Source organism: Primulina eburnea, chromosome 13 (genome assembly GCF_022965805.1).
Source record: "Primulina eburnea isolate SZY01 chromosome 13, ASM2296580v1, whole genome shotgun sequence".
NCBI lineage: Eukaryota > Viridiplantae > Streptophyta > Magnoliopsida > Lamiales > Gesneriaceae > Primulina > Primulina eburnea.
Genome location: NC_133113.1, coordinates 15,088,017 through 15,160,105, shown reverse-complemented (window position 1 = coordinate 15,160,105; position 72,089 = coordinate 15,088,017). Strand labels below are relative to the sequence as shown.

The 72,089-nt window shown below is 39.4% G+C and overlaps 1 long non-coding RNA gene across 1 annotated transcript; it reads right to left on the bottom strand.

Moving 5' to 3' along the window:
* Positions 1–50,351: 50,351 nt before the first annotated feature.
* LOC140809768 (uncharacterized) lies at positions 50,352–52,020 on the bottom strand. Its single transcript, XR_012113171.1, has 3 exons — positions 51,866–52,020; positions 51,697–51,759; positions 50,352–51,274 (listed from the first exon to the last, which is right to left on the bottom strand). It is a non-coding gene; the product is annotated as an uncharacterized lncRNA (long non-coding RNA).
* Between the last annotated feature and the right edge of the window lie 20,069 nt (positions 52,021–72,089).

The following is a 72,089-nucleotide window of genomic DNA, read 5'->3' as shown; positions in this document are numbered from 1 at the left end:
CGATTGTACATTCAGGAGATTGTACGTTTGCATGGAGTGCCTGTCAGTATTGTTAGTGACAGAGATCCTCGTTTTACCTCACGGTTTTGGGGTAGTTTCCAGTCAGCTTTGGGTACTACACTGAGTCTGAGTACTGCTTATCATCCGGAGACTGACGGTCAGTCAGAGAGGACTATCCGTACGCTTGAGGATACGCTGCGAGCTTGTGTTATGGATTTCGGAACCGCGTGGCAGGATCATTTGCCTCTGATTGAGTTCGCGTACAACAACAGCTACCATCGTAGTATTGGTATGGCACCATTTGAGGCGTTGTACGGGCGACGTTGTCGTACTCCATTATTCTGGGATGAAGTCGGAGAACGACAGGTAGAGGGACCGGAGTTAGTCCAGCAGGCTATTGATAAGGTTGCAGTAATCAAGAAGCGGATTAAGACTGCTCAGGATCGACAGGCTAGTTATGCGAAAACAAAGCGTCGACCTCTTCATTTTCAGCCAGGTGAGATGGTGTTTCTCCGAGTTTCGCCTTTTCGCAGGATATTGAGATTTGGTCTCAAGGGTAAGCTGTCTCCGAGATTTATTGGTCCATTCGAGATACTGGAATGTGTGGGAGATTTAGCTTACAGACTTGCGTTGCCGCCGTACCTATCAAGTATTCATGATGTGTTCCACGTATCCTTGTTGAGACGTTATGTAGCAGATGAGTCGCACATCTTGCATCCATCTGAAGTTCAACTTGATACGGATTTGTCTTACGTGGAGCGACCAGTTCAGATTCTAGATCGCAAAGATAAGGTGTTGCGGAATAAGATCATTCCTCTTGTCTTAGTGCAGTGGCAGCGTCGAGGCACTGAAGAAGCCACTTGGGAGTTAGAGAGTCGTATGCGTTCGGAGCATCCAGAGCTCTTTTGAGTTGTGCTTTGTATACGTTTGTGTTTTCAGTTGTAAACATAGTATCAGTTGTATTCAACAACAATTGAGATGTATTGTGATGTTGTTATTTCGTTTTGTTCATTCTCTAAACCTAATTTCGAGGACGAAATCCTTTAAGGGGGGGAGAATGTAGTAGCCCGAATTCCAAATTGGGTAATTAACGGAGTAAGGGTGATTAAGAAGGTTTAAGGTGTAATTTTGACTATGGTCATGATCGGACGGACCGAAGAGGGTTCGGAAGCACCGAAGAGTTCGGACGATCCGAAGTGTAGTTCGGTGAATCCGATCATAGGTGTCAAGTATTGATCGACACGTCATTTTCCATGCACGTTCGGACGGTCCGAAGTGTATGATCGGAGGATCCGATCATGAGCTGTCAAGAGCCAATGGACACGTAGCGTTCGGACGTTCCGAAGTGTTGTTCGGAGGATCCGAACATGGCCTATAAATAGTGCTCGGATTTCTCATTTGTGACTTGCCAATTCATGATTTTGCCTCATAGTTGAGAGGATTTGGAAGGTTTCTAGGGTTAGTTGTTGGTCGAGCGATAGCCAAGAGCTGCCAGGAGTAGTAGCGTAGCGGCGCCTGAGTTTCAAGGCAATCGACATCAAAGGGCTGTCGACGGACGAAGGTAAACTCTAAACCTTTGGTAGTACTAGGGAGTACTGGTTTTGCTAGTCGAGCATGGTAGTATTGATTGAGTATGCTTTTGATGCGTAGGCTTGTGCTAGACCTGATTAGCGGTGTTGCGTAAGGCTAGGCTTGCTGTGATAGAGGTACGAAAGTACTATCCGAGATATCCTGGTTGAGTATACATTCATATATGTGTTGCATGATTATTTGCTGCATTGTTATATGTCATATGACGCATGCTATTATGTCACGAGTTATGATGCATATTGCATATCATGTTGAGCCGTATCTCCTTCGAGATAGCCTTTACTGTTGAGCTGTATCTCTTTCGAGATAAGCTATATCTTGGGGCCGCTCAGCCCTGTCTTGTGGACGCATGGACACCGAGAGTACACAGTGGCCGACGGGTCAGGAGGGCTTCGGTGGTCCGGGACATCTTAGGTCCACGTCTGTCTTGTAGTGGATGCAGTGACCCAGAGGTTGGACCGCGCGGCACTATCCACTTGGCGCCTCTAGACTGAGCATTTTGAGATCCTTTGTGATTCCTGTTTCTTGACTACCCTGGTATCATATCATAGCATGTGCATTTCATATAGGTTTGTATACTCATACTTTTGTACTGGGCGTTCTTATCGCTCACGTCCTCGGTTTTGTTTATCTTGGACACCCCATTCCTACGGGGCAGGCCTCAGGTTGGATGGCTCAGGAGGAGCAGGAGGAGGACGTTGAGTAGCTGGTTGGTTTAGTTTTCAGTGTTTTCCATTTGATTCGATATGGTTGTACTGGATATTTCATTTTGAGTTAGTCTAGACTTTGATTTCGATTGGGTTGTATAACTATGGTTGTTGGCCATTTTTCCGCTGTTATCTCTGATTATTATTAATTAGGTTAATCGCATGCTTAGCTCCTGATTAGTAGGTGACTCTGGAACGGGTCACTACATGTTTGGTAATCATCTGGACGTCAAGTCTATTGGACTCAACGTGAGCTACTCAGTGACAGTCCCATCATGGGAAGAGTTATCAGCTACTAGCGTGGTCAGGGCCACCAAGTGTATGCCGATCTGATTGTGTTACCAATGTCGGAATTTGATATCATCTTCAGAATGGACTGGCTGACGAAGAACAAAGTTCTTATTGACTTTCAGAAAAGGTCAGTGTTGGTAAGACCGTTGGGCATGGAGCAGTTTCTCTTTGAGCCATATAGATGGAGGAGTTTCCCTCTCACGATCTCTTGCATGCAGGCATGGAGACTTATTCACAAGGGTTGTCAATCTTTCTTGGCCAGCATTGTTTCAGCGCCTGATGTACCCACTCCGTCTATATCTGATGTACCAATAGTCAGAGATTTCCCTGACGTTTTTCCTGATGACATCAGAGGCCTTCCACCAGAGAAAGTGGTAGAGTTTACCATTGATCTCATGACAGGCACCATACCAATTTCTAAGACACCGTACCGTTTAGCTCTAGCTGAGAGGTTAGAGCTCAAGCAACAGATTCAAGAGCTCCTAGATAAAGAATCCATCTGCCCTAGTTTCTCACCATGGGGCGCACCAGTGCTCTTTGTACAAAAGAAACATGGGAGAATGAGGTTGTGTATCGATTACCGAGAACTGAACAAAGTAATAATTAAGAAGAAATACCCACTAGAAAGGATCGAGGACTTATTTGATAAGTTACAGGGAGCTACAATGTTCTCTAAGATAGATAGGGGATCAGGGTTTCATAAGCTAAAGGTGAAAGATTCAGATGTTCATAAGACAGCCTTCATAACCAGATATGGGCATTACGAGTTCTTAGTGATGCAGTTTGGACTGACTAATGCTCAAGTGATTTTTATGGACCTTATGAACCAAGTATTTCAGCCCTACCTAGATTAGTTCTATAAGGTCCAAAATCAAGACAACGTAATTCAACTGCATGCAAATCTAGGAAATATGAAAAATGGTTAATTAATTTATTTTAATTCTTTAATTGATTGTGTGACATGTTTATTCGAAGGTTTAGTAGTTTTTCTACTTACATGCATAAAAATGTATTTTTAAGGGTTATTCAAGTTGCGATCGAGGAACGGAGACCGGAGGCTAAAAAATAGAAAATTTTTTTAATTAAATAATTGTTTTTATTTATTTAAAATATGAGTGATGCTTTTTATTATTTTTAAAATAAGGGGTTTTGAGGTGATTTTATACGTCGGGACGTAAATTTTATCGGTGTAAGTTTTTCTACAAAAATATGAATGTATTGGCAACCCGGCTAATAAATTCACAAACTTTTCTACTCAAAATAATTTTAATATTTTAATTAAGCACTAATGGACTATTTGGGCCTAATTAACTTTGTTAATGGGCCAAGGCTTTTGTTAGTGTTATACTTAATTATTTAAAGCCTCAAAACGACCCCATAATTCACCTAAAACTCGCGCCCCACTCTCTCAAAACCCTCTCGATATACACGACACACACACACACACACCATAATTTGAAGAGAATAAGTCGAAGTCTTCAAGGGTTTTCTAGCCAAGGATCTTCGTGTTGTCGTTCTTCAATCGTCAACGAATAATCATGCGTTTAAAACACAAAGGCACGCCCCATACATCTCCTTTTTCACATCTATCACATCATATTACTTGTGTAAATTGTGTTTGCATGGAAAATAGGATGGCCTTGATCTATTTTCGTTTTTAAGCTTTAACATGTCAAAAACTCATGAATTTATGGTGCAAAACTTGTTAAATGATTTTACGAAGAGGCTGCCATGACAGGATATCAAGGAGGGACATTTTCCACGAGTTTTAGGACCCTGGGATACACACAACATGCTGCCACACGAAGAAACAAAGGCTGGAAACCGAAATTTTTCACTAGGTGATCAAAGGGGCTCGGTTGTGGGAAGTAAAGGACTTGGCTTGGTCTAGGCTTGGGGCCAGGGCTCGGACATGGTCTATGTGGGTCAAGGGAAGAGTCCTAACCACGCTATGACTCGAGTCAAGAGGGCTGGGGAGGAGTCGTAGCAAGCTAGGACTCCAACCCAAGCGCACTAGGGTTGCGCGGATGTTGTAGATGCGCAGGGGAGGAGAAGCTCAGCCAAATGGGCTCGGGCTGGGCTAGTTCAAGGGGTTAGGGTCCTTGGTGGGTGCACAAGCGGCTGGTTCAAGGGCTGGGTCGATGGCTTGGGTCCTAGGCACACAAACGTGGAGTCCATGCACAATAGGAGTCTCGGCTGTGAGCTCTTCGAGTTGTAGGGCTTCGAGTTCAAGCTAGGGGTCAGGTCCTTTGGTGATAAGGGTCAGTAGAGTCCATAGGAGGCGTGGCTCAATGCTGGTCCAGCATGGCTCGATGAAAAGTTAAGATGGCTCGAGGTTAGCACATAGTGGCTCGGCTAGGGTTTTGTTTTAAAAATTAAATCGAAACATGGCTCACGGGGGTTGAGTGTTGGTTCACGAGGGCTAAAAAAATATAAAAGTCTAAGTTGTAGATTTAGGAATTTTATATTAAAGTTTGAAATTATTCGGGACTATAACGCATTAAAAATGAATAATTAAAGATTAATTTAAAATACTAGTATTTAAGCTAAATAAAATTATTGGAATTTTAATTTAAGCTTTAATAATTATTTGAGACATGTTAAAGTCAATGGAATTAAGAAAATTCAATTTCGAGGAATTTTACGTATAGGGATAAAACGATAATTTTACACCCGAGGATTAGTAAACTTCATGGAAGTGTCATGAATGTTGTTTTATATACTAATATGATTATTTCAAATGTTTATGAATTTTTATATGTTAAATTATCGTTTTTAAATGTTTAAGGAATGTTATGATTATTTATTGAATTTTTGACGAAACCATAAAGTTAAAATATATGTTGCATGCTTATTTTTAAAAGAAAATGATATTAAATTCATGATTTTTATAACGTGATGAAAGTACGAAATACTGGAGGAGGTGAAGTAAATGTGACTATTTAGGATATGAGGATATGAATGGAGATATCATGAGGGAAAAGGCCCAGAGGTAGCTCATTTATTGGAGAAAGCCCCAGAGGGAGCCCGACGATCGTATTTCCATTCGATGATGATAGGCCAAGGATTAGTTGACCCGTGAGAGTTTCGTTGATATCCCCACCACTCAGTACTGTTGTTACATGTAGATGGATCCTTCGACTTTATGAGGAAAATAAAAGTCACAATTAACTATCTGAATTCAATAAAAAGGGAAAAATGAATATGCTCATGATAAAATGATTTATGATATGAAATGATAAAAAAAAGGAATGTTGAGGTTTAAGTTATGCATGTCATGAAAATGTTATTTTTACTTTAAAGTATTTTCATTGTTGCTTGTGGCTTTATACATATTAGTTGTTAACAAGATTATGGTGTGTTGAATCTTTAGACTCACTAGGTGTGATGGATGCATGTGATTATGATGTTAATGTTACTGGAGGCCTTGATGGTTGACTTTGCTGGACTGTTGGTGCACATGACTCGAGGACCAGCGCTTCTATTTTTCCGCACTTATGATTTACGTTAAAGATTTTTAAGACTTTTTATTTTATTTTGAGTGGTTTGAGAGGATGAAACTTTTTAAGTTTATTGCTTTTTAGGTTTGGCAAAAAAGTTTGACGATTTCATGTTTTGGCGATTTCCTTTGATTTTCAAATATTAGTTGGTTGTTTTATTTTCGAAATGTGTCAAAGTATTTTATGTATAATTGTATGAATAGGCCGAGAGGTAGGAAAAAAAATTCTCATACTTTTTAAGCAAAACGATTAGCAGACGTTTCAGTTGGTATCAGAGCGAAGGTACTGTAAAGAGTTGTGCCACAATCAGCGCCGGAAAGATCACTCGTCAAGCCACAATCTGTAAGTTTACAAGCTTTATATGATTTAAAATGATGTTACCTGCATGATTACATGAATAATATGTTTACGTCACATGTATACTATCTTTTTGAGTATATATTCTTTGTATATTTAAACTTGATAAAATGAATAAGGATATGTTGCATGATTAGAAAAATTAGATTTAAATGCATGTTAGATACGTTATAATTTGGAAAACATTCAGATATAATGCCTCCTAGACGCACACCTCTTTATAGACAGACACAAAGAGCACCGAGAGAATCATAATGTTAATGCACCCCCGCCTCCTAATGGGGATGCTGCTACTCGTGCCTTAGAGGGGATGGCTTGTTTCTTCGAGCACCAGTTACAGCAGCAACAATTACAGCAGCAGTTACAGCAGGCATCTAAGCCACAACATGACGTGTATGATCAATTCCGGAGGCTAAGGCCGAAGGATTTTTCTGACACCACCGATCCCTTTTCTGCTGAGGCTTGGATTTGTGCCCTTGAGGTACACTTTCGTTATCGAAATATGGGGGATGTTGATCGTGTGAGGTGTGCCACCTACCTGTTTTGGGCTGATACTTCTTTATGGTAGGAAGGAGCCGAGCATGGTCTTGACATTGCTACTCTTACTTGGGCTCGATTTAAGGAGATATTCTCTAGTATTTTACTGCTGATGTTAGAGGGCGAATAAAGAGGGACTTTATGAGCCTCCGTCAGGGAGACTCGACTGTTGGTGAGTTTGCGAGGAAATTTGATAAGGGTTGTCACTTTGTACCCCTTATTGCGAGGGATGGTGCGGAGAAGCTTAGACATTTCATGGATGACCAACGACCCACCATACAAAATAATGTTATGATGATGTGTCCTTTGGATTATGCCACTTTTACTACTTATCCATTCCAGTCTGAGCAATCTTTGATGGTGTAACGTCCGAAAAATCAGTCCACGTAAACCACATGCATGCAAAAATATTTTAATTTCTTAATTGTTTTATTTAATTGCTTTTAAATGCTAGCATGATGTTTTATATGATTAAAGATAGGATTGCATGATTAAATGATTATGTGACATGTTTTCATGAAATTAAGGATTTTTACCCGAATATTCAATATAGGCAGGGAATTTATATGTAAGTTTATTTAAATAGTGGCAAGGCATCCTAGTATGATTTTAAATGATTTAATTTTTCTAAAAATGTTGGAGTTTGAATTATTTTACGAATCGAGCTCGATTTTTCCCGGGAAGTCGGTTTTTGGGCAAACAGTGAGTTTTAAAAGATCAAAAATATTATTTTATGGAAAATAATTTTATAAAATTTTATTATTTAATTAATTAAGTGTTATTGGACCCAATTTAATTAATTAAAGTAGGCCCAATTTCCCTTGAACTTGCAAGCCCAAAGTCAAAGCCCATTAGCTTGTTAATTAAATTATAAATAAGTGGCTTAGGTTTTATAAACCCCAAAAATCACCTCCATCAGCAGCCGTGCACTCCTCACACACACCACCATATTTTTCAAAATATATCTAGAGGAGAAAAGCTTGTGTTCTTCGTCGTCCGGTCGTCCAACGTCGCACCCTGGTCGAATATCGAATAATCGAGCGTTATAAACGCAAAGGCACGTTTCCTAAATTCTTTTAACATCATACAAATCATAATATGCTTGGTTTAATTGTTTATGCATGGAAAAAAATAGGTATTCGATAATTTTTACGGTAGAACGTTTATACGACGTTTTTACGTTTTTATGAAAAACAATTTTTAATCCAATGATACGCTGCCAAGGTAGGATGATATATAATTGAAATATAATCAAAACATGTTAAAATAAAAGAAAAACAAGCTGGAACCGAAGGGGAATAATTTCAGAGAAAGGGGCCGAGAGTTTTTGAAAAAAAAAAAAAGGTGTGTGTATGCTTAGGTTGTTCAAGTGGTTCGTTCCTTATGCATGGTGCTAGGTGGTTCGACCAGGGCTGGTTCAGGGTCAGAAGTGGTCTCGGTCTAGGGCTAGGTGGGTCCAAGGGTGGCTAGGGTCCGAGTTCTAGGCTTGTGGAAGGAGACCACCCAAAGTGGGACTCCTCCCCATCTTCACGCGCAGGATGGTGATCGGCTGAGAAGAGGGGCTCGCGGCTGATTTGGGGCAAGCCAGGGTGGTCTGTTAGGGTCCCAGGGAGATGGTCCAGGGTCTGGGTAGGGGCTGGAGTGGCTTGGATTGCTGCTAGCACGAGCAAACGTGAAGGAAGCAACTCACGCACCCTGGAAAGCTGTAGCGCGCGGTTGCTGTCTGCTTCATGTGGCTCGCGGCGCTGGTTACTTGTCTGGCCTGGTATGGGTTAGGTCTGGGCATGGTCCAGGGTCGGTGAGGGTCCTATGTGATCGTTGGTTAGGTGGCTAGAGGAGTCCTAGTTGGCTAGGAAACTTGGTGAGGTAGTACGAAACACACACGTAACATGCAGATTATTGGGTTCAGTTTCAGTAGGTTTTTGAGTGGGCCAGGGTTTGGGCAGTAGGGTCCCTAGATGGGTTGGCTAGGGTTTGGCTCGAGTTGACTCGGGCGTGGCTCGAGTAAATTGGGAGATGGCTCGGTGGATTCGATTAGGTGTCATATTTCGAATTTAATAAAGAAAAAATAGAACCATGGGTCTACAGGTGCGGTTCATGGCTCCTAAGGGTAAAATAAATACTAAAAATGTTATGTTTAAAATTTGGGATCAAAATAACGAGTTTTGGGATTTTCCGAGATTTAATCGTCGTCTGAAATGTTAATTAACGCATTAATTGAAACGCCTAGTTTAAGCTTTATAAAATTATGAAAAATTAGGTTTAATCTTAAATATTTATTAAAAGACCAAGTTTTTAATTTGAGAATTTTATATTAAGATTTGGTTTAATTCGGGATTAAAACGCATTAATATGTTATATTTAGTTATTAAATTAGAAGTCGTCGATTTAAGCCAAATAAAAATATGAGAAAATTCGTGTAAGCTTAAATAATTATTTAGGGTAATCCCATGTCATTAAAAGTGAGAAAAAGATAAAAAAATCGAGAATTTTTACGTCTAGGGGCAAAACAGTCTTTTTACACTTAGGAAAATAAGAAAACGCTTGGCAGCGTCTCAAAGAATCATAATGCTTGTAAAATGATATTTTATGATTTATTATGATGATTTTGATGATAATATGTATTTTTACGATTTATGGTAAAGCTGTGCAATTTATAATGTCTAAAATGCTATTTTTGGAAAGCTGTCTTATTTTATAAGAAAAGGAATATTTTGAGGGATGTGAATTGACTGTGACAAAGGATTTTATTTATGATATATGATTTCGTGGGAATAACGTGAGGGGAAAAGGCCCCAGAGGGAACCCATCTACAGGAAAAGGCCCCCGAGGGAACTCATTTATGGGAAAAGGCCCCAGAGGGAACCTGTCTATGGGAAAAGGCCCCCGAGGGAACCCCGACGATCGTATTTCTATGGTGGAGCCTAGTGCACACCCCCATGGGCCATGTGGAGCTAAGACTGCAGTCGACCAAAGGATAAAAGCTAGTCACTTTCAAGGATCAAACTTCACCCACAATAATATATGATTGAAATCTTATGATAAAAAAATGATTTTTATGAGATATGATTTATGATGATGATTAAAGCTATTTTTAAAAATGATTTATTTATGCTCAAAGGTTATTTTAAATAATTTTTAAAGGATTTATTTATGCTTAAAGTTATTTTAAAATGATTTTACAGTTTATGATTTAATTATGCTCAAATAATTTAAATGGTTTATTTATATTCAAAAGATTATTTTAAATAAAAATATGATTTTTAAATGCATGTGATTGTATATATATTATTTTCTATCCATGTTTAGAACGTGTTGAGTCTTTAGACTCACTAGGTTTGTACGATGCAGGATTTGACGGTTTTGGAGGCAGTGACGATTGAGTCAATCGAGTGCAGCAGTACACACCCGAGGGCCTTAATGTTTCCGCACTAGATAGATAGATTTCTGATTTAAAGATTTGCTAATGATTTTTATTAGAGATATTTTTATGTTTTATTTTTATTGTTAGCCGATCTTTTAAAGGTCGCTTTAGGAATTTTGGTTAGCCGATGATTTAGGATTTTACTTTATGCACTTATGATTTAAGTTGATAAATTATTATGATTCATGATTATGTTAAATTATTTTATTTAGTAATTTAGAATTTATGATTTAAGATTAGAAAAAAAAAATCGAGGTCGTTTCGATGGACATTGAGTTTGAGATGCAGCGCAGGAGGCAACAACACCAAAATAATAATCAGCCAAACAGGAAGCCATATACAGGTCCTCCTAAACCTCAAGGGCCTCAAAATTCCCAAGGTCAAGTCAAGAAACAAGGACAGCAAAAGCCACAAAATCCTGGAGCACCAAAGCCTGCCGAGATGAAACCATGCAAGGAGTGAAATCGCCCACATCTTGGCAAACGTGAATGGGGGACATTCAAAAGTTTCTTTTGCAAGGAGGATGGGCACAAGGCTGCTGATTTCCAGAAGGGAAAAGCATCTACTGTGGGACGAGCTTATGTCATGCACGCAGAAGAAGCGGAGGAGGAGCCAGACACTACTTTCATCACGGGTAACCTAGTCATTTAACATTTTTATATTGCTTTTATTGCATGAAATGTTAAATTGGTTACTAGAATTGAATTGGGATCATGTTTAACCTAGTGAAAATTAGGTTACATGCTCTACCCTAGTTGGAAATTAAGATATGATTTTAGAAACCATAGAAATGGTATTTATTTTTACCCTTATTTTATGTAAAGGATGAATTAATTCCAAAAAAAAAGTCTTCGGGCCAAAATTAAATAAAAATCATAATTAATGGTTGAAAGGGGTTCCGAATTTTTAAAGGGTTCTAAGTGCAATTTTAAAAATTTTTCGGACTAAATTGAGATTTTTCGAAAATTTAAGGGACTAAATTTGAAATATCCGAAAGTTAAGGGGCTATACTGAAATTACCGAATTTTTAAGGACTGAATAGACAATTTTCGAAAATTAAGGATCAAAATTGTAAAATTTCAAAAATATAGGGCCAAAATGCAAAAATTCGAAAATTTGGGTACTAAAATGAAAATTTTATAAAAAAATTGAGGGCATAAAAGGCAATTTCAAGGGATGCTTAAGTTCAACGCTTAATCTTACCTAACTTTGGGAGAATAATGATAGAAATTTCTTTAACTTCAACATGAAAAGATTTAAAAGACATTTTCTCCGCAGAGATGATTATCATTCAAGGGGTAGCTACCTATGCACAGCTAGATTCAGGAGCTACACATTCATTCATATCTGAAAACTTCATCAAGCGACTGAATATTATTTCTGTGGATATGGGTTTAGGTTTCAAAGTTTCTATTCCTTCCGGTGATCAAATGCTCGCATCTAAAATTGTCAAAAATGTTGAGCTTCGTTTATTCAAAGATGTTGTTCGAACAGATCTTATTGTGCTTCCTATGCCTGAATTTGATATCATAATCGGATAGATTCGACCGACTAGTGGTAAATATTTTGTCTTTGAGTCGGTGAGAAACATGAAAATTCCACACATTATCTATTGCATGTATGCGAGGAAGCTTATTAGACGTGGATGCCAAGCTTTTCTAGCTTGTGTCACTACCACACATGCTTCTATCAGTCAGTAATTGGAGGATGTTGATATTGTCAGAGATTTTCGTAGTGTCTTTCTCGAGGACGTTTTTGGCATTCCACCCGATCGTGAGGTAGAATTTTCTATTGAGTTAATGCCGGCCACAGAACCTATATCTAAATCACCTTATCGTCTAGCACCCGATGAAATGAAAGAATTAAAATATTTGTAATGCCCGGAATTTTAATCCCAGTAATCGGTAATTATTGAAATATAAGTTGATATGATTATGAAAGGATTAATCGGGACACGAAATAAGAGTTCCTCTAACTTGTGTAAGTTCTGGACAGAAGTAGTGGCGCCCGAGCGGTAGATTACGACCGCCCGAGCGCCAATGTTCTGTAGGGGAATGCTTCGGGCAGAAGAGATGGCGCCCGGGCGGTAATTTATGACCGCCCGAGCGCCAATGTATAAATCCGAAAGGAATCGGACAGAAACTGCCGCGCTCGAGCGGTAGTTTATTACCGCTCGAGCGCCAGCCGAGATTCAAGAAATGTGACACGTTGCTGAAACATTCAACGTAAGAATATATATACATATCCTCCTTCAGAATTTCGTAAGAAGAAAGAAAAGGAACCGAGGAAGAGTCAGGGAAAGTTCACCGAAAATCCTTACGCCTTTTCTGAGAAATCCGTCCGCCCGAATTGTAATCCGACTTCGGTACTGTAATCCTATCGACGTAGGCTACACTTTGACGTAAGTTTTGCTACGTTTTGACATGCTTTGAAATTATGCTATTGTCAGAATTGAATAGGATTCATATATGATGTTCTTGACATGTTAGACATCGTAGAATCGAAGTCAGAGTAAGAAATAGACTGATTATGGAATTATGAATTTCTGATTATAATCGGTTGATACCGGACAAATTTGAGTTGTGGCGGGATTATGGATTGTATGGGATATGAGTTATAGATTGTAACGGTTATCTGGTGAATTGGTATTGACGGGGATATTAAAATTGTACCGTTATACCGTTGATTTTGAATTAAATACAGATTGATCAGATTGTTATCGATTTGAACGGTATATTGATATGAGATTGTTGGTATTTTCATTACCAGACAGGCTGTGAGTTCAGGACATCGACTGAGCCAGGAACCGACGAAAGAAAGGTATAAGTCAATGTGGTATTGGGAGATGGACTTGAGTCGGTTTAGACTTGGGTTTCCCTAAATCACATACTTTACTTTATTGCATTGATATTTGCATTGATTGATGATATACTTGTTTCTGGAGTTATAGATTACAGGTATTAGACGAGTAGTCTTATGACAGAAGTGCCGTTAGTGGTGGGATCACCACGGGCACATTGCACGATGTCATAAGATGGTGTATTGGCGGATGTGCCAAAGACTGTCACTGGATGTTTGGCTATCGATGTGGATAGGATGGTGGCTTTTTCTATTACTGTTAATCAGTATGATATCGATGTGGATAGATTAGTAGCTCTTCTATTACTGTTAATCGATGTTATATCGATGTGGATAGAATTAGAGTTGCTTCTATTACTGTTAATCGGTACTATATTGATGTGGATAGAATAATAGCTTCCTCTATTACTGGTGATCGATACCGTATCGATGTGAATAGAACTGGAGTCTTTTCTATTACTGTTGATCGATACCATATCGGCGTGGATAGAACTGGAGTCTTTTCTATTACTGCTAGTCGATATACGTATGCCAACTTCTGGAATCGGGATCCCTAGACTAGGATTGAGTCTAGTCTGAATAATGTAGCTACGAGTATTGTAGACAGTTTGATATTGATTATGTTTCAGACTTTGTTACATATATCTGTTACCTGATTACATGCTTTATATTGTTTATATGATTGCATGTTTCGTTGATTTATACTGGGAGTATATTCTCACCGGTTTATCCGGCTGTTGTCTTGTCTGTATGTGTACTTGACAACAGGTGGGACAGGATCAGGGTCCAGGAGATGAAGAGAGAGATCGTGATTAGAGTGGTGGCACCGGACTTGGACTAGAGATAGGGTTGAACACTTGATAGTAGTTTTCAAACCCTAGTTTGAATAAATGTGTTGTAATACAGGACTTGTATTTTATATACTGATATGTATATATGTTTTACATTCACTACGTTCCGCATTTTAAAAAAAAATTTAGACCATGTTTTTAATTGATTAATTAGTCCCAATTATGATTAAGAACTTGATTAGCGTCCGGGTCCCCACAACAGGTGGTATCAGAGCGATAGATCCCTTAGACTGAGATAGAAGCTAGTGAGCGGGGTAGATTGATTTTCTTTCCTGCTTTTGATTGCTAGCATGATTCCTGTTTTAATATATGCTACCTGAATTATCTGATATTGATATGGTATTGTATATTATTGGAATGGATCAGCTGTAAGATGATCCGAGGAGGATTGAAACTGGTAAGTGGTATTTGGAATTACTAACCTCTTCGATTATCAGATATGCCTCCGAGAAGGATACCAGAACAGGGAAGTACATCGAATCCTCCTATGGATGTGACCCCTACTCCAATGGAGCAATTGTTGAAAAGATTTCAGTCATTTCATCCACCGACTTTGAAAGGGACGGAGAATTCCGTGGAATGTGAAAGTTGGTTGGATGATATTGAATCGTTGTTCGAATCTTTGGAATATACTGAGGAAAAGAGGGTGAAATTGATCGGACACCAGATGCATGACGTTGCTAAACACTGGTGGAACACGACAAAACGGGCTTTAGAATTACGAGGTATGGCCATTACCTGGAATGTGTTTAAGACTGAATTTTATCTACGGCTCTTTCCAGCTTCATATAGGAAGGACAAGGGAGCCGAGTTCGCAAACTTGAAACAAGGCCAGTTAAACATTGAGGATTATGTGGCTAAGTTCTCTACTCTGCTCCGATTTGCCCCTCATGTGGCTGGGAGTGATGAGGCCGTTGCAGACCAGTTCATAAATGGTCTAAATCCTGAAATATTTACCCTGGTGAATACCGGAAGGCCAAACAATTTCACTGATGCACTGAATAGAGCTAAGGGAGCCGAAGCCGGATTGATAAGACAGAAAGAGGCTTCGTTTGTGCCTTCAGTACCGAGTTCACAGATGCCTCCACCATTTCCTCGATTTGAGAGCGGCGGTGGAAGTGGAAAGAAAGACTTCCTGAAGGCTAAGGGGAAGAAATTCAAGAAATCTGGGAGTAGCTCCTCTAGTTCGAGTGGCTCTAGACAGACTAGTCAGGGCCAGAGTTATACAGGACCATACTGTAGCACCTGTGGAGGGAGGCATTCCACAGAGCAGTGCAGAGGAGTGTTCGGCAACTGCCGCATTTGTAAGCAGCATGGACACTTTGCTCGAGTGTGTCCACATCGAGGTGCACAGGGATCACAGGCAGCTGAGTCTTCGGGATCAGTTGCTCAGACAGGGAGACGACCCTCTGCCGTGCATTCCTTTCAGCCAGCACCGTCTACTCTGTCACAGCAGAGGCCAGGAGGGGGCCAGACAGCGAGCCAGCCTCCTAGACAGCAGGCCCGATTGTTTGCTTTGACTGAGGAGCAAGCTCAGGATGCACCTGATGATGTCGTGGCAGGTAACTGTTTTATTTTTGGTTATCCTGCATATGTATTGATTGATACTGGTGCATCCCATACTTTCATATCTGAGCGATTTGCTTTGATGCATTCTTTGCCTATTGAGTCTTTATCTACTGTAGTGTCTGTCTCTTCTCCATTAGGACTGGTTTGATATCAGTGAAGTCTGTGAAATCTAGTATACTGCAGTACGATGGGCATAAGATTGAATTAGGCTGTATTGTACTTGGGATATCTTACTTTGATTGTATTATTGGTATTGATACATTAACCAAGTATAGAGTTACGGTTGATTGTTTCCACAAGATTGTACGCTTCAGACCGGAAATGGCTGAAGAGTGGAAATTTTACGGTAAATTTTCTCGAGCCAGAATTCCTTTGATATCTGCAATGAATATGACTCGATTATTGCAGAAAGGAGCGGATGGATTCCTGGTTTATTCAGTTGATTTACTGAAAAAGAGCCCATCAGTGGCAGATTTGCCTGTGGTGTGTGAATTCGCTGATGTCTTTCCAGACGAGATTCCTGGATTACCTCCGATTCGAGAGATAGACTTCAGCATAGAGTTGATGCCAGGAACAGTTCCGATTTCGAGAGCTCCATACCGGATGGCACCGATAGAATTGAGAGAATTAAAGGAACAGTTGGAGGATTTACTGGCCAAGGGTTACATTAGACCTAGTGTATCTCCTTGGGGTGCTCCAGTACTATTCGTGAGGAAGAAAGATGGGTCGATGAGACTTTGTATCGACTACAGGCAATTGAACAAAGCAACAATAAAGAATAAATATCCGTTGCCACGGATTGATGATCTGTTTGATCAATTGCAAGGTTCATCTGTGTATTCCAAGATTGACTTGAGATCGGGATACCATCAACTGAGAGTCAGGGATTCTGATATCTCAAAGACAGCATTCAGAACCAGGTATGGACACTATGAGTTTATTGTCATGACTTTTGGTTTGACGAATGCACCGGCAGTGTTTATGGGATTGATGAACCGCGTCTTCCAGAAATATTTGGATGATTTTGTTATCATATTCATTGATGGTATATTGATTTATTCAAAGAATATGATTGAACATGCTAATCATCTGAGGATTGTGTTGCAAACTTTGAGGACGGAGAAACTGTATGCGAAACTGTCGAAATGCGAATTTTGGTTGAAACAGGTTGTGTTTTTGGGTCACATTATATCAGTAGATGGTATATCTGTTGATCCTAGTAAGGTTGAGGCAGTGATTTCGTGGCCGAAACCGACATCTGTGCCAGAAATTCGTAGTTTTATGGGTTTGGCAGGGTATTACCGACGTTTTATCCAATATTTTTCGAGTATTGCCAAGCCTATTAGACAGTTAACTCAGAAGAATGCTCCGTTCAACTGGTCTGAAGACTGTGAGACTAGTTTTCTAGAACTGAAGAAGAGATTGACCAGTGCGCCTGTGTTGACAATTCCTTCAGGCACTGGTGGATTTTTTGTTTACTGTGATGCATCTCACCGAGGATTGGGTTGTGTTTTGATGCAGCGAGGGCATGTGATTGCTTATGCCTCAAGACAGCTGAAACCCCATGAAACTCGTTACCCAATTCATGATCTTGAATTGGCAGCCATAGTCTTTGCACTGAAGATATGGCGACATTACCTTTACGGTGAGAAATTCGAGATTTATTCTGATCACAAAAGTTTGAAATATCTATTTTCACAATCAGAGTTGAATATGAGACAACGAAGATGGCTGGATTTACTGAAAGACTTTGATTGTGAAATCAAATATTATCCAGGGAAATCCAACGCAGCAGCAGATGCGCTGAGTCGAAAGGTATGTGCACTATCCTTATCGACGATAGGTGTTTCGAATTTGATTGAAGACTGCTGTTTGTCTGGATTAGCTTTTGAAACAGATCGTCAGCATCTGAGATTGTATGCTATTCGGGCTGAACCAGAGCTGATTTTGAAAATTAAAGCAGCTCAGAAAGTTGATCAGAATATACAGAAATCGATTGCTATGGTTAGAGCTGGACATCGATCGGAATACCAGGTTCAAAATGGTATTTTGTATGTGAATAATCGTCTTGTTGTGCCGAATGTTTCGGATTTGAGACAGCAAATACTGACGGAAGCGCACACCAGCCGATTTAGCATTCATCCTGGTGGCAGGAAAATGTACAATGATTTAAAGACACAGTATTGGTGGAAACAAATGAAGTCTGATGTGACTAAATTTGTAGCCAAGTGTCTGAATTGTCAACAGGTGAAAACTGAAAGAAAGAAACCAGGAGGATTATTACAGAGTTTGTCCATTCCTGAATGGAAATGGGATCACATTTCCGTGGATTTTGTGACACAGTTACCGAGATCCTCCCGAGGTTATGATGCGATTTGGGTAGTAATTGATCGATTGACCAAATCATCATGTTTTATTCCATACAAGATGACGTATAGGTATGATCAGATGGCCGATATCTATGTCAAAGAAGTTGTTAGACTGCACGGAGTGCCGAAGTCGATTGTGTCAGACCGAGATCCTCGGTTTACTTCGCACTTCTGGCAAAGCTTGCAGCAAGCTCCCGATACAAAGTTACATCTGAGTACCGCATATCATCCACAGACTGACGGACAGTCAGAGCGTACGATACAGACATTGGAAGATATGCTGAGAGCTGTAGTACTTGATTTTAGTACTAGCTGGCAAGATGCATTGCCTCTTTGTGAATTTTCGTACAACAATAGCTATCAAACGAGTATTGAGATGGCACCATTTGAAGCGTTGTACGGAAAGAAATGCAGATCCCCTCTGTATTGGGATGATATCTCTGAAGTTCCTGAGACTGGACCTGATATGATCAGAGATATGACTGAAAAAGTAAAATTGATTCAGAAAAAAATGAAGGCAGCCCAGGACAGACAAGCCAAATATGCCAACCTTCGACGTAGACCGTTGGTATTTGAGGCTGGAGACCGAGTGTTCCTGAAGATTTCTCCTTTCAGAAGTGTTGTCAGATTTGGCAAGAAAGGGAAATTGTCTCCACGATATGTTGGTCCGTATGAAATTCTCGAAAAGATAGGATATCGTGCCTATCGACTAGCATTGCCGCCTTCATTATCTGGAATACATGATGTCTTTCATGTATCGATGCTGCGGAAATATCTCCCTGATGATTCTCATGTGATTCAGCCAGACGAGACTGAGCTAGATGAGACATTGAGTTATGTCGAGAAACCGATTCGGATTATCGATCGTAAAGAAAAACAGCTCAGAACGAAAATGATTCCATTAGTGAAAGTTCAATGGACTCGTCACGGTGTTGAAGAAGCCACTTGGGAGACTGAATCAGATATGAGAATGGAATTCCCAGCATTATTTCACTGATGTAAATATCTATTACATTTCTGTGCAGTTCTGTATATACTCCTTGTTGATATGATAGATTGCCTATGATTTCGAGGACAAAATCGTATCTTAGAGGGGGAGAAATGTAATGCCCGGAATTTTAATCCCAGTAATCGGTAATTATTGAAATATAAGTTTATATGATTATGAAAGGATTAATCGGGACACGAAATAAGAGTTCCTCTAACTTGTGTAAGTTCTGGACAGAAGTAGTGGCGCCCGAGCGGTAGATTAGGACCGCCCGAGCGCCAATGTTCTGTAGGGGAATGCTTCGGGCAGAATAGATGGCGCCCGGGCGGTAATTTATGACCGCCCGAGCGCCAATGTATAAATCCGAAAGGAATCGGACAGAAACTGCCGCGCTCGAGCGGTAGTTTATTACCGCTCGAGCGCCAGCCGAGATTCAAGAAATGTGACACGTTGCTGAAACATTCAACGTAAGAATATATATACATATCCTCCTTCAGAATTTCGTAAGAAGAAAGAAAAGGAACAGAGGAAGAGTCAGGGAAAGTTCACCGAAAATCCTTACGCCTTTTCTGAGAAATCCGTCCGCCCGAATTGTAATCCGACTTCGGTACTGTAATCCTATCGACGTAGGCTACACTTTGACGTATGTTTTGCTACGTTTTGACATGCTTTGAAATTATGCTATTGTCAGAATTGAATAGGATTCATATATGATGTTCTTGACATGTTAGACATCGTAGAATCGAAGTCAGAGTAAGAAATAGACTGATTATGGAATTGTTATGAATTTCTGATTATAATCGGTTGATACCGGACAGATTTGAGTTGTGGCGGGATTATGGATTGTATGGGATATGAGTTATAGATTGTAACGGTTATCTGGTGAATTGGTATTGACGGGGATATTAAAATTGTACCGTTATACCGTTGATTTTGAATTAAATCCAGATTGATCAGATTGTTATCGATTTGAACGGTATATTGATATGAGATTGTTGGTATTGTCATTACCAGACAGGCTGTGAGTTCAGGACATCGACTGAGCCAGGAACCGACGAAAGAAAGGTATAAGTCAATGTGGTATTGGGAGATGGACTTGAGTCGGTTTAGACTTGGGTTTCCCTAAATCACATACTTTACTTTATTGCATTGATATTTGCATTGATTGATGATATACTTGTTTCTGGAGTTATAGATTACAGGTATTAGACGAGTAGTCTTATGACAGAAGTGCCGTTAGTGGTGGGATCACCACGGGCACATTGCACTGATGTCATAAGATGGTGTATTGGCGGATGTGCCAAAGACTGTCACTGGATGTTTGGCTATCGATGTGGATAGGATGGTGGCTTTTTTTATTACTGTTAATCAGTATGATATCGATGTGGATAGATTAGTAGCTCTTCTATTACTGTTAATCGATGTTATATCGATGTGGATAGAATTAGAGTTACTTCTATTACTGTTAATCGGTACTATATTGATGTGGATAGAATAATAGCTTCCTCTATTACTGGTGATCGATACCGTATCGATGTGAATAGAACTGGAGTCTTTTCTATTACTGTTGATCGATACCATATCGGCGTGGATAGAACTGGAGTCTTTTCTATTACTGCTAGTCGATATACGTATGCCAACTTCTGGAATCGGGATCCCTAGACTAGGATTGAGTCTAGTCTGAATAATGTAGCTACGAGTATTGTAGACAGTTTGATATTGATTATGTTTCAGACTTTGTTACATATATCTGTTACCTGATTACATGCTTTATATTGTTTATATGATTGCATGTTTCGTTGATTTATACTGGGAGTATATTCTCACCGGTTTATCCGGCTGTTGTCTTGTCTGTATGTGTACTTGACAACAGGTGGGACAGGATCAGGGTCCAAGAGATGAAGAGAGAGATCGTGATTAGAGTGGTGGCACCGGACTTGGACTAGAGATAGGGTTGAACACTTGATAGTAGTTGTCAAACCCTAGTTTGAATAAATGTGTTGTAATACAGGACTTGTATTTTATATACTGATATGTATATATGTTTTACATTCACTACGTTCCGCATTTAAAAAAAAAATTTAGACCCTGTAAGAACTTGATTAGCGTCCGGGTCCCCACAATATTAAATCCAAGAGCTGCTAGACAAGGGTTTTATTCTCCCTAGCTATTCTCCATGGGGCGCACAGGTATTATTTGTGAAGAAGAAAAGATGGTAGTATGCGACTTTGCATTGATTATCGAGAGCTTAATAGGGTCACTGTCAAGAATAAGTATCCTCTACCAAGAATCGAAAATTTATTTTATCAGTTGCAAGGTGCATCGATATTCTCTAAGATTGATCTTCGCTCTGGGTACAATCAGTTGAAAGTAAAAGATTCTGATGATCACAAGACAGCGTTTCGTACTAGATATGGACACTATGAGTTTATGGTAATGCCATTTGGGTTGACCAATGCGCCAGCGATCTTCATAGATCTCATGAATTGCGTATTTCCGCCGTATCTGGATCAGTTTGTTATAATCTTCATTGATGATATATTGATCTATTCCAAGAACAAAGAGCAGCATATTCGTCATTTGAGGACAGCACTGCAATTACTGCAAGATAGAAAGTTATAAGCAAAGTTCTGCAAGTGTGAGTTTTGGCTTAATAGAATGGCTTTCTTGGGCCACATTATTTCTAGTGATGGCATTGAAGTTGATCCAAGTAAAGTTGAGGCAGTAAAAGAGTGGACAGTACCTAAGAATGTTACCGAGATTCGTAGTTTCTTGGGACTAGCTGGCTATTATCGCAAGTTTATTCAACGGTTCTCATCTATAGTGGTACCCATGACCGCCTTGACAAAGAAGAATGAAAAGTTTGTATGGGACCATAGTGTCAAGACAGTTTTGATAAGTTAAAGCAAGCCTTGATTTCAGCGCCAGTGTTATCTATGCCATCGGGGCTAGGAGAGTATGTTCTATACATCGATGCTTCTAAACTTGGTTTTGTCGCAGTTTTGATGCAAAATGACCGAGTTATAGCTTATGCGTCAAGATAGTTGAGTATTCACGAGAAAAACTACCCTACTCATGATCTTGAGCTTGCAGCAGCAGGTTTTGCATTGAAGATTTGGAGACATTACTTATATGGCGAGAAGTGCAAAATATTCACCGATCATAAAAGTTTGAATTACTTTTCACCCAAAAAGAATTGAACATGAGACAGCGTAGATGAATAGAGTTAGTAAAGGACTATGATTGTGACATTAGCTACCATCCGAGGAAAGCTAATGTTGTTGCAGACGCATTGAGTCGAAAAGCATCAGTTATCACTCTATTATCTCTTCAAAGATCGTTGCAGTCCGAGATACAGCAGTTTGAGCTTACATTCTATGTTAGGGGCGAGGCCCCTAATCTTGCCACATTATCAGTACAGTCGAGTTTGGGAGATAGAATTCGTGATGAAAAGTCTACTGATGAGCAGTTGCAGAAATGGAGTGCTAGAGATGAAACCAACGGCCGGAAGTTATATTTTGAGGTGGATGGTATTGTTCATTTTCGAGATCGTTTATGCTTTCCTAGTTACGATTCTTTGAGAGATCTCATTATGAAAGAAGCTCATTATATTAGTTTCCATTCATCAGGGAAGCACGAAAATGTACAAAGATTTGATGTCATTATATTAGTTTCCAGGCATAAAGAGAGATAATCTGAGATTCGTAATCTGAGTGTTTGACTTGTCAGCAAGTTAAAGCAGAGCATTAGAGGCCAACGGGAAAAATTAAGCCACTTCCTATTCCCGAGTGAAAATGGGAAAATATTACTATGGACTTTGTTGTGGGATTGCTAAGAACTATCAAGGGATTTAATGTTATATGGGTGATAGTGGATCGTCTTACGAAATCAGAGCATTTTCTACCTACCAATACGACCTTCACCATGATGCAATATGCAGAGTTATATATTCGAGAGATAGTTCGTCTGCATGGGATTCTTGTATCTATTGTTTGTGATAGATATCCGAGATTTACATCATCTTTTTGGAAGAGTCTGCATACAGCGATGGGGACCAAGTTATTATTCAGTACAACATTACATCCTCAAACCGATGGTCAGTTCGAAAGATTTATACAAATTCTAGAAGATCTGCTGCGAGCTTGTGTTATTGATTTCCAAGGCAGTTGGGAACCAAAATTACCTCTAGTGGAGTTTACCTACAATAATAGCTATCAATCATCTATCGGGATGGCTCCTTTCGACGCACTTTATGGAAGAAAATGTAGATCTCCTATTCATTGGGATGAGGTTGGGGAAAGAAAAGAGATTGGTCCGGATGTGATTGAAGAGGCAGCCGAGCTTGTGTCAAAATTCGTGAGAGAATGAAAACTGCACAAAGCCGACAAAAGAGTTATGCTGACAAGAGACGAAGAGACATAGAGTTCGCAGTATAAGAGCATGTATTTGTGAAAATAGCACCTATGAAGGGTGTCATGCGATTTGATAAGAAAGGCAATCTTAGCCCAAGATTTTATAGGTCCGTTTGAGATTTTGGAGAGGATTCAGACATTAGCTTATAGAGTGGCATTGCCACCGATGCTTTCAGACATTAGCTTATAGAGTGGATTCAGACATTAGCTTATAGAGTTCACAATGTGTTCTAAATTTCGATGCTGCGAAAGTACATGTCGAATCCATCACACGTAAATTAGGAAACTCTACAATTGACTCCAAATATGACTTATATAGAAAACCTGTCCAGAATGGTCAAGGTCAAGTGGCTGAATAACTCGTAAGAGGAAGCTACTTGGGAAACCGAGAGGGATTTGAGCAGTCGCTATCCAGAGCTATTTGGTGAGTTCTGATTTCGAGGAGAAATTTTATTACGGGAGGAGGAATTATAAGGTCCAAAATTAAAACGACGTAATCCAACTGCATGCAAATCTAGGAAATATGAAAAATGGTTAATTAATTGATTTTATTTATTTAATTCATTATGTGACATGTTTATTCGAAGTTTTAGTAGTTTTTTTACTTACATGTATAAAAATGTATTTTTAAAGAGTTATTCATGTTGCGATCGAGGAACGGAGACCGAGAGCTGAAAAATAGAAAATGTTTTTATTAAATAATTATTTTTAATTATTTAAAATATAAGAGATGCTTTTTCTTATTTCTGAAAATAAGAGGTTTTGAGGGAATTTTATACGCCGGGACGTAAATTTTATCGGTGTTGGTCTTTCAACAAAAATATGAATGTATTGGCTACCCGAAAAATAAATTCACACACTTTTCTACTCAAAATAATTTTTAAGATTTTAATTACACTAATAGGATACTTGGGCCTAATTAACTTTGTTAATGGGCCAAGCTTTTGTCAGTGTTATACTTAATTATTAAAAGCCTTAAACCACACCATAATTCACCTAAAACACGCCCCACTTTCTCAAAACCCTCTCAATATACACAACACAAACACACACACACACACACACACCATATTTTGAAGAGAAAAAGTCGAAGCCTTCAAGAGTTTTCTAGCCAACGATCTTCGTGTCGTCGTTCTTCAATCGTCCACGAATAATCGTGAGTTTAAAATGCAAAGGCATGCCATACATCTCCTTTTTTTCACATCTATCACATCATATTACTTGTGTAAATTCTGTTTGCATAGAAAAGAGGATGGACTTGATATGTTTTCGTTTTTATTCTTTAACATATCAAAAACTAATGAATTTATGGTGCAAAACTTGTTAAATTATTGTATAAAGGGGCTGCCATGACAGGGTATCAAGGAGAGACGTTTTCCAAGAGTTTTAGGACCCTAGGATACACACAACACGCTGCCACATGAAGAAACAAAGCCTGTAAACCGAAATATTGCATTAGGTTATCATAGGGGCTCGGTTGCGGGATGTAAAGGACTTGGCTTGGTCTTGGCTTGGGGCTAGGGCTCGACTAGGATCTGTGTGGGTCAAGGGACTCCAAACCAAGTGCACTAGGGCTGCGCGCATGTTGTCGCTGGGCAAGGGAGGGGAAGCTCGGCCAAGGGGGCTCGGGCTGGGCTAGTCAAGGGGTTAGGTTCCTAGGTGGGTGCACAAGGGGCTGGTTCAAGGGTTGGGTCGATGGCTTGAGTCCTAGGCATACAAACGTGGAGTCCATGCACAATAGGAGTCTCGGCTGTGAGCTCTTCGGGTTGTAGGGCTTCAGGTTTGAGCTAGGGGTCAGGTCCTTTGGTGATAAGGGTCCAGTATAATCCATAGGAGGTGTGGCTAGATGCTGGCTTGAGAATGGCTCGAGGTTAGCACATAGTTGCTCGGCTAGGGTTTTTTTTAAAAAATAAATAGAAACATGGCTCACGGTGGTCGAGTCATGGTTCACGAGGGCTAAAACAATATAAAAAGTCTAAGTTTTAAATTTAGGAATTTTATATTAAAGTTTGGTATTTTTCGGGACTAAAACGCATTAAAAACGAATAATTAAAGATTAATTTAAAACACTAGTATTTAAGCTAAATAAAATTATGGGATTTTAATTTAAGCTAAATAATTATTTGGGACATGTTAGAGTCAATGAAACTAAGAAAAGTCAAATTCGAGAAATTTTACGTATAGGGGTAAAACGATAATTTTACACCCAAAGATTTGTAAACGTCATGGCAGTGCCATGAATGCTATTTCATTATAATATGATTTTTTCAATTGTTTATGAATTATGGGTTTAAATGTTTATGGAATGTTTTGATTATTTATGGAATTTTTGATGAAATGATAAAGTTAAAAGATATGTTGAATGCTTGTTTTTTTAAAAAAGGATATAAAGTGCTTGATTTTTATAAAGTGATGAAAATGTGAAATACCAGCGGAGGTGAAGTAATTGTGACTATTGAGGATATGGGGGTATGAATGGGGATATCGAGAGGGAAAAGGTCCTAGAGGGAGCCCATTTATGGGAGAAGGCCCCAGAGAGAGCTCGACGATCATATTTCCATTCGATGAGGATAGGCCACGGCTCAGTTGATTGGTGAGAGTGTCGCTGATGTCCCCGCTGCTCAGTACTGTGCTTACATGTAGATGGATCCATCGACTTTATGAGGAAAAAGAAAGTCACAATTAACGATCTGAATTTAATCAAAAGGGTTAAAATGTATATGCTAATGATAACAGGATTTTTGATATGAAATGTTAAAAAAGGTATGTTGAGGTTTAAGTTATGCATGTCATGAAAATGTTAAATTTACGTAAAAGTATTTTCACTGTTGCTTGTGGTTTTATACGTATTATTTGTTATCAAGATTATGGTCTGTGGAATCTTTAGACTCACTAGATGTAATGGATGCAGGTGATTATGATGTTAATATTACTGGAAGTCTTGATGGTTGACTTTGCTGGACTGTCGCTGCACATTACCTGAGGACCAGCACTTCTATTTTTCTTCACTTATGATTTACGTTAAATATTTTTAAGACTATTTATTTATGTTTTTGAGTGGTTTGAGAGGATGATACTTTTCAAGTTTATTGTTTTTTAGGTTTGGTAAAACGTTTGATGATTTCATGTTTTGATGATTTCCTTTCATTTTCAAATATTAGTTGGTAATTTTATTTTCAAAATGGTGTCAAAATATTTTTATGCATAATTGTATGAATAGGCCGAGAGGTAGGAAAAAATATTTTCTAGTACTTTTTAAGCAAAACGATTAGCAGACATTTCAAGTTTGTCATAGTGTTCATTGGCGACATTCTTATCTACTCGAAGAGCCATGAGGAGCACAATCAGCATTTGGGTACAATTTTGCAGGTGTTGTAGAGTCGCAAGTTGTTTGCAAAATTCAGTAAGTGTAAATTTTGTTTGCATAGAAAAGAGGATGGACTTGATATGTTTTCTTTTTTATTCTTTAACATGTCAAAAACTAATGAATTTATGGTGCAAAACTTGTTAAATTATTGTATAAAGGGGCTGCCATGACATGGTATCAAGGAGGGACGTTTTCCAAGAGTTTTAGGACCCTAGGATACACACAACACGCTGCCACATGAAGAAACAAAGCCTGTAAACCGAAATATTGCATTAGGTTATCATAGGGGCTCGGTTGTGGGATGTAAAGGACTTGGCTTGGTCTTGGCTTGGGGCTAGGGCTCGACTAGGATCTTTGTGGGGACCCGGACGCTGATCTTCTTCTTAATCATCTTTGGGATTTAATTATCAATTAAGATAAAACAGGGTCTAAAAATTTTTCTTTTTAAAATACAATTGCGGAAGGTAATGGCATCTAAATAATATACATATCTGTACAAAACTACAGTTCAGTAGAAAAGTACACTACTGTACAACCTAAGTCTAAGGTTCAATTACTAAATTCAAGTAATAAACCAAGTCTGCTACAAGTCCGGAATCACCACGCTAACTCGTCTTCTCTCATCGTCATCTCGACCCTGATCCAGCCCCACCTGTTGTCATGCACACATACAAAACAAGACAACAGCCGGCTAACTCCGGTGAGAATAAATCCCAGTATAAAACATGGTAAACATGCATATACACCCAGTAAATCATGAAACATTCTATCATGAATAAACTTAAAAATAATAGATTTCATAATCTATGAAATCAAATCAAAATAAGCATACAGCTCAATCAGATAAACATGCAATTCAAATCAAATCATATAACCGTGCTATCATGTCTGAAAGCAATAAATATGGGTTTCATAGTCTATGAAACCACATCTCTAAAAACATGCAGTTCTAGTCAAATCATGTCTAGACTCGACTCAACTATAACTCTAGGGATCCCGGGATGAATAAGACGTCACTGTCTGTCACCTACTCTCCCAATCGGGGTGACGTACGTCTTATTCCTAGACTTCGGTCATATCTGTATCGAATAATCTACAAAAAGAGGGTGTCTGCTCCTATGTAACGATACACCGAACGTCTAGAAGCCTGACTATCTGTCAAACTTTCCTATCTCAAATGCAATGTATAACAATCTGTAAACAAAGCATGCTCTTTCCAAAAGATTTGAATATAAGTCTATAAACAAATCATAATCATATCAAAAGATAAACAATAATCAAGTATGTGATTTTATTGGGAAACTCAAATGAGATCTGATTTGAGTTATGTCTTCTCAGATATCACATGAATTATACCTTTGTCGTCCCTGTCTGACGAAGACGATGACCTATCTGATCAATATCTGAACAAGATACAATTCAATTCATGTCATCGATATCACAATACAATCTGAATCATATCTGAATTTGATTAATCTAAATCAACTGATGTTTCGACGGCATACTAATACAATCTGAATAACCCCGTCAATCTGAACATCACAAGTATAATACTGGAACTCGTAATCTGTGTCAACATAATTCCTACTCTGAATATTAGCACAATTCTGATATAGAATCTGTAATGCCCGGAAAAATTAATCCCAGTAATCGGTAATTATTGAAATATAATTGAGATGATTATGAAAGGATTAATCGGGACACGAATCGAGATAACGTGTGACATCGAATGTGCGAGGACAGTAGCTGTGGCGCACATGCGCGAACCAATGCGCGCACATGCGCCAACAGGACAGAAGGTCTCGCGCATATGCGCGATGAAGGTGCGCGCATATGCGCGAGTTGTGCGAAAGCCACGGTAAACTCCAGTAGCCCTCGCGCATATGCGCGGAAAGAGTCGCGCACATGCGCGAGCTGCCGATGCCATTTCCAGTAGCTTTCGCGCATATGCGCGGAAGACATCGCGCACATGCGCGAGCTGCTGAGGCGGAGACCCGAAGGTCTCGCGCATATGCGCCGGGGAAGTCGCGCATATGCGCGAGACATGCAGCAAGGAAACGCGCCACTTGGATCAAGGGGAGCCGTGAGTATATATATATATATATACATGCAAAATCATTTTCTTCAGAAAAGGAAATCGAAGAAGGAAACGAAACTTTTGGAATTTGATTTTAGAATTCAATCGTGCGATCAATCCGTCCGTCTGATTTTGATTCCGACTTCGGTACCGAGTTCCTAGCAACGTAGGCTACACTTTGACGTAAGTTTTGCTACGTTTTGACATGCTTTGAAATTATGCTATTGTCAGAATTGAATGGAACTCATATATGTTGTTCTTGATATAGTAGACATCATAGAATCGAAGTCAGATTAAGAAATAGACTGATTATGGAATTGTTATGAATTTCTGATTATAATCAGTTGATATTGGACATAGTTGGATTATGGATTGAGTAGGGATTGTACTGGATATAGGTTATGAATTGTAACTATTAGCTGGTGAATTGGTATAGACGGGGATATTGGAATTGTACCGTTATACCGTTGATTTTGAACTAAATCCAGATTGATCGGATTGTTATCGATTTGAACGGTATATTGATATGAGATTATTGATATTGTCAGTACCAGACAGATTGTGAGTTCAGGACTTTGACTGAGCGGGAAACCGAGACTGCAACGAAAGGTATAAGTCAATGTGGTATTGGGAAATGGACTTGAGTCGGTTTAGACTTGGGTTTCCCTAAATCACATACTTTACTTTATTTGCATTGATTGATTTATATACTTGTTCTCTGGAGTTTAGACAGCAGGTATTAGAGGAGTCATCTTATGACAGAAGTGCCGTTAGTGGTGGGATCACCACGGGCACATTGCACGATGTCATAAGATGGTGTATTGGCGGATGTGCCAACGTATGTCACTGGATGTTTGGCTATCGATGTGGATAGGATGGTGGCTTTTTCTATTACTGTTAATCAATAGTGTATCGATGTGGATAGATTAGTAGCTCTTCTATTACTGTTAATCGATGTCATATCGATGTGGATAGAATTAGAGTTGCTTCTATTACTGTTAATCGGTACTATATTGATGTGGATAGAATCATAGCTTCCTCTATTACTGGTAATCGATACCGTATCGATGTGAATAGAACTGGAGTCTTTTCTATTACTGTTGATCGATACCATATCGGCGTGGATAGAACTGGAGTCTTTTCTATCACTGTTAGTCGATATATACATGCCAACTTCTGGAAACCGGGATCCCTAGACTAGGATTGAGTCTAGTCTTAAATGACGTAGCTACGAGTATTGTCGACAGTTTGATATTGTTTATGTTTCAGATTTTGATACATATTCATGTTACCTGATTACATGCTTTATATTGTTTATATGATTGCATGTTTCATTGAGTTATACTGGGGATTATATTCTCACCGGTATATCCGGCTGTTGTCTTGTCTGTATGTGTACTTGACAACAGGTGGGACAGGATCAGGGTCCAGGAAATGAAGAGAGAGATCGTGATTAGCGTGGTGGCACCGGACTTGGACTAGAGATAGGGTTGAACACTTGATAGTAGTTGTCAAACCCTAGTTTGAATAAATGTGTTGTAATACAGGACTTGTATTTTATATACTGATATGTATATATAGTTTGATTTCACTACGTTCCGCATTTTAAAAAAAAAAATTTTTAGACCCTGTGTTAATTGATTAATTAGTCCCAATTATGATTAAGAACTTGATTAGCGTCCGGGTCCCCACAACAGGTGGTATCAGAGCGATAGATCCCTTAGACTAAGATAGAAGCTAGTGAGCGGGGTAGATTGATTTTCTTTCCTGCTTTTGATTGCTAGCATGATTCCTGTTTTAATATATGCTACCTGAATTATCTGATATTGATATGGTATTGTATATTATTGGAATGGATCAGCTGTAAGATGATCCGAGGAGGATTGAAACTGGTAAGTGGTATTTGGAATTACTAACCTCTTCGATTATCAGATATGCCTCCGAGAAGGATACCAGAACAGGGAAGTACCTCGAATCCTCCCATGGATGTGACCCCTACTCCAATGGAGCAATTGTTGAAAAGATTTCAGTCATTCCATCCACCGACTTTGAAAGGAACGGAGAATTCCGTGGAATGTGAAAGTTGGTTGGACGACATTGAATCACTGTTTAACTCCTTGGAGTATACGGAGGAAAAGAGGGTGAAACTGATCGGACACCAGATGCATGATGTTGCTAAACACTGGTGGAATACGACAAAACTGGCTTTGGAATTACGAGGTACGGCCATTACCTGGAATGTGTTTAAGACTGAATTTTATCTACGGTTCTTTCCAGTTTCATATAGGAAGGACAAGGGAGCCGAGTTTGCAAACTTGAGACAGGGCCAGTTAAACATTGAGGATTATGTGGCTAAGTTTTCTACTCTGCTTCGCTTTGCCCCTCATGTGGCTGGGAGTGATGAGGCCGTTGCAGACCAGTTCATCAATGGTCTAAATCCTGAAATCTTTACCCTGGTGAATACTGGAAGGCCAAACAATTTCACGGATGCCTTAAACCGAGCCAAGGGAGCTGAAGCCGGATTGATAAGACAGAAAGAGGCTTCGTTTGTGCCCTCAGCACCGAGTTCACAGATGCCTCCACCATTTCCTCGATTTGACAGCGGCGGTGGAAGTGGGAAGAAAGACTTCCTGAAGGCTAAGGGGAAGAAATTCAAGAAAGCTGGGAGTAGCTCCTCTAGTTCGAGTGGCTCTAGACAGACTAGTCAGGGCCAGAGTTATACAGGACCATACTGTAGCACCTGTGGAGGGAGGCATTCCACAGAGCAGTGCAGAGGAGTGTTTGGCAATTGCCGTATCTGTAAGCAGCATGGACACTTTGCTCGAGTGTGTCCACAGAGAGGTGCACAAGGATCACAGGCAGCTGAGTCATCTGGATCAGTTGCTCAGACAGGGAGACGACCCTCTGCCGTGCATTCCTTTCAGCCAGCACCGTCTACTCTGTCACAGCAGAGGCCAGGAGGGGGCCAGACAGCGAGCCAGCCTCCTAGACAGCAGGCCCGATTGTTTGCTTTAACTGAGGAGCAAGCTCAGGATGCACCTGATGATGTTGTGGCAGGTAACTGTTTTATTTCTGGTTATCCTGCATATGTATTGATTGATACTGGTGCATCACATACTTTCATATCTGAGCGATTTGCTTTAATGCATTCATTGCCTGTTGAGTCCTTAGCTACTGTAGTATCTGTCACGTCTCCGTTAGGAACAGGTTTGATATCGGTGAAATCTGTGAAATCGTGTATACTGCAGTACGACGGGCATACGATTGAGTTAGACTGTACTGTGCTTGGGTTATCTGATTTTGATTGTATTGTCGGTATCGACATGTTGACCAAGTACCGGGCTACAGTCGACTGTTTCCACAAGATAGTTCGATTCAAACCTGAAATGGCTGAAGAGTGGAAATTTTATGGTAAGGGTTCTCGTTCTAGAATTCCTTTGATATCTGCAATGAATATGACTCGATTATTGCAGAAGGGAGCGGATGGATTCCTGGTATATTCAGTTGATTTACTGAAGAAGAGCCCATCATTGGCGGACTTGCCAGTGGTGTGCGAATTTGCTGATGTCTTTCCAGACGAGATTCCTGGATTGCCTCCGATTCGAGAGATAGACTTCAGCATAGAGTTAATGCCAGGAACAGTTCCGATTTCGAGAGCTCCATACCGGATGGCACCAATCGAATTGAAAGAGTTGAAAGAACAGTTGGAGGACTTACTGGCCAAGGGATATATCAGACCAAGTGTATCTCCTTGGGGTGCTCCAGTACTGTTCGTGAGAAAGAAAGACGGGTCGATGAGGCTTTGTATCGACTACCGGCAACTGAACAAGGCAACGGTAAAGAATAAATATCCATTGCCTCGTATTGATGATCTGATCAGTTGCAAGGTTCATCTGTTTATTCCAAGATCGACTTGAGATCTGGATACCATCAATTGAGAGTCAGGGACTCTGATATCTCAAAGACTGCATTTAGAACCAGGTATGGACACTATGAGTTTATTGTCATGCCTTTTGGTTTGACGAATGCACCGGCGGTATTTATGGGATTGATGAACCGCGTCTTTCAAAAATATTTGGATGATTTTGTTATCATATTCATCGATGATATATTGATTTATTCAAAGAATATGATTGAACATGCTAATCATCTAAGGACTGTGTTGAGAATTCTGAGAGCTGAGAAGTTGTATGCGAAACTGTCAAAATGCGAGTTTTGGTTGAAACAGGTAGTGTTTTTGGGTCACATTATATCGGGAGACGGTATATCAGTTGATCCCAGTAAGGTTGAAGCCGTGATTAGTTGGCCAAGACCTACATCTGTGCCAGAAATTCGTAGTTTTATGGGTTTGGCAGGGTATTACCGACGTTTTATCCAAGATTTTTCGAGTATTGCTAAGCCTATTACTCAGCTAACTCAGAAGAATGCTCCGTTTAACTGGTCTGAAGACTGTGAGACTAGTTTTCTAGAATTAAAGAAAAGATTAACCAGTGCGCCTGTTTTGACGATTCCTTCAGGTACTGGTAACTTTGTAGTTTATTGTGATGCATCTCACCGAGGATTGGGTTGTGTTTTGATGCAGCGAGGGCATGTGATTGCTTATGCCTCAAGACAGCTGGAACCCCATGAAACTCGTTACCCAATTCATGATCTTGAATTGGCAGCCATAGTCTTTGCACTGAAGATATGGCGACATTACCTCTACGGTGAGAAATTCGAAATTTATTCTGATCACAAAAGCTTGAAATATCTGTTTTCACAATCAGAGTTGAATATGAGACAGCGGAGGTGGCTGGATTTATTGAAAGACTTTGATTGTGAGATTAAGTATTATCCAGGAAAGTCCAATGCAGCAGCAGATGCACTGAGTCGAAAGGTATGTGCACTATCCTTATCGACGATGGGTGTATCAAATTTGATTGAAGACTGCTGTTTGTCTGGATTAGCATTTGAGACAGATCGTCAGCCTCTGAGATTGTGTGCTGTTCAAGCTGAACCAGAGCTAATTTTGAAAATTAAAGCAGCTCAGAAAGGTGATCAGAATATACAGAAGTCGATTGCTATGGTTAGGGCTGGACATCGATCGGAATACCAGGTTCGAAATGGTATTTTGTATGTGAATAATCGTTTAGTTGTGCCGAATGTTTCGGAATTGAGACAACGAATATTATCAGAAGCGCACAACAGTCGTTTTAGCATTCATCCTGGTGGCAGGAAAATGTACAATGATGTAAAGACACAGTATTGGTGGAAACAAATGAAAGCTGATGTGACTACATTTGTAGCCAAGTGTCTGAATTGCCAACAGGTGAAAGCTGAAAGAAAGAAACCAGGAGGATTGTTACAGAGTTTGTCCATTCCTGAATGGAAATGGGATCACATTTCCATGGACTTTGTGACACAGTTGCCGAGATCCTCCCGAGGTTATGATGCGATTTGGGTTGTGATTGATCGATTGACCACATCTGCATGTTTTATTCCATACAAAATGACCTACCGATATGATCAGATGGCCGATATCTATGTCAAAGAAGTGGTTAGACTGCACGGAGTGCCGAAGTCGATTGTTTCAGATCGTGACCCTCGGTTTACTTCGCACTTCTGGCAGAGTTTGCAGCAAGCTCTCGGTACGAAATTGCATTTGAGTACCGCATATCATCCACAGACTGACGGACAGTCAGAACGGACGATACAGACATTGGAAGATATGCTCAGAGCTGTGGTACTGGATTTTAGTACTAATTGGCAGGATGCATTGCCTCTTTGTGAATTTTCGTACAACAATAGCTACCAAACGAGTATTGAGATGGCACCATTTGAAGCGTTGTACGGAAAGAAATGTCGATCCCCTCTTTACTGGGATGATATCTCTGAAGTTCCTGAAACTGGACCGGATATGATCAGAGATATGACTGAGAAAGTAAAGCTGATTCAGAAGAAAATGAAGGCAGCTCAGGACAGACAAGCCAAATATGCCAACCTCAGACGACGACCGTTGGTATTTGAGGTAGGAGACCGAGTATTCCTGAAAATTTCACCTTTCAGGGGTGTTGTCCGATTTGGAAAGAAAGGGAAATTGTCTCCAAGATACGTTGGTCCGTATGAGATTCTTGAAAAGATAGGAGATCGTGCCTATCGACTTGCTTTGCCGCCTTCATTATCTGGAATACATGATGTCTTTCATGTATCGATGCTGCGGAAGTATCTCCCTGATGATTCTCACGTGATTCAACCCGACGAGACTGAGCTGGACGAGACATTGACTTATGTCGAGAAACCGATCCGGATTATCGATCGTAAAGAGAAACAGCTCAGAACAAAGACGATTCCTTTGGTGAAAGTTCAATGGACTCGTCACGGTGTTGAAGAAGCTACGTGGGAGACTGAATCTGATATGAGACAGGAATTCCCAGCATTATTTTACTGATGTAAATACGTACTCGCCTGTAATTACAATCTTTCTTAATGATATGATTTGATTATCGATGATTTCGAGGACGAAATCGTATCTTAGGGGGGGAGAAATGTAATGCCCGGAAAAATTAATCCTAGTAATCGGTAATTATTGAAATATAATTGAGATGATTATGAAAAGATTAATCGGGACACGAATCGAGATAACGTGTGACATCGAATGTGCGAGGACAGTAGCTGTGGCGCACATGCGCGAACCAATGCGCGCACATGCGCCAACAGGACAGAAGGTCTCGCGCATATGCGCGATGAAGGTGCGTGCATATGCGCGAGTTGTGCGAAAGCCACGGTAAACTCCAGTAGCCCTCGCGCATATGCGCGGAAAGAGTCGCGCACATGCGCGAGCTGCCGATGCCATTTCCAGTAGCTTTCGCGCATATGCGCGGAAGACATCGCGCACATGCGCGAGCTGCTGAGGCGGAGACCCGAAGGTCTCGCGCATATGCGCCGGGGAAGTCGCGCATATGCGCGAGACATGCAGCAAGGAAACGCGCCACTTGGATCAAGGGGAGCCGTGAGTATATATATATATATATACATGCAAAATCATTTTCTTCAGAAAAGGAAATCGAAGAAGGAAACGAAACTTTTGGAATTTGATTTTAGAATTCAATCGTGCGATCAATCCGTCCGTCTGATTTTGATTCCGACTTCGGTACCGAGTTCCTAGCAACGTAGGCTACACTTTGACGTAAGTTTTGCTACGTTTTGACATGCTTTGAAATTATGCTATTGTCAGAATTGAATGGAACTCATATATGTTGTTCTTGATATAGTAGACATCATAGAATCGAAGTCAGATTAAGAAATAGACTGATTATGGAATTGTTATGAATTTCTGATTATAATCAGTTGATATTGGACATAGTTGGATTATGGATTGAGTAGGGATTGTACTGGATATAGGTTATGAATTGTAACTATTAGCTGGTGAATTGGTATAGACGGGGATATTGGAATTGTACCGTTATACCGTTGATTTTGAACTAAATCCAGATTGATCGGATTGTTATCGATTTGAACGGTATATTGATATGAGATTATTGATATTGTCAGTACCAGACAGATTGTGAGTTCAGGACTTTGACTGAGCGGGAAACCGAGACTGCAACGAAAGGTATAAGTCAATGTGGTATTGGGAAATGGACTTGAGTCGGTTTAGACTTGGGTTTCCCTAAATCACATACTTTACTTTATTTGCATTGATTGATTTATATACTTGTTCTCTGGAGTTTAGACAGCAGGTATTAGAGGAGTCATCTTATGACAGAAGTGCCGTTAGTGGTGGGATCACCACGGGCACATTGCACGATGTCATAAGATGGTGTATTGGCGGATGTGCCAACGTATGTCACTGGATGTTTGGCTATCGATGTGGATAGGATGGTGGCTTTTTCTATTACTGTTAATCAATAGTGTATCGATGTGGATAGATTAGTAGCTCTTCTATTACTGTTAATCGATGTCATATCGATGTGGATAGAATTAGAGTTGCTTCTATTACTGTTAATCGGTACTATATTGATGTGGATAGAATCATAGCTTCCTCTATTACTGGTAATCGATACCGTATCGATGTGAATAGAACTGGAGTCTTTTCTATTACTGTTGATCGATACCATATCGGCGTGGATAGAACTGGAGTCTTTTCTATCACTGTTAGTCGATATATACATGCCAACTTCTGGAAACCGGGATCCCTAGACTAGGATTGAGTCTAGTCCTAAATGACGTAGCTACGAGTATTGTCGACAGTTTGATATTGTTTATGTTTCAGATTTTGATACATATTCATGTTACCTGATTACATGCTTTATATTGTTTATATGATTGCATGTTTCATTGAGTTATACTGGGGATTATATTCTCACCGGTATATCCGGCTGTTGTCTTGTCTGTATGTGTACTTGACAACAGGTGGGACAGGATCAGGGTCCAGGAAATGAAGAGAGAGATCGTGATTAGCGTGGTGGCACCGGACTTGGACTAGAGATAGGGTTGAACACTTGATAGTAGTTGTCAAACCCTAGTTTGAATAAATGTGTTGTAATACAGGACTTGTATTTTATATACTGATATGTATATATAGTTTGATTTCACTACGTTCCGCATTTTAAAAAAAAAATTTTTAGACCCTGTGTTAATTGATTAATTAGTCCCAATTATGATTAAGAACTTGATTAGCGTCCGGGTCCCCACAGAATCTCAGTCAATATCTTTCAAAAATCATAACAATTACAGAAAGGGTCTGTTCTTTAATCTGACTTCAATTCTATAATGTCTACGGTAGCAGAAACACCATATCTGAATCATATTCAATTCTGACAATATCATAAATTCAAATCATGTCTAAACGTAATAAAACTTACGTCCAGTTGTAGCTCTCGTCGCTAGGAATTCGGTACTGAAGTCGAATTGAAAATCGGGTGGTTAAATCTTTCAAAATCCCAATTCTAAGCTACGAAGAGATTTTGAAGATTTTCTCTGAACTTACGATCGATTCTTGCTGCTAACTTGTGAAAGAATGAAGATTTTATATTACAATTGCATGTAAAGCTACGTGGCACAAATCTTGGTGTTGCACGTCGCTCGCTCGAGCGGACAAAAGTTGCCGCTCGGGCGAAGAACTCTCGGCCTTGCATATTAAATCATCGCGCTCGGGCGGATATAATTTACCGCTCGGGCGCGAGATGTTCGGTCGAACATCTTGAGATGTTAGGTCCAACATCTTGGTGTAAAATACACCACGCCCAGCTTCGTCATTTGAGTTCCTATAACCTCAATTATGTCAATTAATCAACATCTGATTACAGTAATTAAATCTCGGGCATTACATTTCTCCCCCTCTTAGATCTGAGTTCGTCCTCGAACTCACAACAATCAATTCAGATATATCAGAAGAAATGCGTACAGAGTTTAAACCAAAACTCAAATATCTGATTCCAGTCTGGAATAAGAATTCACGAAGTATAATGTCATATTACCCCTCAAACTAGTTCTGACAAAATCAATCTCATCATACTGGCTATACAACATCCGTATAAACCAATCTACAGCTTATCACATATCAGTATCATCAGCTGTTAACAAATCTGTTTACCTCAAACAAAGACATAAACAATCTTTAGCCTCAACTACCAATCGTCATCATCCGACGTTGGTTTCTTAAATCTGTCCATTCTGAACTATCTGCATCTTTCTTCGAATTGTCTTCAAAAGAAATCTGTAGTACTCTTCGTATACTGTCTTGTCTATACTATCTCATTATCCTTCTGATAAGCTGATAGCTATTGTCACACAGTAATACTGAATTATATCAATTAGTGCTAACATCTAGCACTCTATAACTCTACCAAAGTCTTCCAATATCTTGGATATTACATTCTGACTGTCTGTCAATCTGTAAAACAATCTCAGAGAGAGTTCATGATATACTCTATCACGAATACAAATTCAAGCAAAATCACAATCTGACATAATCTACTGTGGTATTCTAATCTTTCTGACCACTTCTCTGACACCAATCTGTGTCATTTGGTCATGTTTGCACGTTATCTGGTACAAACCAATAGATATAGATTGACCAATCTGTCAATCATAATCATATCATCTTAAAATCTGTAAACAAATGACGGTACTGTCATTATGAACGCCATAGAAATGTACTATCATTTCTATTTAGAACTATACAATTCTGTAATAAATCTTCTTATGTCTATCTTTCTTCCTTTTCTGTTAGCGATTCAGACATATCAGTACAATTTCTGCCAACATTTCAATACAAACTCTGTCATAGCTGATCTAATCTGTCTATATCAACAACTGTCTGTTCGAATATCATACATTCTCAGTCACAACATGACAACTGAAGTCACTACCGTGCAATTCTGACATTATCTGTGATTTCAACTTTGAACGACTGACATAAACAAATCAGTTAATAACATAATTTAAAGAGGAAATACTTACCTGATATTCGGCTCTGACTATCAATATCAAGCTTTGCTGTACAATTCTGACACATCTGACATTCCAGAATAATCAATCTCATACAAAATATAAAATCACATGTCTCTTACTCTGTTCTGATCATTACAATCAAGTTCTGAACATTCTGATCACATTTCTGAATAGCTGTACCTCTCGAAAACAATTCTGATACAATTGAACTGTATATATTCTCAACGGTTCACAACAATCTGTGTCATATACGGATTTAAAACAACCGTAATATCAAATCAGAAACGAAGTATCAATATCCTATACAGATTTAGTGAGTTCAGTGAACTCATAAAACAAGGATTGCTGATAAATATCTTCATGTCATTCTGATCAATTGATATATCTCATCTGCAAACAAACTATGCTCCACAAAACAATATAAGATGTCTCAAATACTGATTTAGAACAATAACAATATTCAGCAGATATAAACCAACAATCGAATAAAATAATCTGCCAAATCAGACAAAATATATCTCTGACAATTCTGACATTTCTGAACTTTCTGATATCGGTATCTTATCAGTCACTGATCATAATCTCAACTGTATTTACATCAATCTGTATACTAAATTCAGATATCACCTATTCTGAATACAATCTGTTTCAAGCAAGATTTTTATCTGAAAAATTTCTGTATACAATCATTACAGTTTTCAGAATATTCAATACAATCTTCAGATATTCGACTCAGTCAATCAAATGCTACAATTATATCAAAATCTCATAGATACAATGAGCATAAAATCATCAGAACATCTCTGAAGATACTGATACATGCCAAAGAGAAACACTAATTCAGATGTAACTCCTGGTCGATATTCTTCTACTGATCTTTCAATTCATTCTGTATCATTCTGTTCATTCAATATCATTTTGTATTGAATTCTAACATACAATCAATGTCTGATCTCAGTTCAATTCTGACTTTATCTTTCTGATATAACACACAAATCTGAAATCTTATCTAGGCAAACATCTGCCAACTCGTATATCACTGGCAAATCTGCCAATGTTAGGCTCGATTTCAGTAGATCTACTGAATACATAAGGATACCATCTGTTCCTTTCTGTATTAATCGAGTCATAGACAACACGGATACTAAAGGAATTCTGAATCTAGAATCCTCATCATGGTATCTCCACTACTCAGTCATTTCTAGTCTAACTCTTACCATTTCTGGACAAATTCTACAATATGTCTGTACTTGTTCAGCATATACATATCAATAATGCGTTCAAATCAGAAAACACAATTACATCATAATATATCTTGATTTCATTCTCATCTTACTGTAGTATACAATATTCTACAGAAATCTTTGATATCAACATTTCCTCAATAAGCAAGGACATCCATACTACAGTATAAACAAACCCAACAGATACAACATATCTCCATGCCACTCAGTCACATATAATTATACAGAATGAATTAGTACATATCAATACGTATGCAGTATAATCATAAAAGAATAGTACCTGTAGTGTATTCTGGGTCTGTTTCTCGATTCTGTTCCCTAAAATCTTCGGGAACGTTTCTGGGGATAGACTCTAGCAAAGTGCCCCGGTTGTTTACAGATATTGCATCTACCAAGTACTCCCTGGCAGTATTCTGTGGGATGTCTTCCTCCACAATTTCTGCAATATACACCAGTATAACTCGGACTGGACACACTGGATACCGAGGAACCACTCGGTTCATTTCCCAAATTCTTAAACTGTTTCTTCTGAATCTTCAGTTGTTCTGTCTTTTCACCACTGCTACTGCCAATCTCAACTCTGGAAGGCAGTTGCTGTGAACTCAGTGCTGGAAGATCATCTGATACTTCCTTTCGTCCCATCAGGACTGCTTCTGCTCTTTTGGCTTGGTTCAAAGTATCAGCAAAATTAATCGGTTGTTTCACATTCACCAATGTACGTATTTCTGGATTCAATCCTTGAATAAACTGACTAGAAATAGCATCATCATTTCTAGCCACAAGAGGGGCAAAACGTAATAAGGTGAAGAACTGTGCCAGATACTCATCAATACTCATCTGACCCTGTCTCAAGTTAGCAAACTCTGCACTTTTGTCCTGTCTGTATGATGTAGGGAAGAATCTTTGATAAAATTCAAATTTAAAGATCTTCCACGATATTACTGAACAACTCTGTTCTAAAGCTCCTTTGGTTAGTAACCACCATCTTCTTGCAGTCTCTTGCAATTGGTTCTCAATAAGGTTAACTCTACACTCATCTGTGAGACCAAGAAATTCAAATACCATTTCTGTCTCCTCAAGTAAATTCTCACAATCTGCTGGTGTCTCCGTTCCCTTCAGAATCGGCGGTCGAAACGACTGAAACCTCTTCATCTGTGTTTCTATCTGATTCTATGATATATCTATCTGAGTTTTTGGTATATCTGTCTGATCATACGAAGTACTACCCCTTTCTGGAATTCTCCGAGGCGGTATATCTGAATATAAAACAAATCAATACACAGTCTGTATAATCTGTCTCAGCCCCCCTCTGATCATATACCTCTGATTCAGACTCGGTTATGATCCAGGCTTAGTAATTACATGCTGCAATCAACTCAGATAACAAGCAACATGTAATAGGGAAAGTGATAAATCATGCTAGCACACACAATGTAAATCAACATTGAAATAAATCTCATGCTAGCAAACACATGCAAGGAAAGAAAATTCAATCTACCCCGCTCATTCTCTTTTATCTCAGCCTAACTAAGTCTAAAAGATCTATCAGTTCTGACTATCTCAATCTAAAGGATCTATCGCTCTGATACCACCTGTTGTGGGGACCCGGACGCTGATCTTCTTCTTAATCATCTTTGGGATTTAATTATCAATTAAGATAAAACAGGGTCTAAAAATTTTTCTTTTTAAAATACAAGTGCGGAAGGTAATGGCATCTAAATAATATACATATCTGTATAAAACTACAGTTCAGTAGAAAAGTACACTACTGTACAACATAAGTCTAAGGTTCAACTACTAAATTCAAGTAATAAACCAAGTCTGCTACAAGTCCGAAATCACCACGCTAACTCGTCTTCTCTCATCGTCATCTCGACCCTGATCCAGCCCCACCTGTTGTCATGCACACATACAAAACAAGACAACAGCCGGCTAACTCCGGTGAGAATAAATCCCAGTATAAAACATGGTAAACATGCATATACACCCAGTAAATCATGAAACATTCTATCATGAATAAACTTAAAAATAATAGATTTCATAATCTATGAAATCAAATCAAAATAAGCATGCAGCTCAATCAGATAAACATGCAATTCAAATCAAATCATATAACCGTGCTATCATGTCTGAAAGCAATAAATATGAGTTTCATAGTCTATGAAACCACATCTCTAAAAACATGCAGTTCTAGTCAAATCATGTCTAGACTCGACTCAACTATAACTCTAGGGATCCCGGGGTGAATAAGACGTCACTGTCTGTCACCTACTCTCCCAATCGGGGTGACGTACGTCTTATTCCTAGACTTCGGTCATATCTGTATCGAATAATCTACAATAGGAGGGTGTCTGCTCCTATGTAACGATACACCGAACGTCTAGAAGCCTGACTATCTGTCAAACTTTCCTATCTCAAATGCAATGTATAACAATCTGTAAACAAAGCATGCTCTTTTCAAAAGATTTGAATATAAGTCTATAAACAAATCATAATCATATCAAAAGATAAACAATAATCAAGTATGTGATTTTATTGGGAAACTCAAATGAGATCTGATTTGAGTTATGTCTTCCCAGATATCACATGAATTATATCTTTGTCGTCCCTGTCTGACGAATACGATGACCTGTATTCAACTCTGTCCATCTCAAATCTGAAATGACAATATTGAATACAACGTATCAGTACATAACTCAATACACAATCTGTTCTGATCAATACTCAACTCAGTACATAATCTGATCAATATCTGAACAAGATACAATTCAATTCATGTCATCGATATCACAATACAATCTGAATCATATCTGAATTTGATTAATCTAAATCAACTGATGTTTCAACGACATACTAATACAATCTGAATAACCCCGTCAATCTGAACATCACAAGTATAATACTGGAACTCGTAATCTGTGTCAACATAATTCCTACTCTGAATATTAGCACAATTCTGATATAGAATCTCAGTCAATATCTTTCAAAAATCATAACAATTACAGAAACGGTCTGTTCTTTAATCTGACTTCAATTCTATAATGTCTACGGTATCAGAAACACCATATCTGAATCATATTCAATTCTGACAATATCATAAATTCAAATCATGTCTAAACATAATAAAACTTACGTCCAGTTGTAGCTCTCGTCGCTAGGAATTCGGTAATGAAGTCGAATTGAAAATCGGGTGGTTAAATCTTTCAAAATCCCAATTCTAAGCTACGAAGAGATTTTGAAGATTTTCTCTGAACTTACGATCGATTCTTGCTGCTAACTTGTGAAAGAATGAAGATTTTATATTACAATTGCATGTAAAGCTACGTGGCACAAATCTTGGTGTTGCACGTCGCTCGCTCGAGCGAACAAAAGTTGCCGCTCGGGCGAAGAACTCTCGGCCTTGCATATTAAATCATCGCGCTCGGGCGGATATAATTTACCGCTCGAGCGCGAGATGTTCGGTCGAACATCTTGAGATGTTAGGTCAAACATCTTGGTGTAAAATACACCACGCCCGGCTTCGTCATTTGAGTTCCTATAACCTCAATTATGTCAATTAATCAACATCTGATTACAGTAATTAAATCTCGGGCATTACATCTGTGTGGGTCAAGGGACTCCAAACCAAGTGCACTAGGGCTGCGCGCATGTTGTCGCTGGGCAAGGGAGGGGAAGCTCGGCTAAGGGGGCTCGGGCTGGGCTAGTCAAGGGGTTAGGTTCCTAGGTGGGTGCACAAGGGGCTGGTTCAAGGGTTGGGTCGATGGCTTGTGTCCTAGGCATACAAACGTTGAGTCCATGCACAATGGGAGTCTCGGCTGTGAGCTCTTCGGGTTGTAGGGCTTCAGGTTTGAGCTAGGGGTCAGGTCTTTTGGTGATAAGGGTCCAGTAGAATCCATAGGAGGTGTGGCTAGATGCTGGCTTGAGCATGGCTCGATGAAAAATTAAGATGGCTCGAGGTTAGCACATAGTTGCTCGGCTAGGGTTTTTTAAAAAAAATAAATAGAAACATGGCTCACGGTGGTCGAGTCATGGTTCACGAGGGCTAAAACAATATAAAAAGTCTAAGTTTTAAATTTAGGAATTTTATATTAAAGTTTGGTATTTTTTGGGACTAAAACGCATTAAAAACGAATAATTAAAGATTAATTTAAAACACTAGTATTTAAGCTAAATAAAATTATGGGATTTTAATTTAAGCTAAATAATTATTTGGGACATGTTAGAGTCAATGAAACTAAGAAAGTCAAATTCGAGAAATTTTACGTATAGGGGTAAAACGGTAATTTTACACCCAAAGATTTGTAAACATCATGGCAGTGCCATGAATGCTATTTCATTATACTATGATTTTTTCAATTGTTTATGAATTATGGGTTTTAAATGTTTATGGAATGTTATGATTATTTATGGGATTTTTGATGAAATGATAAAGTTAAAAGATATGTTGCATGCTTGTTTTTTTTAAAAAAGGATATAAAATGCTTGATTTTTATAAAGTGATGAAAATGTGAAATACTGGCGGAGGTGAAGTAATTGTGACTATTGAGGATATGGGGGTATGAATGGGGATATCGAGAGGGAAAAGGTCCTAGAGGGAGCCCATTTATGGGAGAAGGCCCCAAAGAGAGCTCGACGATCATATTTCCATTCGATGAGGATAGGCCACAGCTCAGTTGATTGGTGAGAGTGTCGCTGATGTCCCCGCTGCTCAGTACTGTGCTTACATGTAGATGGATCCATCGACTTTATGAGGAAAAAGAAAGTCACAATTAACGATCTGAATTTAATCAAAAGGGTTAAAATGTATATGCTAATGATAACAGGATTTTTGATAAGAAATGATGAAAAAGGTATGTTGAGGTTTAAGTTATGCATGTCATGAAAATGTTAAATTTACGTAAAAGTATTTTCACTGTTGCTTGTGGTTTTATACGTATTATTTGTTATCAAGATTATGGTCTGTGGAATCTTTAGACTCACTAGATGTAATGGATGCAGGTGATTATGATGTTAATATTACTGGAAGTCTTGATGGTTGACTTTGCTGGACTGTCAGTGCACATTACCTGAGGACCAGCACTTCTATTTTTCTTCACTTATGATTTACGTTAAATATTTTTAAGACTATTTATTTATGTTTTTGAGTGGTTTGAGAGGATGATACTTTTCAAGTTTATTGTTTTTTAGGTTTGGTAAAACGTTTGATGATTTCATGTTTTGACGATTTCCTTTCATTTTCAAATATTAGTAGGTAATTTTATTTTCAAAATGATGTCAAAATATTTTTATGTATAACTGTATGAATAGGCCGAGAGGTAGGAAAAAATATTTTCTAGTACTTTTTAAGCAAAACGATTAGCAGACATTTCAAGTTTGTCATAGTGTTCATTGGCGACATTCTTATCTACTCGAAGAGCCATGAGGAGCACAATCAGCATTTGGGTACAATTTTGCAGGTGTTGTAGAGTCGCAAGTTGTTTGCAAAATTCAGTAAGTGTAAATTCTGTTTGCATAGAAAAGAGGATGGACATGATATGTTTTCGTTTTTATTCTTTAACATGTCAAAAACTAATGAATTTATGGTGCAAAACTTGTTAAATTATTGTATAAAGGGGTTGCCATGACAGGGTATCAAGGAGGGACGTTTTCCAAGAGTTTTAGGACCCTAGGATACACACAACACGCTGCCACATGAAGAAACAAATCCTGTAAACTGAAATATTGCATTAGGTTATCATAGGGGCTCGGTTGTGGGATGTAAAGGACTTGGCTTGGTCTTGGCTTGGGGCAAGGGCTCGACTAGGATTTGTGTGGGTCAAGGGACTCCAAACCAAGTGCACTAGGGCTGCGCGCATGTTGTCGCTGGGCAAGGGAGGGGAAGCTCGGCCAAGGGGCTCGGGCTGGGCTAGTCAAGGGGTTAGGGTCCTAGGTGGGTGCACAAGGGGCTGGTTCAAGGGTTGGGTCGATGGCTTGGGTCCTAGGCATACAAACGTGGAGTCCATGCACAATAGGAGTCTCGGCTGTGAGCTCTTCAGGTTGTAGGGCTTCAGGTTTCAGCTAAGGGTCAGGTCCTTTGGTGATAAGGGTCCAGTAGAATCCATAGGAGGTGTGGCTAGATGCTGGCTTGAGCATGGCTCGAGGTTAGCACATAGTTGCTCGGCTAGGGTTTTTTTTAAAAAATAAATAGAAACATGGCTCACGGTGGTCGAGTAATGGTTCACGAGGGCTAAAACAATATAAAAAGTCTAAGTTTTAAATTTAGGAATTTTATATTAAAGTTTGGTATTTTTCGGGACTAAAACGCATTAAAAACGAATAATTAAAGATTAATTTAAAACACTAGTATTTAAGCTAAATAAAATTATGGGATTTTAATTTAAGCTAAATAATTATTTGGGACATGTTAGAGTCAATGAAACTAAGAAAAGTCAAATTCGAGAAATTTTACGTATAGGGGTAAAACGGTAATTTTACACCCAAAGATTTGTAAACGTCATGGCAGTGCCATGAATGCTATTTCATTATACTATGATTTTTTCAATTGTTTATGAATTATGGGTTTTAAATGTTTATGGAATGTTATGATTATTTATGGAATTTTTGATGAAATGATAAAGTTAAAAGATATGTTGCATGCTTGTTTTTTTTTAAAAAGGATATAAAATGCTTGATTTTATAAAGTGATGAAAATGTGAAATACCCGCGGAGGTGAAGTAATTGTGACTATTGAGGATATGGGGGTATGAATGGGGATATCGAGAGGGAAAAGGTCCTAGAGGGAGCCCATTTATGGGAGAAGGCCCCAGAGAGAGCTCGGCGATCATATTTCCATTCGATGAGGATAGGCCACGGCTCAGTTGATTGGTGAGAGTGTCGCTGATGTCCCCGCTGCTCAGTACTGTGCTTACATGTAGATGGATCCATCGACTTTATGTGGAAAAAGAAAGTCACAATTAACGATCTGAATTTAATCAAAAGGGTTAAAATGTATATGCTAATGATAACAGGATTTTTGATATGAAATGTTAAAAAAGGTATGTTGAGGTTTAAGTTATGCATGTCATGAAAATGTTAAATTTACGTAAAAGTATTTTCACTGTTGCTTGTGGTTTTATACGTATTATTTGTTATCAAGATTATGGTCTGTGGAATCTTTAGACTCACTAGATGTAATGGATGCAGGTGATTATGATGTTAATATTACTGGAAGTCTTGATGGTTGACTTTGCTGGACTGTCGGTGCACATTACCTGAGGACCAGCACTTTTATTTTTCTTCACTTATGATTTACGTTAAATATTTTTAAGACTATTTATTTATGTTTTTGAGTGGTTTGAGAGGATGATACTTTTCAAGTTTATTGTTTTTTAGGTTTGGTAAAACGTTTGATGATTTCATGTTTTGACGATTTCCTTTCATTTTCAAATATTAGTTGGTAATTTTATTTTCAAAATGGTGTCAAAATATTTTTATGTATAATTGTATGAATAGGTCGAGAGGTAGGAAAAAATATTTTCTAGTACTTTTTAAGCAAAACGATTGATTAGCAGACATTTCAAGTTTGTCATAGTGTTCATTGGCGACATTCTTATCTACTCGAAGAGCCATGAGGAGCACAATCAGCATTTGGGTACAATTTTGCAGGTGTTGTAGAGCCGCAAGTTGTTTGCAAAATTCAGTAAGTGTAAATTCTGTTTGCATAGAAAAGAGGATGGACTTGATATGTTTTCGTTTTTATTCTTTAACATGTCAAAAACTAATGAATTTATGGTGCAAAACTTGTTAAATTATTGTATAAAGGGGCTGCCATGACAGGGTATCAAGGAGGGACGTTTTCCAAGAGTTTTAGGACCTTAGGATACACAAAACACGCTGCCACATGAAGAAACAAAGCCTGTAAACCGAAATATTGCATTAGGTTATCATAGGGGCTCGGTTGTGGGATGTAAAGGACTTGGCTTGGTCTTGGCTTGGGGCTAGGGCTCGACTAGGATCTGTGTGGGTCAAGGGACTCCAAACCAAGTGCACTAGGGCTGTGCGCATGTTGTCGCTGGGCAAGGGAGGGGAAGCTCGGCCAAGGGGGCTCGGGCTGGGCTAGTCAAGGGGTTAGGGTCCTAGGTGGGTGCACAAGGGGCTGGTTCAAGGGTTGGGTCGATGGCTTAGGTCCTAGGCATACAAACGTGGAGTCCATGCACAATAGGAGTCTCGACTGTGAGCTCTTCGGGTTGTAGGGCTTCAGGTTTGAGCTAGGGGTCAGGTCCTTTGGTGATAAGGGTCCAGTAGAATCCATAGGAGGTGTGGCTAGATGCTGGCTGGAGCATGGCTCGATGAAAAATTAAGATGGCTCGAGGTTAGCACATAGTTGCTCGGCTAGGGTTTTTTAAAAAAAAATAAATAGAAACATGGCTCACGGTGGTCGAGTCATGGTTCACGAGGGCTAAAACAACATAAAAAGTCTAAGTTTTAAATTTAAGAATTTTATATTAAAGTTTGGTATTTTTCGGGACTAAAACGCATTAAAAACGAATAATTAAAGATTAATTTAAAACACTAGTATTTAAGCTAAATAAAATTATGGGATTTTAATTTAAGCTAAATAATTATTTGGGACATGTTAGAGTCAATGAAACTAAGAAAAGTCAAATTCGAGAAATTTTACGTATAGGGATAAAACGGTAATTTTACACCCAAAGATTTGTAAAAGTCATGGCAGTGCCATGAATGCTATTTCATTATACTATGATTTTTTCAATTGTTTATGAATTATGGGTTTTAAATGTTTATGGAATGTTATGATTATTTATGGGATTTTTGATGAAATGATAAAGTTAAAAGATATGTTGCATGACCAGGGTTTAGATCAGGATTAAAAAGCGGTAAAGCATGACCAGAGACCAATCCACTGGTAAATCATGATCGGGGATCTCATGTATGCGGTAGTGGATCTTCCCTACCAGCCCAGAACTGTGGTTTAGTCTGATCAGATGCATTTATGTATAGGTCACTTACTTTGAAACATATCTCTACGAAAAATGATGAAGTTATGCATGTTAAAGTATGTATGATGCAAGTATATTTTAAAAAGTTTTGTGTTGATGGCACATCTATGTTTATGTTATTACATTCAAGTTTCAAGTATTTATGATTTACTTTAAATGCATGTGGTTTTATTATGTATTATTTGTTATATCTAGTTTATACATGTTGATTCTTTAGATTCACTAGACTTGATCGATGCAGGTGATGACGAGTATGAGGAGACGAGGGGTGGGGACCAATGAGCCAGCTTAGGCTTTGCAGGAGGCTAAACCCGAGTACCGCTCATGTTTTAAGATTTTATGCATGCTGATGCAAATACTGTGATTATCACGAGATTTTTTTACTTTGTTTAATCCGGTTATTTTGCAAACTATATTCGTAGCTTTTGTCACAAATATGTTGGACGCACCATTTATCTTTATCGCAATTTGAAGGTTTAATATTTTTTTAAGAAAATTTTTATTTTTCCGCAAATTTTAAAATAGTTAGAAGTACGGTACATTACAGCTAGTATCGAGCTCAAGAGAACTTTATCATTGTTTTAGGGTTGCTGATTCCACTAAAAAATTGTTTAGAATATACGGTACAACTCTTAATGAGTTTCATGATCTTAAATTGAGAAGCAGACCTCATGATAACTATTATATATTCAAGGATTTTATATGTGTACCTTGCATGAGTATACAGATAAAGCATAATGTCATAATTTATTAAAATCGTAAAGTATTATTAAAATAAAGTTTGTTTTACAACAGGGTCAATAAAAGTCCAAGCCACAATTTCGCTTGCTAGACACCTACTCTAAAAATATAGAGATCACAGAATGGCAACTACAATCGAAATAAATCAGAAAATTGCACAGAAACAAGATGCCCAGAATTCTCGATTTGTGAAAAAACGCGATAGTGCAAATTTGTGCCCAAGCCACACCAATCCATCAATAGAACCAGAAGTTAGGATCGAGTACTGACATAAATACAAATAGAAGTAATCAAGAAGAGAAAGAGCAAGAAGCCATGTTCCATATCCTTCTAGTGAGAGGGGAGAGCATCTCTTTAAACATGCCCACATTGCATCGCGAATTTGATTCTCACTGCGATGTAAATAAGAGTATTGTCAGCTCAAATATTGCACGTTGTAGAAAATATCATTGAAATGGTGCATTATTTACACGAAGTTGTTTTTATCAGCTTTAATATTATTGTTAGCACACTCGAATGAGAACACTGTCAAGAAGAGTATTGACAACGTGCTTTTGCTATGTGGATGGTCGCTGCAAAAAAAAAAATTTCTTATAGTGTGGACCTGTCAACACAGCTTAAGTTTTGCGTAATTTCTCATTTGTATAACCGACTATTCAAGCTCTTTCTAAAATTTATCACAAAAAACATGTTATTTGTTAGTAGCAACAGTTACAAACGTTTTGTTATTCAAGTTCTGAAAAAACAAAGGAACTCAAAAAATTTAAAAGGGGGCCGAAACTGGCTCCTTTATTCTGGGTTGGTCGGGGGACTTGTCATCTACTGTACTAGTGCAAGAACATTGACAACATGTCTTGACGATGGATTCCCGGCTATCCTCTGCCCCCTTGTGCTGCGGAGTCAGATCGGAGACCACTAGCATCCCCTTCACTTTGTCTCCCTCGATCGGCTTCAATTTCTGCATGGGATTAGAAATTGGACCGCATATAATTATATTTTGCAAAATCAAAATTTCAGATTATCGTATATATATTATCATACGAAAACAACTAAAAAATAAGATAGTATTTCTCATTCCCGAAATAAAATCTATTATCATATCTTTTCTTTTTCTTTTTTAAAACTCAAACGTATACACTTCATGTTTTAAAAAGCACATTTATGAGTTATGTGGTTTTAGGCATTACATTTGGAGATGAGGTTAGGTTGTGGAAAATTAATAAATATATTACGAAAGACACAATTTATATAATTTTCGAAAAATTATTTACAGCGCAGATTGAAATTTTCTCAAAGATTTCATTCATACTTTTGTAGAAATATATATAAAATAGCAAAAAAAAAAAAAAAAAGGTATGAAAAGGAGATTAGGCGAGGGACCTCGTTGAATATAGCAGTAGCTTCATCAAGTTCCTTATTTTTAACTATATCAACAGCGATTCCCTGCAATCAATAGTAACATTCAATGGATATAATAAAAATTAAACTCACCTTAAGGAAAAAAAAGAGGAAAATTAGTTGGGGAAATTAGGAAGAATTTCATATATACTCTGGCCTGATTGAGCTGGCCTTGGTTTAAGGTACGAGGCTCTGTTTCAATGGGGCAGCAGAAATTCTCCATTAAAAATATTCAAGTGCAGCAAGAACACAATTCCGTCAATTTTAAAGCCATTTATTAATTGTAGCTATCTACCTATATAAATATATATAGATGTTGATAAGTGGCAAAGTAAGAAATACGGAGTTACTTGAAATAGAATTTTAAATTCTGAAATCATTTAATTTTTAAATAGAACCACTCAGATGTTGGATCCCAGTTTTCTATACGCCCAAACACAGCGGAAAGTAAAAAATTTTAGATATTGACGTTCAAGATGTATTTGGATGCTCGTATGATTTATCATAAACATACATCGGGCGTTAGAGTTTATACCTTTGGTGAACGATTCACACGACTCCAACTATTCCGGGGTTAGCGGAGATAGCTTTTGGTGAATTTCTTACGAACTTTCTTCAGATCTGCTTTCTTTGATCCTACTATCAAGTTCACGACTAGATCGCTTGTTCCTCTTCCAAATTGCGCTAGAAAATTTGGAAGAAGTTTCTACGTTGAGATTAAAATTGAGAGACGGGTCAACTCTCTTTTCTTGAAAAGTTGGCCAAAAATTTGGAGGAATTTTTTTGTGTGTATGGTGAATCACCTTGGGAGAATAAGAGGGTAGGTTTTTTTTTAAAAAAATATAAAAAATTACGAGTTTTTTTCATTAACCCCAACCCTAATACAAATATAAAAGCTTAGGGCCCATTAATTAAATCAAACACTCAATGGACTTAATAAATGAATTACTCTAGTCCAACTAGTTTAATTAATTAATTAATCTTTTAAAGTCCAATAAGAACCTTAATAATTTGTATGTTGGTCTTGTACTCTTACAAGCCCATAATACATACACTCATTACATTTAATTTAAATTCAACATTTGAATTTAATATTTAAATTATAAATTCAACTCCTTGATTTTATCACCTCCAAAATTTAATATTTAATAAACCTAACTTTTGAGTTTAATAAATTAAATTATCAAATTTTATAAATTCAACTCCTTGAATTTATTCTCTCCAAATTTAATAAATTCAACTCCTTGAATTTATTTTCTCAAAATTTAATTATCATAAATTCAACGCCTTGAATTTACTATATTATAATATAAATTCAACTCCTTGAATTTATTCTCTTAACGGGAACTAACGATCCAATGCTTGTGTGACCCTCAATGGTTCATGGATACAGCTAGTCGTGGGTTCACAACTCCTTGTGATTCAGGACATAATCCTTTATCCGGGCTTACCCTAGTTAGCCCCATTCTTTTCATCAACGCCTTGATCAAGAATGTCAGAACTCATTTCTGATTGCACCCATCGGATCATGGTAAGAGCGTCTAGTAGCATCGCCCCATGATCCCCTAGGTATCACTGATAGTGTCTGCAAGAACCAGTCGATTATGATTAACGTACTGTACGGTCCCTTCATCTCATACATCTCGATCGAATCTGCAACCATTGGTTCATCGAGGCTTGCATATTAATTTGATAACTATGTGATAACTATAATAGTGGCATCGCGTGTACTATTTGAGAACTCTTTCTCTAACATACATTTCATACTCTGGCCAGAGATTCCATGCACTATTATTTCATCAGATCACACAGGATATCCACACCCGTATGTGAGCGGTGAATCCCTGACTACAATTTACTGGCTCCTATATGTGTCGCAACTATACCCAACCTCGCCACCTGATGACTCTCCTGGAACCGGTAAACGAGTCAAAGCACAACCCTAGAATATAGATGCTCAGTGTTGTCCCGGGTCGTAAGGAGTAATGGTATACAATAATAACTACAGACTTACCCTCTCGATGAATGATAACCACTTGGAAAGTCCGAGACAAGGTTGTTCGGTATAATCATCATATGACTACCCATCTGTATGTTTGGACATCTCCATACCCTTACCAAGAAACGCAGTGCACAACATCATAGATGCTGGTCTCGAGCTCAAGCGGCCTTTATCCATGTTTTAGGCGGCTGAATCGACTATGAACGAATTTAGAATATGCAGTTTTTACAAATGAGTTTCAACATCGAATTACGATTCATTTGTATTAAAGCATAATCCAGGACTTTATCTATGTTGATTGTATAGGTATACAAATAAAGTATTACGAAACCATTAAAAGTTAAATTATATTAAAATAAAGATTGTTTATTTCACTTGAGTCAATAAATCCTGTAAGCCAACTGTTGGCTTGCAGGACATCTACTCTAACACCAGATTGATATTAAATTAATATAAAACTAATACATAAAAAAATTTGGGCCACCTAAGCGAAAAGGTTTTAGCCCATGTGACAACATACATTGCTCCGTCTCTGAATATAGATACGGAGAAAAAAGAGACACGCATAAACCTTAATGTTATTGCCAAAATAATTTATAAGAATATATAATATTTAAAAAATCTAAAAATCGCACTATAAGTACGCACTGAATAAAATTTGGTTCTTCGAATGATTAAAATTTGGTCTTAATGCAACAAAGAAGTATTTTATATGATTTACTCCGATTTTCATCATATGCCGACACATTGCTGGAAAACAATTGTACTAATTGTGCTAAAATATTAAGTTATTGCACTAAGACCAAACCTGTAATAGACAATTTGTAGGGCCAATTTCAGAATTTCTCAACAAAATAGCATACAAGTATGAGGTTTTTAATTGAAAATTGTTGCTTATTTTAAATTTATTTTTTAATCGTATATATTTGGTTGCCTTCGTTTATTAAGATATTCTAAATAAAGTTGACTTTCACGGATTATTAGGCGTTAAAAATGTCCCAAAATAAAGCTTTTGAGGCGTTGAAAATTTTCTGTAGCCTGTATTTTTCTTTGTAATTTTTTTAATACACGAGATATATTTGGATTCCCCTCTTGTGATCAACTGTTGAATCAATTGCTTCACGAGGGAAACAGTTAATAGCCGTTACTTTTAACTGGTTGGTTCATTAATTGACGGTGTCAAAAAGTCGATCATATTAAAATTGAGCGAGTGCATAACTATTTATAAATTATAAAATTAATTGAAAGTTAAGACTATCCTTTGGTATTGAATCTTTGTTACATCAACAAGGAAAGAACAAAGTAGTGCCAAAACCTTTGACTGAAAAAGAAAAGATGATCAATCTAATCAAAACAGTCTCAGAAAAAAATTAATTTGATGACGAATTTAGAAAGGATTGGTCTAGAGGATCTACAAGAGCTTGCAGATTTTTTGCAAATCTCAAAGTCGAAGATCTGAAAATGAACACAACGGGAGGTGAACCACCTTCTATAACCTGGTCATCTTCTCAGGAACCACCAAGGGAAAGTAAGAGATCTCAGAATATAAATATGAGAGAATCTCAACCCGATTTCCATACTGGTGGAGAATCACACCCAGAGAGAACAAGGACATGGAGAAATCAAATTCCCTTGCACCAAGCATCCTATGAGAAAACTGTTTTAGAATCTATACTTCATTATGGTGTTATGCTTAACCTTGATGTACTAGATTTCAAAACCAAAGAAGATTTCATAGATGACTGGACATCCGCCATGAGAATCATTGTAGGAACACTTGATCTCAACTGAGAATGATTCATTAAACTTCTAGAAATGAGTCTTATGAGATCAGTTAAAATTTCTTGGGACATGACTGCATTAGAAACCAAAGATTCAGTCCTAGCTGGAGAATCTCTTAGTGAGATAGCTAAAAAATGGCTACCTTTTTTAAAGCACAATTTATAGGGGCAGACTATTTTAACAGTCTAGATACACAGAAGAAGAAGAAATATACTCAAGCTTTGTATAGCCTTGAATTACATGACATATGTTAGTGGAAGAATATATTATTTATTTACTAAATATAGATGGAATTCACGTGTCGAAGAAAATATAGCTATGCAACTTATTTTCTCCAAAATGCCGAGTTCTTGGAGGGAAATGCTTATAAGGGAATATGTCCCTGGAAATCAAGATATGTTGGCACGAAGAGCTTCTTTTCTCAAAAAGAAAATTGGCAGAATGGTGTCATATGGAAACATTACAAAAGAATTACAAACTTTTAAGGGGTGTCAATAAAAGAACTTATTTGTGTTGTAAAGAAATGATCTTCCAACAATTATTGGAAGTAAACCACAAAACAGAAAAATGAAGAACTTTAGATCTTATCCTTACGCCAGAAGTGGGAGAAGTTCTTGGAAACTAAGAACAATATGGTTTAGACATAAATCCAGATCTTAAAAATCTGGAAAAAAGAAGTAGAACATCAAAGTAGGATATCATCCCAAGCATCGAGTACATCTTGAAGCACATGAAGAACACCTACCAAGAAAACTTTCAGAAGAGCTCATACTCCAGCTAATGAAAGTTTTAAAGATTGTAATTGCTGGACATGTGGGACAAGGGGTCATATCTCAACCAACTGTCTACAAAATGAAAAAAGAGGAATAAAATGCTTCGATCCAACCCCGGATATAGAAGAAGCAATTTATTACAAGGATCTTATTCAAATATACCAGTTTGAGGATGTTGCCTCAGACGAAAGTATATATGAAGAAGAGGAGATATTAAGTCAGGAAGAATCTGATGAAATAGAATCAGAATCTGACTGAAGACGAGGTGTTTCGACACGAAACACATGAAGATTTGTCTGGTTTCTTTAGCTAGACAATAATATCTCATAACATGGTCCACAGAAGCATGAATGAAAATCCTAGTCTTCAGAGATATCAAGGATTCTCTGCACGACAGGTAGAAAAGTTCTTAAGAATTATTGACCTAAGAAATAGAAATCATCATTTAATCGATAAAGTTTCCAGGAGGAAAATGACAATTCCTATGGAACTTACAGGAAATAGAATAGAGATGCAACTAATTCCTTCCGAAGAGATTAAGGAGAGATTACAAAAACTCAAGATATAAGTAGCACAAACCATGCCCTAGATTCATATTGGAGCAATCCAGATTATGATAAAAGCTACTTTCAAAGAAGGAATAGATTCACCTAGTGATATTGCAATATGTGATAAAAGAATGGGTAACCTTCAAGATTCAGTACTGGGAATTTTCTCAGGAAATCTTTGTGCAAGAAAGATTGTAGGACTAATCTATCCAAGAATAGCCTACAACCTGGAAGAACGAGATTTCAGCCGAGCTTTGACATTCATCAGAATTTGAAGGAAAAAAGCTTATGAAAGAAGGTAATAGACCATATTCTATTACCTATCAGATTTCATATGCCCTATCTAATACACATCATTCAAAATTGTTTATTAGAAATAAGTTCATTGAAATACCAGAGATATTTGGAAAAGTTCCCAGGAAATTTATCCAGAAAGAGTTGAGTTTCCTTTAATACAGGAAAAGTATATCCAAATGATAGACAAACCTATTCTACAAAGGAATCAAAGTCTTAGATTGGAATCAAGGAGATTATCATTTCAGGGAGATAGAATTACAAGTTACAGGTGTGAAAAAACACCTCTCCAAGAAACCCAACTGGAGCTAAAAAAATTTTCCACAATAGGAAAGCTTAGATGCCCAGAAGGGTGGAAGGAAGTGTAAATAATATTTGATATTACGAAACAGAGGAATCAATTTCCATGTAATACCATATACTATTTAGAACAACATCTGATAGAAACTTATCAAAGAATGATCAATATCGGATGGAAGTTCATATCAAAGGAATTATAGGGAAATAACCAGATCGACTGGTTCTTGGACCGACTGGTTCATGGACTAGAGTTTTTAGAGGAACATAAACCTTGGAAATGACTAGAATACGGAATAGAGTTTATGGCAGTTGATAGGATGTGGAAAATCCAATTATCACAAGTGTAACGTACCGTACTTTTTACTATTTAAAATTTGCTGAAAAATTAAAATTTTTCTTAAATACTTCATGAGCTTTCAAAATTTGATAAAACAACTGTTCATCCTCAAAAATCGTTGCAACAGAAAAATCTCAAACTAATGTCTGCCAAAAGTATTTGCTTGAACCTCAAACCGTAACATAAAATCAGAGTATATAAAAATTGCAAATATCATTAAAACATGGGCGGTCCTCGGGTCTAGCCTCCTGCTCAGTCCAAGCATGCTCCTTGGTCCCCACCCCTTGTCTCCTCGAAAACATCCTCACCTGCATCGATCAAGTCTAGTGAGTCTAAAGACTCAACACGTATAAACTTGCAGTAGCGAATAATACGTAATAAAACCACACGCAACTTTAAAATAGAGCATACATACTTGAAACCAGAACTTGCACTTAAACTTGAACTTACATACGTACATAACTTAGACGTGCCATAATGTGAAAACTTTTCATAAACATGCTTGCTTACTTGTACAAACTTGAACATACATGAACTTCATTATTTTACGTAGAGGCATGTTTCAAAGCAAGTGACCCATAACATAAATCGTCTGATCAGACTAAACCACAGTACTGTGTTGATAGGGAAGAATCCACTGGCACATACATGAGATCCCCGTTCATGCTTTAACGGGTGACTCGCCCGAGCGGACGTTTTTGACCGCCCGAGCGAGAGTGCCTAGGAGAAGAGCGCCGAAGTCACTCGCCCGGGTGGATGTTTTGACCGCCCGAGCGAGGCTGCTGGAATGGGCGAGGGCCGAAGTTACTCGCCCGGGCGGCAACTTTCGACCGCCCGAGCGAGAGACGTGGATTTTGAAAAATAAAACACTTGTCGTTTGCCATGCAATTTAAATGTAGGTGGCTTCATTTCCTTTCCTGGCAGAGTAAAAAACCGAGAGAGAGAATGGTTCAAGGAAGAAGGGAGATTCTCTCATTTTAAAGTTAATTGTGCAAGATTTTCATATCCAAATTTTAATCTAAGCCTACAAGGAAATGTAAGTTTCATTCAATTCCAGCATGTTTTGATATTTATGTGTTGGGTAAAGAATGAATTGAACTCAATATTATGTTCTTGGGAATATAGCCATTGTAGAAACGCAACCGGATCGAAGAACGGATATTATATGTAATTGTTACGATTTTTATAGCATGTTTAGGGCTAAATATGCAGATGTTGAGTACAATTACATGTTTGGGATGATAATTATGAGTTGAGGGTATTGATTAGTGATATAGGTTGAGATATAGATTGACCGGTATCGAGAAATCACGTCGTTATGCCGTCAAAAGTTATACCGAGACTCATGATTGATTGTATATGTGTTGTTGAATTGGGGATTGATATTGTATGTCTCCACATTGCCATTTCAGATTCAGCACACCTCACGTCGACATCGAGACCTCGACATCGATAAAAGTTTAGCGACAAGAAATGTATAAGCTATGTTTGTTTGGGAAGCCACAACTCAAATAAGATATTATTTGAGTTCCCAAACCAAAATCACGTACTAGAATTATTGTATATATGGTATCATGTTATGAATTGTTTATAGAATTATATTCAAATCTTGTAACATGATTATGCTTTGATTTTAGCATTGTATTTACATATATATGATCATTGTGATATTCAGATATGAATATAAGCATGCTTTGTTTACAGATTGATATTCATTGCATTTAAGATAGGAGAGTCGTTGACAGTCATTGTCAACTATCTAGATGTTCGGTGTATCTCAGCTTAAGAGTAGTCATTACTCTTATTGCAGCCGTTGATACAGTTCTGACCGAAATCTAGGAATAAGACGTACAGTCACCCCGAGTGGGAGGGTAGGTGACAGCTATTGACGTCTTATTCATATGGGATCCCTAGAGTTATAGTCGAGTCGAGTCCAGACACGATTTGATTCGCATTGCATGTTTATATCTATGTCATTCATGATAGCATGTGTCATGATTTAGATTGTTTATATGCATGTATACATGTTTATACTGGGATTTGTTCTCATCGGAGTTTCCGGCTGTTGTTGTGTCTGTATGTGTGCATGACGACAGGTGGGGCAGGATCTGGGTCACGCCGAGGATGAGAGAAAGATATAGCGTGGTGATCACGGGCGTAGCAGATGGCTAGTAGTTGTACTTTGTTATGTACTGTAGTTGAACACTGGATTGTTGAGTACGTACCAGACGAGATATGTATATTATGTGTTCATGTTGTAACTAAATAAAAATATGATGCTTGTTTACATGTATTAGATTTAATGTTGAAAAGCGAAAATTTTGACCCACTTTTTATATTAATGATCCATTTAATCCCATAGTCAAGAGTTAGAGCCCGGGTCCCCACACCAAACATCGGTATCAGAGCCGTAGGTTCTGTAGACTAAGATAAGATAGAATGAGCGGGGTAGATCGAGTCTTCTTCCTTGCTCTATGATGTGCTAGCATGTTTATTGCTTTCTTTATTACATGTTGCTTGTTATTTGACTGATTACACCGTGTAATAAACTGAATCAGAACCGATTCTAGATCAGAGGTAACTGACTAGAGGAGGGCTGAGACAGTTGTTGTAGTAGCCCGAATTCCAAATTGGGTAATTAACAGATTAATGGTATTTAAGAAGGTTTAATGTGTAATTTTGACCGTGGTCATGATCGGACGGACCGAAGATGGTTCGGTAGCACCGAAGAGTTCGGACGATCCGAAGGAAGTTCGGTGGATCCGATCATGAGGTGTCAAGAGTCGATCGACACGTCAGTTTACATGCACGTTCGGATGATCCGAAGTGTAAGTTCGGTGGATCCGATCATGAGGTGTCAAGAGCCGATGGACACGTGGGAGTTCGGACGTTCCGAAGTGGGTTCGGTGGATCCGAACATAGCCTATAAATAGTGCTCGAAATTCCTCATTTTGGATTGCAAATTCTTGAAGTTGTGTCTCATAGTTGAGAGGTTTGGAAGGTTTCTAGGGTTAGTTGTTGGTCGAGCGATAGCCAAGAGCTGCCAGGATTGGTAGCGTAGCGACGCCTGAGTTACGAGGCAATCGACATCAAAGGGCTGTCGACGGACGAAGGTAAACCCTAAACCTTTGGTAGTACTAGGGAGTACTGGTTTTGCTAGTCGAGCATGGTAGTTTCGTTCATTGAGTATGCTTTTGTTGCGTAGGCTTGTGCTAGACCTGATTAGCGGTGTTGCGTAAGGCTAGGCTTGCTGTGATAGAGGTACAAAAGTACTATCCGAGATATCCTGGTTGAGTATACATTCATATATGTGTTGCATGATTATTTGCTGCATTGATATATGTCATATGATGCATGCTATTATGTCACGTTTTATGATGCATGTTGCATTTCATGTTGAGCCGTATCTCCTTCGAGATAGCCTATACTGTTGAGCTGTATCTCTTTCGAGATAAGCTATATCTTGGGGCCGCTCAGCCCTGTCTTGTGGACGCATGGACACCGAGAGTACACAGTGGCCGACGGGTCCGGAAGGCTTCGGTGATCCGGGACATTTTAGGTCCACGTCTGTTCTTGTAGTGGATGCAGTGACCCAGAGGAGTACCGCGCGGCACTATCCACTTGGCGCCTCTAGACTGAGCATTTTGAGATCCTTTGTGACTCCTGTTTCTTGACTACCCTGGTATCATATCATAGCATGTGCATTTCATATAGGCTTGTATACTCATGCTTTTGTACTGGGCGTTCTTATCGCTCACGTCCTCGGTTTTGTTTATCTTGGACACCCCATTCCCACGAGGCAGGCCTCAGGTTGGACAGCTCAGGAGGAGGAGGAGGAGGACGTTGAGTAGCTGGTTGGTTTAGTTCTTCGGTATCTTTTTGATTCGATATGGTTTTACCGAATATATTTTGAGTTGTTCTGATTTCGATTGGGTTGTATAACTATTGTCGTTGGCCATTTTTCCGCTGTTATCTCTGATTATTATTAATTAAGTTAATTGCATGCTTAGTTCTTGATTAGTAGGTGATTCTGGAACGGGTCACTTCATTTAGTTGGACAGCTCAGGAGGAGGAGGAGGAGGACGTTGAGTAGCTGGTTGGTTTAGTTCTTCGGTATCTTTTTGATTCGATATGGTTGTACCGAATATATTTTGAGTTGTTCTGATTTCGATTGGGTTGTATAACTATTGTCGTTGGTCATTTTTCCGCTGTTATCTCTGATTATTATTAATTAAGTTAATTGCATGCTTAGTTCTTGATTAGTAGGTGATTCTGGAACGGGTCACTACATTTATGGTATCAGAGCATGCTTACGATTTTGGGATATAGATTTCTGTTTTGGGATTTTCATTGACCATTTTACCATTTTCCCCATTCTATCTTGTAGCGATGGCTGACCACTTTGGTGATGAGAGTAGTCAGGGGAGTGTAGGTCGTTGGGGTGACCAGGACGATCGTAGGCGTCATCGTGAGCATCGTCATCGTCGGGATGGTCCTAGGCGTTTTGAGCTGCATCGTTTCATTCAGATGGGGCCTAAGCCTTTAGTCGGTGGAGAGACTCCCGATGATGCTGAGGATTGGTTAGAGCGCATGGAGAGTTGTTTCCTTGCATTCCAGTGCACCGAAGAGCAGAAGATGGAGACCCTTAGTTTTCTTCTTGAGGGACGTGCTCGCAAGTGGTGGCGATCGACTTCTGCGCCGATAGTCCAGTCTCAGGGTAGGGTGACTTGGGCCGATTTCCGTGCAGCTTTCATGCAGCTGTATTTTCCTCCAGCCCTTCGCCAGGCAAAGACGATTGAGCTCCTGAACCTTAAGCAGGGTAGTATGTCTGTTGATGAATATCAGCAGAAGTTCTTCGAGTTGTTACCCTTCGCTCCTCATATTAGTGGCAGTTCTGAGGCCAAGTATGATCATTTCCTTCAGGGCCTTAACCAGGAGATCTTTGATCGAGTCACTGTCTGTGATAATCCTACTTCTTATGATGGGTTAGTGAACCGGTGTCGCCAGGCAGAGATCAGTCTCCAGCGTGGTAGGGCTATTCTTTCTTCTAGACCTTCGCATACTTTGAGCCCTCGATCTCAGTTGTTCAAGAAATCTGGTTCTTCTTCTTCTGGATCTGGATCACGGTCTAGCGGTGTTTTTCGCTTTGGTAAGAAGAAGGATGCTTGTGTGCATTGTGGGAAGAACCATCCATCGGAGCAATGCCGATCAGCCGCGAGAGCTTGTTTTCAGTGCGGAGAGATGGGGCATATCAAGAAGAATTGTCCTCAGTTGCGAGGTGGAGCAGGATCTGGTTCCGGATCTCAGACGACTGTTCAGCAGAGGAGGCAGGGTCAGGCAGTGGGTAGTTCAAATCTTCGACCTCGTGCCCAAGGTCAGGTTTTTGCGCTGAACCAGGATCAGGCTGCAGATGAGACAGAGAGAGTCATAGCATGTACTTTTCGTTTATGCGGTATTCCTGCTTTTGTTCTTATTGATACCGGAGCATCACATTCATTCATTTCTGCACGATTTGTTAAGCGTCATAAGTTACCGTATGTTTCTTTAGACGTCATTCTTTCCGTTGCTACTCCGATGGGTCATTCGGTGTTAGTAAAGCGTCTAGTGATGGGTTGTCCCTTAGATTTTGAGGGTAATGAATTGATTGCAAATCTTATGATCCTAGAGATGGAAGATTTTGATTGTATTCTAGGTATAGACCTATTGACTACCTACCGAGCTACTGTGGATTGTTACCAGAAGCTTGTTCAGTTTCGTACGACTGAGAGCTCTAGTTGGTTTTTTCTATGGTGAGGGAGCGCGACCTCCGATGCCAGTGGTATCTGCTCTGAAAGCCTGTCGTGCTTTAGAGGCGGGCGGGGAAGGCTACCTCATCTATGCGATTGATTCGTCCACAGGTAGTGTTGGTATAGATGATATTCCAGTGGTTTGTGAATTTCCTGATGTTTTTCCAGATGAGATTCCTGGTTTTCCTCCGGTTAGAGAGGTGGAATTTGGCATCGAGTTAATGCCAGGGACTGTACCAATTTCTCGTGCCCCCTATCGTCTTGCGCCGTCAGAGATGAGGGAACTGAAGCAGCAATTGCAGGATCTTCTTGATAAAGGTTATATTCGCCCGAGTGTTTCACCTTGGGGAGCTCCAGTCTTGTTTGTCAAGAAAAAGGATGGATCGATGCGATTGTGTATTGATTATCGCCAGCTGAATCGTGTGACGATCAAAAACAAGTATCCATTACCTCGTATCGATGACTTGTTCGATCAGCTTCAGGGTACCTCTGTTTACTCCAAGATTGACTTGCGATCAGGTTATCATCAGATGAGAGTCAGAGATGATGATATTTCCAAGACTGCATTTCGTACTCGATATGGGCATTACGAGTTTCTAGTTATGCCATTCGGATTGACGAATGCGCCAGCGGTGTTCATGGATCTAATGAACCGAGTCTTTCGGGATTTTCTGGATCAATTTGTTGTGGTGTTCATCGATGATATCTTGATTTATTCTCACAATGTGGAAGAGCATGTCCATCACTTGAGAATTGTGTTGCAGATTCTTCGCGAGAAGCAATTGTATGCTAAGCTGAGTAAGTGCGAGTTCTGGATTGATCGTGTAGTATTCCTTGGTCATGTGATTTCCAAGGAAGGAATTTCTGTGGATCCTAGCAAGATTGAGGCAGTGTTGAATTGGTCACGTCCGACGACGGTGGCTGAGATCCCTAGTTTCCTAGGTCTGGCAGGGTATTATCGTCGCTTCATCGTGAATTTCTCTCAGGTAGCTAGACCATTGACGCAACTTACTCGGAAGGATGTTCCATTTGAGTGGTCATCTGAGTGCGAAGATAGTTTCAGAGAGCTTCGTCGACTTCTGACTTCTGCACCTGTTTTGGCGTTACCGTCAGGATCTGATGGTTTCAGTGTTTATACCGATGCCTCTTTTCAAGGCTTAGGGTGTGTGTTGACGCAGAATGGTCATGTGATCGCTTACGCTTCCAGGCAGCTGAAATCTCACGAGGAGAAGTACCCTATTCATGATCTAGAGTTGGCAGCTATTGTGTTCGCGCTGAAGATCTGGCGTCATTATTTTTACGGGGTTAAGTTTGAAATTTTTACTGATCATAAGAGTCTGAAGTATCTGTTCACTCAGGCTGAGTTGAACATGAGACAACGTCGTTGGATGGATCTACTTAAAGATTATGACTGCGAGATCAAGTACCATCCAGGTTCTGCGAATCTCACAGCCGATGCTCTTAGTTGCAAGGTGAGAGCCTCTGCACTTCAGACCAGTGCTATGATTAGTACTATCCAGGATTGTTGTTCGTTAGGGTTTAATTTCAAACATCGGAAAGGTATGGAGAGCATTCGTGTTGCTACCATTTTATCTGAGCCAGCTTTGTTCGCTCGGATTCGAGATGCTCAGATGTCTGATCTCAAGACTCAGAGATTAGCCCGGTTGGTTGGTGGAGATAGTAATTTCCATTATCAGTCTAATGGTCTTCTGTGTTTGTCTAATCGGGTTGTAGTACCAGAGGATGATACTTTGAGGGAAGAGATCTTATCTCAGGCCCATCGAAGCAAGTTGAGTGTTCATCCGGGAAGTAATAAGATGTATAAAGACTTGAGGACACGATTTTGGTGGAAAGGGATGAAGCGCAGCATTTATCAGTTTGTTTCCAAGTGTCTTGTTTGTCAGCAGGTTAAGGCAGAGCACCGTCGACCGGGAGGATTATTGCTGAACTTACCTATTCCTGAATGGAAGTGGGAGCATATCGCGATGGACTTCATTACTCACTTGCCATTATCGTCGAGGAATAGTGATGCTATTTGGGTAGTGGTGGATCGACTCACCAAGTCTGCTCATTTTCTGTCTTATAACCGGGATTTCACTTTCGATCGTATGGCTCGCTTGTATATTCAAGAGATTTTACGTCTGCATGGAGTGCCAGTCAGTATTGTTAGTGACAGAGATCCTCGTTTTACCTCACGATTTTGGGGTAGTTTCCAGTCAGCATTGGGCACTTCACTAAGTTTGAGTACGGCTTATCATCCAGAGACCGACGGTCAGACAGAGAGGACTATCCGTACACTTGAGGATATGTTGCGAGCCTGTGTTATGGATTTCGGAACCGATTGGCAGGATCATTTGCCTTTGATTGAGTTCGCGTACAACAACAGCTACCATCGTAGTATTGGTATGGCACCATTTGAGGCATTGTATGGGCGACGTTGTCGTACTCCATTATTTTGGGATGAAGTTGGGGAACGACATGTTGAGGGACCGGAGTTAGTCCAGCAGGCTATTGATAAGGTTACAGTAATCAAGAAGCGGATTAAGACTGCTCAGGATCGACAGGCTAGTTATGCGAACACCAAACGTCGACCTCTTCATTTTCAGCCAGGTGAGAAAGTGTTTCTCCGAGTTTCACCTTTTCGCAGGATTTTGAGATTTGGTCTCAAAGGTAAGTTGTCTCCGAGATTTATTGGTCCATTTGAAATTTTGGAAAACGTGGGAGATTTGGCTTACAGACTTGCATTGCCGCCGTACCTATCAAGTATTCATGATGTATTCCACGTATCTTTGTTGAGACGATATGTAGCAGATGAGTCTCACATCTTGCATCCCGCTGAAGTTCAACTTGAATCGGATTTGTCTTACGTGGAGCGACCAGTGCGGATTCTCGATCGCAAAGACAAGGTGTTGCGGAATAAGATCATTCCTCTTGTCTTAGTGCAGTGGCAGCGTCGAGGTACTGAAGAAGCCACTTGGGAGTTAGAGAATCGTATGCGTTCAGAGCATCCAGAGCTCTTTTGAGTAGTACTGTAGTTGTACTATGGATGTATGTATATTTTTCCGTTGTAACCCAAATATCAGTTGTGTTTAGCAACAATTGAGATGTAATAACAATGTTGTTATTTCGTTTTGTTCATCCTCTAAGCCTGATTTCGAGGACGAAATCTTTTAAGGGGGGGAGAATGTAGTAGCCCGAATTCCAAATTGGGTAATTAACGGATTAATGGTATTTAAGAAGGTTTAATGTGTAATTTTGACCGTGGTCATGATCGGACGGATCGAAGATGGTTCGGTAGCACCGAAGAGTTCGGACGATCCGAAGGAAGTTCGGTGGATCCGATCATGAGGTGTCAAGAGTCGATCGACACGTCAGTTTACATGCACGTTCGGATGATCCGAAGTGTAAGTTTGGTGGATCCGATCATGAGGTGTCAAGAGCCGATGGACACGTGGGAGTTCGGACGTTCCGAAGTGGGTTCGGTGGATCCGAACATAGCCTATAAATAGTGCTCGAAATTCCTCATTTTGGATTGCAAATTCTTGAAGTTGTGTCTCATAGTTGAGAGGTTTGGAAGGTTTCTAGGGTTAGTTGTTGGTCGAGCGATAGCCAAGAGCTGCCAGGATTGGTAGCGTAGCGACGCCTGAGTTACGAGGCAATCGACATCAAAGGGCTGTCGACGGACGAAGGTAAACCCTAAACCTTTGGTAGTACTAGGGAGTACTGGTTTTGCTAGTCGAGCATGGTAGTTTCGTTCATTGAGTATGCTTTTGTTGCGTAGGCTTGTGCTAGACCTGATTAGCGGTGTTGCGTAAGGCTAGGCTTGCTGTGATAGAGGTACGAAAGTACTATCCGAGATATCCTGGTTGAGTATACATTCATATATGTGTTGCATGATTATTTGCTACATTGATATATGTCATATGATGCATGCTATTATGTCACGTTTTATGATGCATGTTGCATTTCATGTTGAGCCGTATCTCCTTCGAGATAGCCTATACTGTTGAGCTGTATCTCTTTCGAGATAAGCTATATCTTGGGGCCGCTCAGCCCTGTCTTGTGGACGCATGGACACCGAGAGTACACAGTGGCCGACGGGTCCGGAGGGCTTCGGTGATCCGGGACATTTTAGGTCCACGTCTGTTCTTGTAGTGGATGCAGTGACCCAGAGGAGTACCGCGCGGCACTATCCACTTGGCGCCTCTAGACTGAGCATTTTGAGATCCTTTGTGACTCCTGTTTCTTGACTACCCTGGTATCATATCATAGCATGTGCATTTCATATAGGCTTGTATACTCATGCTTTTGTACTGGGCGTTCTTATCGCTCACGTCCTCGGTTTTGTTTATCTTGGACACCCCATTCCCACGGGGCAGGCCTCAGGTTGGACAGCTCAGGAGGAGGAGGAGGACGTTGAGTAGCTGGTTGGTTTAGTTCTTCGGTATCTTTTTGATTCGATATGGTTGTACCGAATATATTTTGAGTTGTTCTGATTTCGATTGGGTTGTATAACTATTGTCGTTGGCCATTTTTCCGCTGTTATCTCTGATTATTATTAATTAAGTTAATTGCATGCTTAGTTCTTGATTAGTAGGTGATTCTGGAACGGGTCACTACAATTGTATATCTTGTATTCTAATCAGTTGGATTATTAGATACATGCCTCCTAGAAGAGCAGTTGTGCCAGTACGACCACCAGCGCCAGAACAGGGTAGCACATCCGGAGTTACGATGGATGTTACTGCTACGCCCATGGAGACCCTATTAAAGCGATTCCAGTCATTCCGACCACCGACCTTAAAGGGTACAGAAAATGCAATCGAATGTGAAAGCTGGTTGGTGGATGTTGAGATGTTGTTTGAGTCTCTAGGGTACAGTGATGAGAAGAGAGTGAAGCTCATTGGCCATCAACTGCAAGACATTGCTAAACATTGGTGGTTGAATATCAAAAGAGCACTAGAACAGCGTGGCACTGAGATTACATGGAAAGTGTTCAAGACCGAGTTCTATCAGCGATTCTTCCCTGTATCCTACCGTAAAGATAAAGGCGCTGAATTCGCAAACCTGAGGCAAGGGCAATTGAACATTGAAGAGTACGTTGCTAAATTTTCCTCTTTGCTTCGCTTTGCACCCCATGTTTCAGGGAATGATGAGGCCATGGCAGATCAGTTTATAAATGGCCTGAATCCAGATATCTTTACGTTGGTCAATACTGGGAGACCCGATAATTTCTCGTATGCATTGAATCGTGCCAAAGGAGCTGAAGCAGGATTGCTTAGGCAACGGAGTGCTCCGCATGTTGCACCGAGTCCAAGACCGCCACTACCTCCATCCCAAGTTCCTCCTCTGCGATTCGAAAGTGGTGGTAGCAGTAGTGGACGCAAAGATCAGTTGAAAGCGAAGGGCAAACAGTTTAAGAAGGCAGGGAGCAGTTCTTCGAGCTCCAGCGGGTCAAGACAGAGAGGTCCTGGCCAGAGTTTAGAAGTGATGAGTGGGTATTGCAGTACGTGTGGAGGTAAGCATGCCACAGAACAGTGTCAAGGTGTGGTGGGCAGGTGTAACATATGCAAGCAACCGGGGCATTATGCCAAGGTCTGTCTTCAGAGAAGTGGTGCATCGAGATTCCAGGCTGCAGGGTCGTCTGCCTCCGTGACTCAGCCTGAGAGGCAAGCTTCATCTGTTCACTCATTTCAGCCGCCACCTACACAGACCCAGCCTTGAGCCAGAGGTGGCCAGATAGGGAGTCAGTCTCAGAGACAACAGGCTCAGGTGTTTGCGTTGACAGAAGAGCAAGCACAAGATGCACCAGATGATGTTATAGCAGGTAACTGCTCTCTTTATGGTTATCCTGCTTATATCTTGATAGATACAGGTGCATCGCATACATTCATATCAGAAAGATTTGCATTATTGCTGTAACGACCCATTATAGGCCCAGTGGACCGCCCATACGGCCCACTGCCAACCGACCCAAGGCTATCCCGATCTTGGGCTCCCTCTAAGGGGCCTTTGTCCCTCACGGGCTTTCCATAGGCGTCGTATGGTTACTCATAGAACTTCTATAGTCCAGGCTATAGTTTGTGCCTTCCAAGAATGGAACCCAAGACCTCCCTGGATATAAGGTACTTGGCAACATATCTTGTACCAATTGAGCTAGTTGGTACAAGATATGTTGCCAAGTACCTTATATCTAGGAAGGTCTTGGGTTCCATTCTTGGAAGGCACAAACTATAGCCTGGACTATAGAAGTTCTATGAGTAACCATACGACGCCTATGGAAAGCCCGTGAGGGACAAAGGCCCCATAGAGGGAGCCCAAGATCGGGATAGCCTTGGGTCGGTTGGCAGTGGGCCGTATGGGCGGTCCACTGGGCCTGTAATGGGTCGTTACAATTGCATTCTCTGCCTGTTGAGTCGTTATTAGATGTCGTGTCTATTACTTCTCCGTTAGGAAGTGGATTGATATCGGTGACTACGGTTAGACATTGCATCTTATGGTTTGAGGATCATGAAATTGATCTAGATTGCATAGTACTCGGGTTAGATGATTTTGATTGTATTGTTGGAATTGACATGGTAACAAAGTACAGAGCCACCGTGGATTGTTTCCACAAGATTGTCCGATTCAGACCAGAAATGGCAGAAGAGTGGAAATTCTACGGAAAGGGTTCCAGATCTCGGATTCCCTTGATTTCGGCTTTCTCCATGAATAAGTTGTTGCAGAAAGGAGCAGATGGGTTCCTTGTGTATGCTATAGATGTTCAGATTTCTAGCCCTACATTGGCAGATTTGCCAGTAGTACGGGAATTTGCAGATGTGTTTCCAGAGGAGATTCCCGGGTTACCTCCAGTGCGAGAGGTAGATTTTAGTATTGATCTTATTCCAGGTACCACTCCTATTTCGAGAGCTCCTTATATGATGGCGCCGATAGATCTGAAAGAATTGAAAGCACAGTTGGAAGATCTGCTAGCCAAGGGATATATCAGACCTAGTGTATCTCCTTGGGGCGCTCCGGTACTTTTCGTGCGAAAGAAAGATGGATCGATGCGACTGTGTATCGATTACAGGCAGTTGAATAAGGCGACGATAAAGAATAAGTATCCTTTGCCTAGGATCGATGACCTATTTGATCAGTTGCAGGGATCCTCTGTGTATTCTAAGATTGACTTGCGATCCGGATATCATCAACTCAGAGTTCGAGATGTAGACATACCGAAAACAGCATTTCGAACCAGGTATGTGCATTACGAATTTATTGTCATGCCTTTTGGTTTAACAAATGCTCCGGCGGTATTTATGGGATTGATGAATCAAATCTTTCAGAGGTATTTGGATGATTTTGTGATTGTCTTTATCGATGATATTCTGGTGTATTCTAAGAACAGAAATGAGCATGCAGAACATCTCAGAATTGTGTTGCAGACACTGAGAAATGAGAGATTGTATGCCAAATTGTCAAAGTGTGAATTTTGGTCGAATCGAGTTGTCTTTTTGGGACATATCATATCTGGAAAGGGTATTTCTGTAGATCCGAGTAAAGTGGAAGCTGTGATCAGTTGGTCGAGACCGAATTCTGTACCAGAAATACGCAGTTTCATGGGTCTAGCAGGATACTATGGACGATTCATCCAAGATTTTTCCCGTATTGCCAAGCCAATCACACAATTGACACAGAAGAATGCGCCATTCCTATGGTCTGAGGAGTGTGAGTCGAGCTTTCTAGAATTGAAGAAGAGGCTGACCAGTGAACCTGTCTTGATGATTCCTTCAGGTACGGGTAATTTCGTTGTATATTGTGATGCCTCTCACAGAGGTTTGGGATGTGTTCTTATGCAGCGAGGTCATGTGGTCGCATATGCCTCAAGACAGTTGAAGACTCACGAGACTCGATACCCCATTCATGATCTTGAATTGGCGGCTATCGTATTTGCACTGAAGATCTGGCGTCATTATCTTTATGGCGAGAAATTCGAGATCTATTCAGACCATAAAAGCTTAAAATACTTGTTCTCTCAGTCAGAGTTGAACATGAGACAGCGTAGATGGCTTGATCTATTAAAAGACTTTGATTGCGAGATCAAATATTATCCAGGGAAGTCAAATGCAGCAGCAGATGCCTTAAGTCGAAAGGTTTGCTCATTATCCTTATCGACGATAGGTGTTACGAAGCTTGTTGAAAATTGCTGTTTCTCTGGATTAGAATTTGATACAGATAGGAGGCCACTACGACTTGCTGTTATTCAAGTTGAGCCAGACTTGATCATGAGGATTAAAGAAGCACAACGAACAGATCAGAATGTGCAAAGATCGATTCAAATGGTCAGATCAGGGCATTTATCAGAATATCAGGTACGTGATCATGTGCTGTATGTGAATAACCGCGTTGTAGTGCCAGATGTTTCAGACTTGAGACATCAGATTATGTCCGAAGCGCACTGCAGTCGGTTCAGCATTCACCCTGGTGGCAGAAAGATGTATAATGATTTGAAGACACAGTGGAAACAGATGAAGTCAGACATTGCAGAATATGTGTCTAAATGTCTGAATTGCC